At 37.6% G+C, this 72,089-nt stretch overlaps 3 protein-coding genes and 1 long non-coding RNA gene across 5 annotated transcripts; 1 reads left to right on the top strand and 3 right to left on the bottom strand.

Moving 5' to 3' along the window:
- Window positions 1-6,477: 6,477 nt before the first annotated feature.
- Window positions 6,478-7,528, bottom strand: LOC114355986 (uncharacterized). Its single transcript, XR_003656149.1, has 2 exons — window positions 7,258-7,528; window positions 6,478-6,674 (listed from the first exon to the last, which is right to left on the bottom strand). It is a non-coding gene; the product is annotated as an uncharacterized LOC114355986 (long non-coding RNA).
- A 14,287-nt stretch (window positions 7,529-21,815) lies between these two features.
- On the bottom strand, window positions 21,816-25,224 carry LOC114355992 (uncharacterized protein K02A2.6-like). The gene has a single exon (XM_028309064.1). It carries the CDS (start codon window positions 24,802-24,804, stop codon window positions 22,282-22,284), a length of 2,523 nt encoding a protein of 840 aa, XP_028164865.1. The 5' UTR covers window positions 24,805-25,224; the 3' UTR covers window positions 21,816-22,281.
- A 10,622-nt stretch (window positions 25,225-35,846) lies between these two features.
- On the top strand, window positions 35,847-41,326 carry LOC114355993 (ommochrome-binding protein). Of its 2 annotated transcripts, none has more exons than XM_028309066.1 (2): window positions 35,847-35,971; window positions 39,886-41,326. In XM_028309066.1, exon 2 carries the CDS (start codon window positions 39,894-39,896, stop codon window positions 40,743-40,745), a length of 852 nt encoding a protein of 283 aa, XP_028164867.1. In that variant the 5' UTR covers window positions 35,847-35,971; window positions 39,886-39,893; the 3' UTR covers window positions 40,746-41,326. The 2 variants fall into 2 exon arrangements, with proteins under 2 accessions (XP_028164867.1, XP_028164866.1); XM_028309065.1 differs by lacking the exon at window positions 35,847-35,971 and adding an exon at window positions 38,907-39,014.
- Window positions 41,327-62,423: 21,097 nt separating this feature from the next.
- Window positions 62,424-63,602, bottom strand: LOC114355982 (lipase 1-like). Its single transcript, XM_028309050.1, has one exon. The coding sequence runs from the start codon at window positions 63,600-63,602 to the stop codon at window positions 62,424-62,426; it is 1,179 nt and encodes a 392-aa protein (XP_028164851.1).
- Between the last annotated feature and the right edge of the window lie 8,487 nt (window positions 63,603-72,089).

The raw sequence follows: 72,089 nt of genomic DNA, 5'->3' as shown, positions 1-72,089 counted from the left end.
GGCTAGATAAGCTGATTCAGGAATACTGCAACAGACACTGCATCTAATGGGAGTTTGGACTTAAAGATTTTGGTAGAGCTGCTAGCTTATAGCTGATAATTTATGAACTGAATTTGACGTTTTCTTATTATATTGTTAAATTTTGTGTTTGTTTTTTGTAGTTTCTTTATAATTACAAAAAGTTGGTAGGCACAGAAACGGACAGCACGCGATGAAGTCTTTCTCTAAAAGCACGAAATTGTCGCAAGAAAGCTAGCCGCATAATCGAAAAGTAAACACATCCTCTAAAAGACTCTACCAACAGCCCAGGCTCGGCAAAATTTTTAAAAAAATTAATGGGCTCTAATGTGAATTTTAATGGGTTTAGATTGCATTCCAGTGCTTCAGCTATTTGGTCGAACAGGCATCGCCAACATTAGGCGTAAGAGCAAACACTGGAGGCGCGACACGGGCCGCGCATTAGGGGCCATCCGCACTCGGGCACTCGCCGGGTTTAGACAATACGCGCCCGGCCATTGTGACGGGGCCGATGCGACTGCACTCCGATTGTGTACGGAATTAGGATCGTTTGAATTACTGAAAGCAATCGTTTAGGGTATTATGAAGGACTAGATATTTCATTCCATTTTGGGTATTCAAGTAACATACATTTTCAAGTCAAATTATGTAGAGTTATATCGTAAAAGTCGCAGGACTCGCAGGTGTACTCTGGACTGACGTGTAACTTAAACGTGTTTATTTAAATTGTTTAAAAGTTTTGTAGTTGGTAACGGACAAATGTTTTTATTTTATTTTAATTAAAGAGAATTTTAATTAAATAGCATAGCAGCCGAACCGTCACGCCGTGAGTAGTACATAATGTAATTTATTAATAAACGTCGCGTTAAGACCCGTGTCTTTCTATTTAAGTCAAAATGGAACGCGAAAGTTTAAAATCTTTTAATATTTTATTACTTTAAAAGTTTTTTAACATCACCAATCTTCGTCTTTGGTATCATAACATGCAAAATAATATAGGCATATTCCTTCAGGCCTACGTAATTAATTGTAGCAAATTGATGAAAACCCACGGCCTGAAATTTACAGTAGTTACTACCAAAAAGCATATCCCCGACGTTTTACAATAGCTTACTCAACAATCGTTCTCGGAAACTGAAGTATTAATAGTTTCAGAACACTTACAAAACTCCCGCCACACAACACCGGCCATTGTGGAGTTGGCGCGGGCGCTACTTTGCCTATCAGTTAATAGATTCCGAGAACAAGAAACCCACGTGTAATGTCGGAACTTCACACCCGCTCTGATAGTGGAATAATGGATTGTTCGCCGCGAGTTAATAACTTTAATGAGCTTCGTGCCGATTGAAAGTTCAGACACGTGGTGGATTACACCAAGAGAGTGGATTCTGTTATTCCGCCAGTTTCACGGCCGTATAAGTCTCTATTATTCGCAATGTTACATAAAACCCGTAACCGATATAAGTGCTCAAACAAATATGCAGATATTTAGTTCACTAAAAGTTTATAAGTCAGCCTTACAACTGCTATTCTTATCAATTATCATAATCATAAATGCATTAAGTCTCTCCTACAGGAGAACGACCTACTTTAGACCTAAGACACCCCGCAGTCTAGATACCTTTTGCACATTGCGTCCCTCGCATGACTAACTATCCTAATACTATCTCAGTTTTGCCACTTTCTCAAAACCACGGGTTTTCAGTTAGGTCATTTCAAATTTAGTTTCTGTTTATACTTTACGGACCTCGTGGGAGGAAAAATAGGTACATACTCATACAGATACGTGAGTTAGAGAAAATCGTAGACAATGGAAGCAGGAAAAAATTTGTAGTCCGTTAGGACTTGAATTATCAAATCGCCAAAAGACTGAGATAGGATAGTTAGTCATGCGACTGACAATTGGTGTTGGTACTAACTAACTATAATTATTGTATCTTGCATTTGCTTGTACTGTAACGGTGGGCGCGGGTAGTGTGGTGGTTGGGTACTTATGCCGGCGTCACTAAGCGGAAATCTTAAACTAAGTAATTTTATCTATTTTAATCTCTAATTGATGGGTTTCCGCAAAGTAACGCCTGATACTATTAATTAGACTTTTTGTCGGCTGATAGTTGGGTCCATTTCGAATTTGTATGAGTAATCAGCTGATACCAAAACGGTGTAATGTGCACACTTTCATACATGTGTATACTGATCCGACCAAACTATCGGCCGACTAAAATCTGTAGCCCGTGGGGTATCTTACTCACCAGAGGTGGCCTGCGGGAGGAGTATAGATCGAATTTTCTTTCCTTCCTATTTCTTCTGGTAAATTGGAGGGGTCGTGTTCCTGCAGCGTAAACAATAACTGCAGTATTTGATGATGATTAATTAAATTTCATAATGTAGGCAGAAAAGTTTATCCAAATTCATCATAAAAATAAAATACTACAATTGATGTTCTGAAGCCTCGCATGTTATATCGGTTACGGGTTTTATGTAACTTTGCGAAATAATAGAAACTTATACGGCCGTGAAACTAGCGGAATAGCAGAATCCACTCTCTTGGTGTAATCCACCACGTGTCCGAACTTTCAATCGGCATGAAACTCATTAAAGTTATTAACTCGCGGCGAACAATCCATTATTCCACTATCAGAGCGGTGTGTGAAGTTCCGACACTACACGTGGGTTTCTTGTTCTCGGAATCTATTATCTGATAGCCAAAGTATTTTAATAAGTGCATGTAATTTGGTGCCAAATAAACATTTTTTCTTTCTTTCTTTTTCTTTCAAAGTAGCGCACGCGCCAACTCCACAATGGCCGGTGTTGTGTGGCGGTAGTTTTGTAAGTGCTCTGAAACTATTAATACTTCAATTTCCGAGAACGTTTGTTGAGTAAGCTATTGTAAAACGTTGGGGGATATGATTTTTGGTAGTAACTACTGTAAACTTCAAACCATGGCTTTTCGTCATTTTGCATTATCCACGAGGCGGTGCAAACTCAAGTCGCAATGATGCTATATTTTCTCAGTACCGCTCAGTCCTGTTGGTTAATTCGTGCAAGACTGGATCACAGTACCACTGAAGCACAAACAGCTCGCCCTCACATCAACATAAGTGTACACGAGGCTGCACTCCGCCGAGGGCCCTCACCGGCCCTCACATTTGAATGCTCGGAGGACCGCGTCCGCTGCAGTGTTTGGACACCGTCTATGGCCATCTTGGTGCTTAGTGACAATTGGCTTGTCACTGGACCGTGTGAAACTACTGGCCGATTTATAATCAGCCACTAAAGAACAGCTAATGCGAAAATTACTTTATCTCTTATACGTTAAATGAGATTTTTGTTGCTTTCAACTCATTTCATCGCGAATCGCGTTCTGCCAGCTCCATAAAAAGTACCTCTACAAATATTGTCTGGGTGTTGACTACATTAATACAAGCTTTGGCTTTAACACAATGTTTTTGTGTAAAACTTGCCCATTGTACCTAGTAGTAGTATTATAAACGGATTACTAANGCCCAACTCATTGTTTGATAAAAATAGTTTACACCATTTTATGTACAAAATTTGCAGTTTAAAATTGTATTCAAATATTTTTGCTGTATAAAGTATTTTAAGAAATATCTTGCTTCTTAAATTCTCCGTAATAATTTTGTGTATGTTAACCACATTGTCGATTTTTTTAGGAAACTCAAAACTAAAGTATAAGTAGGTATTCTGTACTATTGCCTAAGAGGTGTTTTAAGAAAAAAACGAGTCTATTGATTTTATTTTAATTAAATAGGTAGGTACGACGTAAAAATAATTTTATTTAAAGTACCTACGCATTGTGTGATACGGAATAGATTTAGAGCTGTGATACAACAAAATCGATTAATGCCGCGATTCATTAATCAATAGCAGTGAATCATTCGTTCGTTTCAGCCAAAAGAGATCCACTGCTGGTCAAAGGCCTCCCCCAAAGATTTCCACAATGGCCGGTCCTGTGCCGCTCGCATCCAGGTACCTCCCGCGACCTTCACCAAATCGTCGGTCCACACCACGTCTTCCGGCTCGTCGTCGCCACTCAAGAACGAGCTATGTGCCTAGCCCAAGCTGCCACTTGATTTTAGCGATGCTGCGGGCTATGTCAGTCACTTTGGTTCTCCTACGAAACTCCTAATTTCTGATTCGATCACGTAGGGAAACTCCGAGCATAGCTCGCTCCATGGCCCTTTGGGTGACCTTGAGCCTTCATGAGGCCCATAGTAAGCGACCACGTCTCAGATCCGTTTACCATCACTAGCAACACACACTGGTCAGTCTTAAATAAATAAAATAAAATAAAAAGTATTTAATTCATAATAATAAGTTCAGCGCACAGCACAGTTCTTAAGACACTGCGGTATTTCGGACGTGAGAATATCGCGAAGCTTCCCGGCGGACGCTGCCCAGCCGAGTTGAATTCGACGATTGAGTAAAAATCGCCCTGTATACATGGTGATTTTGTTATCAGTATACTTTTTTTATTATGCTCTATCTATAGAAATGTTTAACAGTACTACTTTATCTTGAATTTTTTTAATCGTGGTAGGTATAGGTTGTGTAGGGACACTTTTTCTAGTTATCTATTAATTTTCTGATGTGTGGTTACCCTAATACGAATATTTTGTTCACACATAAATGAGTCCGTTTAATTTCAAGAAAAGAAATATTTACACACCACACAGATACTTAAGTTTGTACTACGAAATGACTACGTTTTTATATTATTATGTGTAAATTAATACACCTTCCACCTTGTCTCTAAATATGATAACTATTTTCTGAAACGTGTGGCCCGAGGGCTCACTTTAGTAGAGCTTTTATTCTGTACTAGTAGAATATATAAACTAGAGATGAAACGGATATCCGGTAACTATCCGGTAGGCCGGATATCCGGCCTAAATTTACTATCCGGTCGGATACCGGATAGTAACTCACTATCCGGCCGGATACCGGATATTAAAAAACTACGAAAATTTCCTATTAATAAAATGAAATGCATTAATCTTTGAGGTAAATTTCAATTACATGGCTTATAATAATGACGGCTTTTATTTAAATTCCAAAATGTTAAAAAAAGCCATTTTAAAGCCTTTCAAAAAACTAAAATATTTTTCTGGGCTATTCACTCTAATGACGAATACATAAAAAGTAAATATCTGTTAATGTCGAAATATTGCCAAATAAAATAGGCGATCTTTTTTTCACTGATGATCTGATGACATGATGCAGTTCAGTCAGATTACGCAGCAAATAAACTAATTTAATTTTTGCTATTCAATCACACACTCACGATGGCAAGCGAAATCGCCCGAATTGATCTACCCCCTAGACAAGTGGCAAAATCTGACTTTATACAGTGTGAGTCACGATAAAGTGCACATATGAATTAAGGTGAAACTAGACCTATTTTTATCGACAAAAAAGAAGTCAAAATTTTTTTGAGATTTTTTTTTAAATTTATTTNGAGCCAAATATGTAAAAAACCGCGATCCGCCGATTGGTTTTTTGGCTTTTCCCAAAAAACTGAATTTTGGAGTTGTGCCCATTCATTATTAAGGGTGCGGTATGTATTTACAAAATAAAGTATAGTATATCCGTTGCCTAGTACCCATAGTACAAACATACCCATAGTACCCTCCAGGATGTTGGGCTACTGATTTGAAGATGATAGTACTATGATATGATACTAATCGCTATGATGCCTGCTTGCGCTGTATTTAAAGTAATTTTCGATCTTCATCATTTTATAGGTATTCAAACTAGGTGATAACGCTAAAAACCATTTAAAAAACCTATGAGAACGTTTTCGACTTCTACGCGGACGAAGTTTATAGCAAATTATATTGCTAGGAAAAATAGCAGTTTGAAATACTACAGGGTGGAAATGATAAGTGTTCTCACTCGAATATTTTTAAACTAAACAAGATATCGAAAAACTGATTACCGATTCTGAAAGTGCTTTACGATCTCTATCAAACGGTATCAATAATAGGTTACAGAATAAACTAGATATATCCGAAAATTCAATGTTTCCAGCTTCCATACATTTAGTACAACCATAGTTATGGTTTTTACTTATTGCTTGATAATATTATAGCAAGTAAAGCCTAAAACCAGTGTTTTCCATAAATAATTTTAAATGAGAATGCAATTTACAAGTTTATTTTAAGATTTTATTATTAAATAAAACTGGCATACTGTCACGGTTAGAGCTTTAGAGGCAGTGACATAATAGAATTTAGATTAGAAGTTAAGTTTAGAGAAATAAAAGATAGATTTAAGTTAACAAGTTAGTTTATTTAGAATAAAGAGTAGCAAGAGACCTTAAGGGTGTGGGTTGTCGAGCAAACTATCGTATCGCACGAGATTCGTCACCGGTGGTAGTATATTCAAACCACTGTCCTCGCTAGCATTGATGGTTATGTGGTTTGGTTCCTCGAGTTGGTAGGCCCGCAGAGTCGTCGACGCGCCAGACGGTTAGGGCCGTACGCACTGTGGTGTAGGGCCACTTAGAATGTGCGCACGGGCCGTCCGACACGGCAGGCAGCTCTGCCGGGTTGAAGACCCAGGTGGTAGTTTCGGCAGTGGTGACCATGCATGGTGTAGTAGCTAGGCGTAGAAGATGAAGGTGAAGATGAACCCTGCGGATCAAACGGCATATTTAAGCAGTTGCCAGCTTAACCGTTTGACTGCGACATCAAAATACTAGCGAAGCAGATGGAATGATTTAAGTAATAAATGGTGATGTAATGATGTGGCAGTCAAACAGAATTACAGTAGGTGCAGATAAAGTAATTGCAGTGAAGTAGGCAAAAATATTAAATTATGTAGGTAGATAATTATTTAGAATATCATCTATATAGGCAATTAATTTGCAAAACAATATAGGTAGGTAGTAATTTAGAATTATTAGAACAGTAGAATAAAATTAGAATAGTTCAATTTAGTAAATTAAATAGATTTTAGAAAGAGTGTCGTTACAGTACGATCAAGGTCATGTAAGGTCATGACGTGTCGATGTCATTTCATAAATATTTAGTTTACTTATTTAATAATGTAGTAAGTTGTAAAATAATAATATTAAGAAGATATAGAAATAGGAAATTTGTATGAAATGACACCGAGCACATGGATAGCACATTTCAAGAACAAAATGGCGGCTAGGCACTTACATTTAGCACAAGTATAAAAACTAGGCATTAAAAATACTTTTGCAACACTCACCCGGTAGCGGGGTTCACCAATACGCGATTACATATTTAGTTTTTATAAAGTTACGTACATCGCGGGTCCGGCGGTGACGGACAGCGATACGTCCGTGCTCACTAACGCTCTGGCTCGGACTAGGAGACGCGGCGGGAGCATCGCGGCCGTAGGCGCGTCGCTTGCGCATGCATAAAAAACAGTCCGCCCGCTCGACAGAGAACAAAAGAAATATTGAACAACTTGTTTCGCGCGGGTTTGCTTGTAGGTTTATTATTTTATTTATTTTATTAGTGTAGAACAATATGAATTATTTAATTAAGTTATTTAGTTAGGTAGTTAACGTAGATTTAGATATATTATTATTTAAGTTTATTTATTTAGGTAGGTAATAGTAATTAAATCAGAATTTAGATCTAAGATAACGGNTTGGCAAAGTATGGTTTGCCAAATGTTTCATTAGGCAAAAATATTTCACGATAAACTATTTACAAAATAATTTGATTGGTGCATAGAATGGATACAAAAAATTAGCTTGTGGTTATTATTTTGTTTAGTTGGTAGTTAATATAAAATTTGTTCTACATTAATTTCCTTATTTCATTCTTTTTATCGAAATTTCCAAACGATTAATTAACAATAAAGGTGATTCAGTAAGGGTCACTGTTCTAACCAAACCTAACCTACTTTTTTCGGTAATACCTACTTTTTGCAACCATACTATTTCCTGCAATGTTTCACATAAAATTCTTGTGTAATCCATGATCATGTTCCTTATTCTTTGATTTGTGGGTAACGGTGGGTAAGTACGTGAAGTGTCAATTTGACCAAACAAATTATTTGGGATATAATATTTGGCAACATAAAACATTTGCTATATAAACATTTGCCAAATAAAATTTAGCCAAATGATAATTTGACCAAATGAATTAGTTGCGAAAAGTACAGTTGCTAAAAGTTCATTTGGGAAATGAAACTTTGGCGATAAGTTGAGTTTGCGAAGTGAAATTTGGCGAAAAGTAATTTGGCCAAACGGAAGGATACCATTATAAACCCTTGCTTATGTTTCAAGCGACTAGTCGCTGTTATCCAGTTTTCACAGACCAACAAACGTGACCTCTAAGTTTAACGGTACCTAAAACAAATTTAAATACAGAAATAGAGCGGCAAAATAACCACGAAATTTATTCACCCTTACAAAACAATTAACATTTGACAAATTACCCGTTAACAAAACAAGCGCTGCGTCTGATCACTGTAGGACGAGTCGTTAGCACACAATCTCAGATCAAAAGCACCTGATTTACCTTCTTAGCACATCAAAAAGCCCTGATGGGTGGGCATTAGGCCTAAATGAGCAAATTTCGCGGTGCTGCTTGCTGGGCTCACCAGACACTTGGACCCACCGCCCCTCTCTCGACCTCAATATCTTAGAGCTAAAAAGGGGTCTGAGAACAGAGGTAGAGGTCAGGATAAGGTGGTGGTGTTTTGAGTTCATTTCCCTAACCCGTCCGTTGGCTTAATTCAGTTTGCAAGTTTGGTTGGTTGATGTTAGTTGGGTGTGATGAAATGCCATCTTTGGGGGATAACTCGAAGTAAAAATAGGGTAATGGAGTTAATTCAGGCTCTTTTTTCTTGACTTAGGTAGTCAATGAACGAATTAATTCAATAGCGATCCCTGAGAGCACTTGAGAAAGCGTTTTGCCCTACTGTTTACATTATTCTGTATTTTATATTTTAATCAAATAGAATCTCGAAGTTTCATTTTCGATAGAAGTTAAATGGAAATACGAGCTTACTGTTAAAGCTCAACGTTCAAAATGTTAATTGCATACTATCAAGTGAATAAGTTATCAATATCTTTTCATAGCAATTCTAAATGCAAATGGTAGAAAATGTTCAAGTCGAGACGTGCATCCGCAGCAAGGCATGCATACCAGTACAACTTAATGTCCTTAGGTTTGGAAATATGAACCTTGTTACGCCGAAATACGATCAAAACTAGAGATGCCTTGCAAGGGTGACTGTACCTTTGAAGGCAGACCGAATCTTAATAATATTACAAATCGTTTAGACGCTGCGTTGAGCACGGACTGACGTAGCATATAGGATCGGAAACTTTGGGACATATTAATAAACATTATAATCTGAATATATAAAAGGAGAAACTGACTGACTGACTGACAGATCAACGCACAGCCTAAACGGCTAAACGTAGGCACTTGAAATTTGGAAGGGACGTAGTTTAGGTACCGTTCAGGTGCACTAAGAAAGGAATTCCCGAAATTCCTACGGGAACGGGAATTAGCGGAAAAATCCTTTTGTATGAAAAATCTAAACCGCTTAAGTTTGATGCTTGAAATTTGGTGTGCAGGTACCTTAGTAAACTTAAAGCTAAGGTACAACAGGATATCGTAAAATTCCCACGGGAACGGGAGTTAGCGGGAAAAAACATATGTATGAAAAAATCTAAACTGCGTAAGATAGACGCTTGAAATTTGGCATGCAGGTACCTTAGTAAACTTAAAGCTTAGTTACAACAGGATATTGCAAAATTCCTACGGGAACGGAAGTTAACCGCTAAAGAAAGATGAAGGGGGTAAAACGGGATCCACGCGTACGAAGTCGCGGGCGGCCGCTAACTATCTATATAATATCTATCTATATAAATAAAAATGAATTGATGTTCGTTAGTCTGATTATAACTCGAGAACGACTGGGCCGATTGAGCTGATTTTGGTTTTAAAATGTTTGTCGTAGTCCAGGTCTAAACGATGAGTAAATACGCGCGCGATATTGTTTATCTGTGACAGACAAAATTCCACGCGGGCGAAGCCGCGGGCGGAAAGCTAGTAATATCTAAACTTTGTTGATTTTTGGTTGAAAGACCAAAAAGTATGGACGTGTCACAAAGCAGTGTCTGCTTAAATAACTTTCAAGAAAGTCATAAAACTCATTTTAATTTTGCAAGTTTTTAAAAACAGGCTTTTAAAAACAGTTTTACTCTACCTACCACTGCTTGGGGACAATAAATGTGCATGTGCTGAGAAGAAGCAGCGCAAGAAATTCAGTCACTATTGTCAGCCTCTTTTTCAAAGTTTTACTATCTTTAAAATGTAGATAGGTATAAATAAATATTGATGCGAACTAGGCAGTTAAAAGCCTGACATGAATGTGATAAACATCTGAACAAAGCAAAATCAATCTATAGCCGATAACTCGTAGTCTAACTGTCACTCGCTCTATGTTGTCATGAGTGTAACAAGAGCAGATAAAGTTGACTCATCTGCTGTCTACGTAGATTCACGGAGTAGCGCCTCAGAATTGCAGAACTCCCGAGACTGGCCGATCGTATGGTGTCCTCACGGAGCGAGCAATGGCCGCTGATTGTGGCGACAAATCGTTGCCGCTTGCAGCGCTGCAATAAACGCGGGCTATACAAGTAGCGGGGAATACTGCAAGTGCATGTATTTAGAGACTTGCTTAGGTTTTGAGGACAAAAAATAATGTTATAGGCTCCTTAGAGGAACATACAATTTGAAAGTACAATTACATTAGTGCCTCAAAAACGTTTGTGATTTATTTTCCCAAAATCTCAGCTGATGATAACTACACGGTAAGATTGCAAGAATGTTTACTGCTATTTGCATAGTAAGTGTTGGATAGAGCAAAGGGCTGGTGGACTATTTAACTAGAGGCTGGATTCTCTTTAAGCACATGTGAGGAAACTTCCTCACATGTGCTTAAAGAAAACCCAGCCTCTAGGCTTATTTAAGTTGAATTAGATTCAGCAACTTTTATAAGGTTAGACTTTGAAATGGACGTTTGACTCTTAAGTCAAAGCTAAATAATTTATGAGACCATTTCAAGGTTTACACTATTTTATTGAGTTATTTACGATGAATACAGATATCTTTGTGGGAGGCCTTATTGTCCCGCAGTGGACGTCATTTGGTTGAAACGAACGAATAGCACTAAAGAACCACAAGAAATGTCTAAAGCCTGGTCCGTGAGCACGTAGAATCCCGTCCAATGACCCCAAGCTACCCATCCTTATCGCTCGCGCGTAATTATGTGCACGCAGTGAGTGTGCGAGCGCGACAGCAACATAATTACGTGCGAGCGACAAGGATGGGCAGCTTGGGCTCATTGGACGGGATTCTACGTGCTCACGGACCAGGCTTTAGAAGACATTACACAACCCGCTGTCGCTATGGCCCCGTGGGCCGGTGATTCGGCGCGATTTGCGCCGCTCGCGCAGTAACGCTAATGTCTCGCTGTAATTCTCGCGCGATCGGGACTTAGCGAGCAGTTAATCCGACCGATCGGCGGCAATTTGGGGAAAGCTCCGATGATTTGTGATTAACGCCGTCTTATTTGGCTTAGAAAACATTATGAGGTCGTTTAAATTCTTTTGACGCGTCAAAATGTTATTATGACATGACCTGGTTTGAGAATTTCTATAAATTATGAAGATTCAAGCGTAGGTAATTGCTGTACTTCAAAGTCAGAGACAATTTACACTATAGAAATTTCCTATGAACAAGTGAAAAAATACTTCTACTACTTAGTAACGAAGTTACCAACTAGTTAATACTGACATCATTGTAAGTTTCCCATAACGTTCTGCATTATGACCGCAAACTATTCGGAATCTAATAAATTCACAAGCAGAACTCGAACCAACACTTCTTCCGCAGAGGTTCGGAACACGCCGGGACATGTCCGGAACAAGTTCCGAGCTGCTCCAACTTGGTGTGTTCCGCTAAGAAACTTCCACTTGTAATTACTAGTTTAAACTTGCCTAATTTTTGCCGTGCTCATAATTTGTACATAATGAATGTAAAAGTAAACATCACGTACTTACTATTTACCAGCAAAAACCAAGTTCTATCGAGCCTTAATTTTAATGTGAATAAGCAGACCGATAAAACATTGCAAAAAATAGCATTTTAAAGCTATCTTCTAGGTTAATTAACATAGTATACTTAATTAAAATAGTAAGACACGGGTCTTAAGGCGACGTTTAGTAACATTATCATCATTACATCGCAGCCGAAACGTCAAGCCGTGAGTACATAATGTAACTCAGTAATAAACGTCGCGTTAAGATCCGTGTCTTACTATTTTAATTGAAATGGAACGCGAAAGTTTAAACCATCACCCAACAAGCTGCCCTAGATTTTCATCAGCTCCTAACCTGTTATCCCCGAACTATGCCTGGGAGTCACGCGCCAATATCACGGCGTTAGTACACGACACCGCATAGTTCCGACTTCAGAACTGGCATAGTTCTCAAGTTCACTTACCAAAAATGTATGCATGATGCAGCTAAAAACAAGCATTAGGCTTTAGCATCGTTTGGGTACTTTTTGTTTGAAGTCCATAAAGGGTGAAAAGACGGTCGCAAAGAAATTCTGGCCGTTAATAAAGCACTCACTCTGTGGACTAGTCGTAGTCGTAGCATTGGAACAGAGTAAAGCTAAGTTAAGAGAAAGACTGATAAGAAGACAACCGAATTTTAATTACGAAAGGTTAGGTACTAATAGTTCTTATACGCGTTCGCAATTATCCTGATAATAATTATTTCTAATATAAACGAGCAATAGAAAAAACACTAACCTCCTTTTATCTTGCTCAGTTGATTACGTCACAGTTAAACAGTGTCAGGCCAGTGACGTCACGGCGAGGCGCCTATCTGGGGTCATTTGTCACCCCGGTCGAAATAATAAGTAACCCGTCACTGTTATCCCGGGGCCGGAGTTATTTGGGTAACACTCTCGCGACAAAGGGTCTCTAAGAACTTATGTAGTTCACTGATTATATTTTTTCGTACAAATACTTGCACACATTTTATTAGGCTATTTATCTACGATAAGAAATAATACTTTTTGGAAAACAAATTAGAAGACTGCTTTGATTGACGTACTGATCCATCCATGAGACAAGCGGTTGTTTGAGGTGAAGATGTCAGGAACCACGCGTTTTCCTCATTTACCCGTGATTATTAAATCATCTACATTAGCGTGGCAGTAGTAGCGTGTAGTTAGTAAGTAGCGTGGGCAGGCCTCCTACTAGGTTTACCGACGATCTGGTAAAGGTCGTAGGAAGAGCCTTGATGCGGGCAGCGCAGGACCGTTCATTGTGGGAAACCTTGGGGGAGGCCTTTTGTCCAGCAGTGGACGTCATTTGGCTGAAACGAACGAACGAACGAATTAAATCATCAATGGGCTAAGTATGAGTTTACATCAAACATGCTCACTAGTGAGCGCGTTTAAAAAATGTATGAAAATTTTATTTTTTGAACGTTTCCCGCTAGGGGCGCTGTACAATCCGTCATTCATTTAATGTGAGCGCGTTTGATGAAAACTCACACTAGGCCCTCAGATAACAGTTTACAGAAAGGTTTTGTCCATTTCTCCTAATTTCACATAATTATTTATCAGCCACGTTTTTTCAGCGTAACCTTTTTGGATTTCTTTTGACGTATTTCGTCGTCATTTGGTCTATTCATCCCACCCACTTGTATTAGAGGGTTGGTCTTCACCAACCTTCCTTCGAATAAGGGCGAATTTGTCGCTGTCTTACTGAGTAATGTGCGTACGCAAGATTTCTACTCGGAGACCGTATGGTAGATAGTATTAAATAGACAAAGCCACATCAAGATATAGACTGTATCTTATGGAGTTGTAATAGAAACGAATTTGGGACAGAATTTGTGTAGTTCACAAAATACAAATTCTACAGCATCTGTACATTATTTTGTTTACCAGGTGTGATGCGATAAAGAAATTGGTTTTTATTGTAATGTGTATGGGTGTCTTGTTAATACATTAAAAGCCTCACAACGATACCTTGATATTCAAATTGAGAATAATACTTACAATTGTAGACTATTATAGAATTGACTTTATTGATCACAGTAAGGACAAATTGTAAATAATAAATCAATGCCTAAATAAAAGTAGCGGTCCTGTTGTAGTCCATTGATTATTTTTTTAATTTAATCGCTCTGTTTTATCGACACAGACGTGTGATGTATGAACTACGATACGATACGATACGATAGTGCCGACCCAGCCAGGACGAGGCCTGTCCCGGTCAAACCGGTATACCAGGGGGCACGATTTTAAGGAAAGACACGCTCTGGGATGGGAGAGGACGGCCGACTAGCCGCTGCGTCTTTTAAACCGCAACCGGTCGACCACAACCAAGTAGATATGCATCCTGAGCCTGGTCTAGGAAAATAGGTAAAGACGGGTTAACGTTGATAGGACTGAGCGTTGATGCGATGAGATGGGCGGTCTGGCCTTTGATGAGATGGCTTTGGTTGTTCTTGGTTCATGTACTGCTGCTAGACTAGCCTCGTTGTTCTCTTGATGTCTGCGGTACTAAGTTTTTGTCGTCTCTGTATCTTCCAGATTAATTATTTCTTCTACTTCTTTTCTTAGTGTCGTTGGAAGGACTAAACGCGTGGTGCGATGAGATGGGCGGTCTATCCTTTGGTGTGGGAGGTGGCTTGTTTATTCTTTGTTCTCGTACTACTGCTGGACTAGCTTCATTGTTGTCCCGATTGTATCGTCTTATTTTCTGCCTATATATTCCTCCAGGTAAAATATTTCTTGTATTTCTTTTCTTTAGCTTAATCTGGCTTTTAATGAAACGGCTTGGTTATTCTTAGTTCTTGTACTGCTACAAGACTAGCTTCATTGTTCTTCCGATTTTATGCTTCTTTTCTTGATATCGGTGATCGGACTGAGCGTTGATGCAATGCGATGCGGCTTTTGGTAAGGCGGCTTGGTTTTTCTTAGTTCTACTGCTACAAGACTTGCTTCATTGTTTTTCCAATTGTATGCTACTTACTTCATATCGTTGGTAGGACTAAGCGTTTCTGTGATGAGACGGGTGGTCTGGCCTTTGGTGAGATGTCTTGGTTCTTGTACTGCTGCTAGGTTATCTTCATTTTTCTCCTGAGGTCTGTGTTAGGTAGATACCTACTGAGTTTTTGACGTCTTCTTTATTCACATGTTCCGGGTCAGATATTTCTTATGCTTAATTTATTTGTGTCATAATTGAGTTCACTCTTTTCTATTTCTTGGATAGTAGATGTTTAAATTTTAGTTCCATTTATCCACAACCTCTGAAAAACTTGACTCTTTTGGGTTTTTTTAAATAATTACTACGGCGATAACTGTGGTTTTGGGTTTTTGTCGTCTTCTTTGTTGTCTGTTTTCCCTGAGTCGAATATTTCTTATTATTGTTTTTTGTTTTGGGCTAAATAAATCTTCTCTCTTCGATTATTTGATTTGTTTGCACTTTTGACTATTCCGTCGATATATGCGGTTCTGGGTTTTTGTCGTCTTTTTCGCTGTCTTTTGACATAATTTTTCCATTATCTAGTGTTTCTTGTGCTGCTTTTCTTATATAATTTTATGGTGGGTTAATTTAGTCTTCTCTCTTTCGTTTCTTGGATTGTGCTTGATGCGGTAAGCGGACGGCGGGTCACTTGGGAGCGCGTTCATATTTTCCCAACATTAAACGGTTCGCCTTGGTGTAATCTAGTATGATTTCTTTTTAGTTCAATGATCTTTATGCAGGGTGATTAATACATTGGGTTTCTTCCATCGTTTCCATTAGGTTTTTATTTCTTCACTGTTTCGTGGATTTTTTTTTTTCGGTGGATATTTTTAATTTCTTTTAGTACTTAAATTATTTTTCGATGTCTTCAAGATATCCATGATATTGTCCTCTCGAGGCAAAAGACAATGCTAACTGCCTCGTTGGATTAGGTTTTTATGCTCTTGGTGAAAGTATGTATTCTTATTGAAAAAAATCTAATTACCTAGATTCAAATTTTCTGGTTGAAATCCGTTTTCCGACAAGGTTGCAGCAGAGCTTGTTGAGCTGTGTGTACACTGTAGGTTAAATTGCTTGCGATCTGAAGTTTCTTATTGGAACACGTAGTTTCTCCAATCGATTTGAATATTTTGTGGTTCCTATAGGATTTCGTTATTAATTGGTCAATGGCATGGCTTTGGTTCCAATTTTTGAGTTTTCTTGCTATTAAATGAGTTTTTTAGGCGGAGTATCTATCTTCTGTTTATGATGAAGACCCTTTGCAAAATTCCTAGACTTCTCNGATTTTTTCGTATTATTTTTGCTTCTATTACGACAAAATTTATTTTGTATGTAGCTAAATAGATATTTTATCATCTGATTTCAAAGTTATTGTTCTAACTTATACCGTTTATGAAATATTATTGTGTGACCATCAAATTTGAGTGTAAATGAGAAGTACCCACCTACAGTTTACTAACGAAACCCTGGGCGATCTATCACTTACATACTTCTTGAAATCTTAAATGAAATAGCACAGTTTAGTACACAATCATGTAGTATTTTTTGCCTTGCCACGATCGACTGGACTAATATTGACTATACCCCTGTTCTACAGGTATTTTTTTATTATTGTTTCTTAAATGACCATTCCTGGCAATATTCCCTGAACATTTCGCAAAGCAATGTTCCGAGGAGATATTATTATAATCGTTGGATCTAAACCGTCCTTCACGCACTATTACGCATACTATGCATAGCAAATCGATCGTAGTAAATGCTGGCCGCGTTGTATGATGTCATACATCTCATTTAATGTGGTCTATCAATAACATATTTTATTCAAACCGTATGTTTGTCATTATGATATTATGTTTGTTTTAATTGATCCCTTTAATTTTAGCCGATTTTGATAGGGCAGAGGTAGTTTGAGACCCTGAAAAAACGCAGGAAAGTTTTTATCCCGGTTTTTTAAGAGGAACAGTTTTGTGACAGACTGGAAAAAATCTTTACTGTGATTCTTAATCCCGAAAATCGGAATTCCGATTCACTCGACTCCGACTGTAAACTTTTTGTTGGCAAATAAAATCGTTTTTGCTTTTTTACTTTAACTTTCTTTTACTCTATCCCGAAAGAACTCTTGCTATACCGAATATCGTTAGTCCGAACGCACGGAAGACTGATGGCACGGAATACTGAATAACTCTAGCTAGGTTTTAGATAAGATATATGGAGATGCGAGACTTTTTGATAGACCGACCAAACTTTAGGGCGAAGCTTTTTAGATACAACGACATAGACTGACGACCTCATAAAGGGTATCATAGGTAGCCGAGAGGTGCTGGATGCAGGCCGCTACCAACCGGGCGATGTGGAAATCATTGAGGGAGGTCTATGTTCAGCAGTGGATGTTCTGTGGCTGAAATGATGATGATGACGATGAAGGTGTATATGTAATTGTTTTTTTACAGATGATAGAGACAGACGAGCAAACCTCCAAAGAAGTATTTGAAGATGTCCTGAAGAGGCTACAGGCTTTAGGACCGAAGGGCAAGAGGGTTCTCGTGAAGCTACATGCTACTATGGGGGTGGAGTATAATGAGGTACGTATTCAGTTCATAGTGGTATTCTATACACTGTAAATGTACATTTTTCATGCTCATTCTTATTATCTACTTTAATATTTACCCCTAATTCAAACCCACATGCATTAAGCCAAAAAGACAGTTTAAATTTATTTCTAATCAATTCGAGGGAGTTCTTTGCCTGCATCTCACCTGGCGGAAAATGACGATCTATCTGAAGATGGAAGCAAGCTTCACCCAGAATTCTCAGCACAGAGGAACTGGCTATCTTACCTCCAACTTCTGTTAAACAACACTGTAACAATGTTGTTTTGGCAACAGACTTAGGAACGATTGTAATAGCTAATCAGGCGGATTTACAACTCAATTTCAGCAGAAAACTTTGCTCCCTCTGAGAATCGAACCCAGAACCATAGAGGCGGTAATAAACATCTATAAATCTGAACGTCACACTGTCACAATGTCATATTGTTTACCCTGATTGTTAAGGTCACAGAAACCATAACCATATAAGAACAAAGTCGCAATGAATGCAATCAGTGCAAGTCAGGCGTGTCAGATGTCCTCGTTCGTCAGGCGCAGTCGGGTCAAGTGCATTGTCTCATAAACATACAATGTGGACACTCCCTCTTTAAGGTCGCCAGGATCTAATAAGTCAAGTAATATTTATCAGTTTTGTGTGGTATGCAATAAACAATATCTATCTATTTCGATATTATACCTAACGAAACCTTGGGGGAGGCCTTTGTCCAGAAGTGGACGTCATTTGGCTGAAACTAACGAACGAACCTAACGAAAACTTTTTGTTAGAAATCTTCAGAACAGCTCTATGCAATTATGTGTGAAGTCATAATAATATAGTATTCGTTTGCCTTATTAAGATCATGGCTACAAGAATTGGCGTAGTGAGAACGAGAGATATAAACTTTAGGCTCTATGTTAATCCGAAACTCTTATGAGATTATACAAATCCTTTACGATTTTTTTAAATTGTTTTCACTATTGTTGCTTGAATAATATTGTCGACCTTAACTTAAAGTTAAAATTCTTATGTATATTGGCAAATAAACTTCATTATTCAACAGTGACAACCCTGATCAACTATGTATTTAACAATATGCCGTAAAAAATTGCACGCCTCAACAAACGGTATGTAATGTAAATAATAAACACTGACGTCACGGTGGCGTAATAAACGATTGCTATTTTTATTTCGGATGCCAGACCGAAATAGTTTTAATAATTAGACATAGGAAACGACTGACATGAATGCTGGCATACGGGTGACGACAGCTACGCAAATGCTTGCGAATTACTGTGCAAGTGTTGAAGGTCGATTCCTGGTGGAGTCAGTATCACCATCACTATAGGTTCAGCCAAACCAACGCGATCACACGCGATCAGCCAGCGTGCAGCGATGGCGATCAATGCTGTTGTGTATGTGTACGAGGTAACAGTAAACTCCTTGTATATCAATACGGGTTTTATTTGACTTTGTTACAATTTACAATTATTTAATGTACGACCAAAGGAGTGCAATCCAGAGAGTAAAANTAATGCAATAAATCTAAAAATCTTCCTCTCTCCTAAAATGCAGTGCCCGACAGGGTCCATAATTGTATCTTACCTTACCAATAACACCTTTTGTAAACATTATGGAAGCAATAAACTATTGAGTATTGAGTATTGAGTATTTCTTTGTTTCTGTTTTGTAGTCTGGGTATTACGGCGATTTCGGTAAGGTTTTAGGTTATGTTTATCAAAACCTTATTCTATTACTTTTTACTCACTTTTTTATTTGCATAATATCGGCATTGTACTAATTCTGCTTTGACACTTCACAAAACACTTGCGTTTAATGTAGTTCTCAGAATTTGTGATCTTGTTTGTTGGATGATTAATTGTTGTATTTTGGCTGATTCTGCACTTTTCCCTCTTGGATAACGTTATCACGTTTGCTGCGGTTCTTGATTAGTTGAAATATTACTTATTTTGTAACTTTTCGCGGTATTTGGTAATTTTAATTTGAAAATTTCTACGGAGCCGAAGTGAACTACGCGACAGTGCCGCCCTCTATTAGGATAATAGAAAACTTGGCTAGCCTGGACCAATATTTTGACTTATGGAAGACAAACCTAACACCAACCTGGGGCAGTTGGTCGCCCTCCCGGGACTAGAGTTGGTTTCTGGGTTTGAGGGTCATGTATGATGTCTTTATGATGAGTCTAGAATAACGGGGCTATTGGCGGCTAGAGCCAGAAAGTTTTGGATTTATTCTCTATGGAGGGATTTTGCCGCAGGCTGGTTGGTAGTTCCAGTATGGTAGTATAATACCTGGAAAGATGCTGCAGCCCACCCTCCAGTATTTTGATTGCTTAGGTCGGCTCTTACGACTCACATGGGAAGATCTGATGGTTTTTTAGGGTCACAACATAGGCCTGAATATTGTTTTCAATTATAAACATCTTTACTGGATAATAATACTTAATTGATAACAAATAAATAAGTAATTTGAGACAATCATCCATAACATTCCGAATTCCGCTGTATAAATAAATTTCGGTGGATTGATTCTTAATTCCGGTGGCTCAAATACAATTTCGGTGGCTCTTGATAATTTCAAATTAACATATTATTATCGCACCCTTAATAATATAGGGGCACAACTCAAAATTTTTGGTTTTTTACTTTTTGTACTAGAGAGGCACATTTTCGTCAGTTCTACAAGATGGCTTTCACAGTGTTGTGTATGTGTACGAGGTAACAGTAAACTCCTTGTATATCAATACGGGTTTTATTTGACTTTGTTACAATTTACAATTATTTAATGTACGACCAATATGGAGTGCAAATCCAGAAAGTAAATCCGTGGGCGGAACCGGAAGCCGCTAAGTTGTCAAGTCCGAGATGCAATAGCGATAGGGCTCTAGTCCTAGATGTATTTGAGATAGGGCGGTATCTAGTGGCCAACATTCTCTCCCTTGTTATTTATAGGTTCAGTCGTTGCGGCTGCCTAATAGTTCGGCCGCTCCGGCGTAACACTGTTTCTCTTGCCGGCTGTGGGGGAGTTAACACGGTCTCCTGCAATACCGGGCCTTGAGCATGCAATCCTCCACCACTCATTTCACTTGTCATCGGTGAAGGTGAAGGTAAAGATGGTGTGGCACTTGCCCTCGGTGAAGATGGTGTGGCACTTGCCCTCGGTGAAAACGGTGTGGTGGAGCTCATGTGTGTAGACTGCAATACTTCTTGCGGTTCTCTTGGTGCTGACAGGTAATTGTCCGGTGTATATGAGTTACTTTCCATGCATGCCGATTTCAGTATCTGATCAACATGTCTGTGGTGTATCCTTCCATCTACCTCTACTTCATAATGTAGTTTTCCTCTTCTGTTTATAATATATCCAAATCTCCATTTGTTGTTATCATACATTCTAATTTGTACTCGCTCTCCACTTTTAAATTCTTTGTTAAAATTTTTCTCTTCATTACTGTCATTGTTTATCCTTTCATATGTATCTCTCTTTACCAAGTCTATCTTCGTTCTGTATATTCTTTTAAACATCATCTCAGCCGGGCTCAACCCTGTTGTGCTATTAGGAGTTTTTCTATACATTATAAGGAATTTGGATAATTTGTCTTGTAAAGATCCTTCTTCATTAACCATTGCTTTCAGTTTGTTTTTCAGCGTTTGCACATATCTTTCTGCTTGGCCGTTCGTAGATGGGTGAAAAGGAGCAGTAAACTTGGCTTGGATTCCATTTTCTTTCAGAAATCTTTGCATTTCTTCCGATTTGAACTGTGTACCATTATCAGAAACTTGAGTGATTGGTAGACCAAAAGTAGTGTATAATCTTTTTAGTATATTTATGGTAGATGTGGCAGTGATAGAGGTAGTAGGTATCACTTCCAGCCATTTTGTGTATGCATCCACCACTACAAGAAAATATTTGTTCATGAAAGGGCCCGCATAATCTATGTGAATACGGCTCCATGGCTCTTTTGGGTATTCCCAACTATGTGTAGGTACTTTGGTTGGGTTTTTCTGCATCAAACAACACATTTTGCATTGTTTTACCATATTTTCTATGTCTGCATCTATATTTTTCCACCACACATAGCTTCTGGCTAATGCTTTCATTTTTACAATCCCTGTATGAGCTGTATGTAGTTCCTCTAATATTTTTGGTTGTAATTCTTTTGGTATAACAATCCTTATCCCATAAAAAATGCAGTTATGTTGTAAAGAGAATTCATGTAGTCTCTTAGGGTCATGTATTCCTGATTGTATGTCCATGTATAGTTTTTGAAGTTGCTGGTCTCTCGCTGTAGCTCTTTTTATTTCTTGTAATGTAATGGGCATTTCTGTAATTTGGTTCAGGTAGAATGCATCATCATCTGTCAGTTTACTTTCTGCTACTTTATTATTATTATTCTGTTGCAATCTTGAAAAATAGTCTGCGTTTGCATGTTCTGTTGTTTTCCTTAGCTTTATTGTATAATCAAATCCTGCCAAAAAGTTTGCATAGTGTACTAATCTTATCGCTGTAGTTGCAGGTGTCACTTTTTCTGGGTGTAAAATTCTAGCAAGTGGTTGGTTATCGATGATCAGAGTAACTTTTCCTTCAATAGCAGAATTGGAAGAATTTCTTCAATCCCCAAATAAGTGCTGCTGCTTCTTTATCTAGTTGGCTGTAGCCTTCTTCCGCTTTAGTTAGGGATCTTGATGCAAAAGCTATTGGTCGCTCCGTTTTGTCTGGCATGATATGCGATAGTACAGCTCCAAATCCCATTGGTGATGCGTCAGTGGCCAGGGTTACTGGCAGATTTACATGATATGGTATCAGCACTTTTTCTCCACATAGCTCCTCTTTGAGTTCTTGAAAAATCCTGTTGCATTCCTTTGTCCACACAAACTTCGTGTCTTTATGTAATAGTTTATATAGTGGATTGAGCTTTGAAGCTAGGTTTGGTATGAATTGTTGGTAATAATTTATCATACCCAGAAATGTGCGAAGAGATGATGTATCTGTTGGGCACGGGCTATTCTTGATATCATTTACTTTTTCCTGTGTCGGGTGTAGGCCTTTTTCATCTATAACGTGTCCGAGGTAGTTTACCGACTTTTGCATGAATTGACATTTCTTCCTATTTAAGTGTAGTCCGCATTGTTGTAATTTCTGGAATACTCTTCTAATTCTTTGTAGTAATTGTATGTATGTAGCTCCTTGTAGGGCAATGTCATCAAAAAAACATGCTGTACCTTCCATTCCTTGAAGAGTTTGATCCATGTATCTTTGCCAAATATTGGGTGCAATTTTCACTCCAAACATTAGTCTTTTGACTTTATATGTACCTTTGGACGTACTTATGGCTTGCATTTCTGCTGTTTCCTCATTGGTTTTCATGTGCAAGTACGCCTGGTTTATGTCAAGTGTGCAAAAATATTTTCCTCCACTCAATTTCGCAAATATTTCCTCTATTCTCGGTATTGGGTAGTTATCACTTTCTAGGCTTTTATTTAGAGTTGCTCTGTAGTCTGCACATAATCGTACCTTCCCATTTTGTTTCATTACCGGAACTACTGGAGTACCCCATTTTGAGTAGTTAACTTTTTCCAGAATTTTTGCCTTTTCTAACCTATCAATCTCTGCTTCCACTTGATCTTTGAGAGCTAATGGTACTGGTCGTGGTTTCAAAAATATGGGTGATGTTCCTTCCTTCAATTTAAAGGTAGCTTCATAATCATTTATTTCTCCGATGTCTTCAGAAAACAACTCTGCATATTCATGCAATAACATCTGTAATCTTTCACCAAATTCTTTTTCCGTGATATCGTTTCCTTCTTTATTTATTGAATTTACTTCAAATTGAATTTTTAGTTTTCTTATCCATTCCCTTCCGACCACCGGGTCTACTTCTCTATCGATCACAAATACTCTTCCTTCTATTTCTTTATTTTTATATTTGATATTTAAGTTGCAGGTTCCCATCGGTTGTATTGTTTCTCCAGTATATGTTTTCAATTTTATTGAAGTTTCTTGTAGCTTAATATCTTTGAAATGCCTGATTAAGTATGTAGAGGAGCAGGTTGTAACTGCTGCGCCAGTGTCCAGTTCCCAGGTATGTGCTTTTCCATTGATTTGTAATGTGATATTGAACTTGTCGTTTTGTGTAATATTGTTTTCCATAGGTATTTTATGTATTTCAAATATTTCCTCATCACTCTCTTCTACTGTATTAGACATGCCTTCAACTTCCAGTTGTTTCTGATCTTTGAAGCAAACTGATTGGAGGTGTCCTTTTTTATTGCAAATTTGACAATATAGTTTGTTCGCAATCCGGCAGTTACTTGCTTTATGGTTATCTTTTCCACACCTAAAGCACTTAATAGTTTTTCTTTCTTGACTAGCGCTGTTAATATTTGTTTTAGCATTATTCTTGTTATTTGTATTGTATGTATTCGTATTGTATGTATTTTTCTTGTTCTTATGTAATGTAATTTTATTTATGTTTGTATTTGCATTATCCATTTCTTTAGTTTCAGATTTTGAGGTCTCGATAGCCATTGCGATTCTTATGAGGTCTTCCACTTTTGTTGTAGGTGGTTCTTGAAGTAATCTCTCCTTTATTTCAGCACTGCGCAGGCCCCGGATGAACTGAACTCGCAAGTGGGTATCGAAGGTGCTGTTCTGGCATCCATTACACACAAAGTTGCACTTTCCCCCAATTTCTCTTAGCCCTGCTACATAATTAGCAATAGACTCATACTCATGCTGTGATCTCAAGCAGAATTTGTGTTGTAAAGCCACTTCACCTGGTTCAGGTGCAATATGATTTCGTAGTATTTTGACAAGCTCATTGTAGTCCTTGCCTTCCGGTGTACTCGGAGATGTAATATTTTTAAGCACCTGATAGTATTTAGGGCCAATACAATTTAAGAAGATGTGTGCCTTTGTAGTGGCATTTGTCACGCCTTTCAAATTGATATAGTTCTCCAGCCTTTGTAGATATGAATCGAATGATTCGTTAATTTCGTCGTAAGGTTGCAATGATATTCCACTTACGGAATTATTTTGTTGTTGCTCCTGCATGCGCGCCATTGTTTCCAGCATTTTGGTGAGTACGTGTGCCAGTTGTCCCTCCATTGTAGCAATTTGTTTGGAAAGGAAAACAGGATGTTGTGTAGCGGGCTATCAACACAGGTAATAGGAGGCCCCTGGAAAGATGGGAGTTTAGGTGTAAGGACATGAGTTTGGGCACATTTTGGAGGTTATTCATCCACTTGAAGTACACGCACAAGGTATTTCACTTTCCGTAGATTCGTTTCGGTCCTCGTCGCCAGCTGTTGTGTATGTGTACGAGGTAACAGTAAACTCCTTGTATATCAATACGGGTTTTATTTGACTTTGTTACAATTTACAATTATTTAATGTACGACCAAAGGAGTGCAATCCAGAGAGTAAAATCCGTGGGCGGAACCGGAAGCCGCTAAGTTGTCAAGTCCGAGATGCAATAGCGATAGGGCTCTAGTCCTAGATGTATTTGAGATAGGGCGGTATCTAGTGGCCAACACACAGAAATCGAAAACAATGATCAGATAAAAGAGTTCTACATTTTGTGCCCCTTCCGTACTTTCGTCTATCTTCCCGCTAGAAGGGCTGAATCAGAGACATGCCGATATTTGTCGAATCCGGCCCCCGCGACTGTGGTCCAATTTGGAGGAGTGCATTACCGCAGCAAAATTTTTATAAATTGTAACAGAAGGGAATGGAAACACTTGCTTACAAGTCAACTTTTTATATTTCGCACAGTAATCGGACAGAGTTTCAGCTTAACTTAGTATTCGGTATAGAATGCCTCGGAAAATGAGCTCCTCAGCTATATAATACAAAACCCCCACCCAAATGGTGTGGCCATCGATAATCAATCGGTAGTGACGTCACAGTCTTATGGCGGATGTAGTCAAATGGCGTACTCTGCCTTACGGATGTGGCGGCGTTGGCTTGGCGTTGGCTTGGGTTGGCTTGGCATTGGCTTGGCATTGGCTTGGCNTGTGCCTTGAGACTGAAATTTACTGAGGTTTACTGAGACTTGAAACATTAAATAAATTTAGACACACTTTAAACAAATGGCTATTAGCTAAGTGCTTCTACTCCATAAGAACTCCAAAAGAATAAAGGTTGACATTTTAATGTGTATTTTATGAATCATATTGTGTAGTATTATATTCAGTTTAAGTATATAACCTAGACATATTATAATGGAATCGGAATTAATCACTTCATTGTATTTTTAATTATTTACTACTAGCGGAAGCCCGCGACTTCGTACGCGTGGATCCCGTTTTACCCCCTTCATCTATCTTACGCGGTTTAGATTTTTTCATACAAATGTTTTTTCCCGCTAACTCCCGTTCCTGTTGGAATTTCGCAATATTTTTTTTTTTTTTTTTTTATCCACAACGAGGAAGCTCTTGTAACTAAGGTTTAAGTTTACCTACTAAGGGACCTGCATGCCAAATTTCAAGCGTCTAACTTAAGCGGTTTAAACAGAAGGGAATGGAAACACTTGCTTACAAGTCAACTTTTTATATTTCGCACAGTAATCGGACAGAGTTTCAGCTTAACTTAGTATTCGGTATCGAATGCCCCGGAAAATGAGCTCCTCAGCTATATAATACAAAACCCCCACCCAAATGGTGTGGCCATCGATAACCAACCGGTAGTGACGTCACAGTCTTATAGCGGATGTAGTCAAATGGCGTACTCTGCATTACGGATGTGGCGGCGTTGGCTTGGCGCTGGCTTGGCGCTGGCTTGGCGCTGGCTTGGCGCTGGCTTGGCGCTGGCTTGGCGCTGGCTTGGCGCTGGCTTGGCGCTGGCTTAGCGCTGGCTTAGCGCTGGCTTGGCGCTGGCTTAGCGCTGGCTTGGCGCTGGCTTGGCGAGGCAGGCATAGGCTGGCATACGGTGTTGCGTTACAATCGGCCATCCTGAAACAATTGCTCCCGCAATGGGAACAGAGAGGTTTGTGATTAGCTTTCCATAGCAGATCTATTAAATCTTCAGTCTCCAACTGCTCGTCCGAGCTGCTGGCACTGTCAGACACAGGAGCTATACTTTGGTAAGGCCACAAAGAGTCTGCAGAAACTAATGCCGTAAAACTTTTGTATCTTAAACCCTTGATGCTTCTGAGTTTGTACCTATCATTGCCAACAACTTTGGTTATAATATAGGGACTAGAATAGAGCTATGTAGCTTAGTGTTGGCCTTAGCAGTACTACTAGTAGGAGCCTGTCTCCAAAGCACCAGATCACCTTCCTTACAAACATGAGCGTTTTTTTTTCGACGTTTATCAAAATTACGTTTCATCCTGGCACTAGCTTTTGTTATACGATCACTTGCTTTCGCAGGTTTGCTCTTGTGTGGTTTCAACAACACGCCCCGGTATAGAAACATCGCATACTGACCTACCACTACGAGAAAACATCAACTCATATGGTTTAAACCCAGTAGTTTCATTAATGGTATTGTTTATACCACAGACTACATCAGGCAACGAATTGGACCAGTTACCCGCAGCCTCGCCCGGGTCCGTAGCACGCAAAGCATTGCGAATAGTTCTGTTTGTGCGTTCAACTTAGCCATTAGCACGCGGGCATGAAATAGCTGTCAACGTATGTTTAAACTGTTTATCTGTTCCGAATTTCTTAAAATATCTGCTAGTAAATGCCTTCTTATGATCGGTTACTAGTCTATCAGGATATCCAAACAAACTAAAATCCTGTTTAGTACTCTGATAGTTTCTATTGAGTTTACTGTTCGAGTTGGTTCCGCAATAACAAATTTACAAAATGCGTCGGTTATCACTAATATTTATACGCTTGCCCTTTTTATTTTGTTCTACAGAATGGACCAAGATGGTCTACGTGGACCATTCGAAAAGGCTCGGTTGGTTTGGGAACAGGGTGCAACATACCTTCCTTATTGCCATGTTCGCCTTTCCCATAAGCACAATGTAAAAAAAACTGTTACATATTTACGAATAAATCGTGACATTTTAGGAAACCATAAATCAGTTTTGATCAATTCTAGGCATACAACGTTTTAATCCTACCGTGCCCTTTTTCGTCATGATGCATTTGAACTAGGTATTTACCACCTAGCTGTTCTGCAGCATCTTATTGAATCTTACCAATTAATGGGAATTACTACAAGACGATTCCCGTATAGTGTTTTTCGGTAAAACATAATATCATTTATCAACACAAACAACATTTATCTTTTGTTATATCGAGGCCTGCCGTACTACTTTTTAACTGATCAAGTAGGTATAATTTTTAATTTATTGCATTGAGACTGAAATTACTGAGGTTTACTGAGACTTGAAACATTAAATAAATTTAGACACACTTTAAACAAATGACTGCTAGCTAAGTGCTTCTACTCCATAAGAACTCCAAAGGAATAAAGGTTGACATTGCAATGTGTATTTTATGAATCATTGCAAGAAAGGATTTTTTCCTGGCGGCTTGGTGACTGGAATTGAACCGCCACCGGTGCAGACTGAGAAGATGGTGAATAGTCTGCACGTGAAAAGAGGTTGTCCGGCTTGCAGAAATTTATATAAGTACCGTTCCTTGTGTGAAATTAAAAAAATTTAAATAAAACAGCTCCCTCTCAATTGACACAATTTATTTTTGTCTTGTAAGCTTGAATACAGTTGACAATTACAATATTATAACTACTGTAATAGATAGTGCCAATCTCAAGGGATTCAGGGTCGTTAATTAGGTTCGGTTTGGTGAATATTATTGCCACTACAAATTTCTTAAAACTCAGCCTAAATATTAAAAGACTCTACTAGTTAAGATAACTGCGCGATTTTTTATGGTCGGTTACTAGTCTATCAGGATATCCAAACAAACTAAAATCCTTTTTAGTACTTTGATAGTTTCTATTGAGTTTACTGTTCGAGTTGGTTCCGAAATAACAAATTTACAAAATTCGTCGGTTATCACTAAAATTTATACGCTTGCCCTTTTTATTTTGTTCTACAGAATGGACCAAGATGGTCTACGACCTACGTGGACCATTCGAAAAGGCTCGGTTGGTTTGGGAAATGGTGCAACATACCTTCCTTATTGTCATGTTCGCCTTTCCCATAAGCACAATGTAAAAAAACTGTTACCTATTTACGAATAAATCGTGACATTTTCGGAAACCAAAAATCAGTTTTGATCAATTCTAGGTATACAACGTTTTAATCCTACCGTGCCCTTTTTTGTCATGATGCATTTGAACTAGATATTTACCACCTAGCTGTTCTGGAGCATCTTATTGAATCTTACCAATTAATGGGAATTAGTGTTTTTCGGTAAAACATATCATTTATCAACACAAAATCTTTTGTTATATCGAGGCCTGCCGTATTACTTTTTAACTGATCAAGTATAATTTTTAATTTATCGCCTTGAGCAGGCCTGGCTCACTCCGCGCGGTACATCCGATAATTACCTACAGCGAAGCGCCCCGCCGGCGGGTATTATATCAGTCGAGTGTCACGCGCGCGCCCGTCAGGACGCTGTCGTGTGTTGTAGTACCTAATTCTATGATCGAAGTATTATTTAAAAATGGACATAAAGAGNATAATGAAAGCACTTTTGTGAGAGTCTTCAGGAGACAGTAAAACCTGATGGATACCCTTGTGCCATATCGAGACAAGTAAAATTTACCTTACCGGCTAATTTTGAAATGTGATCTTCCTATATTTTATCGTTACAGTGTTCAGGGCACGATAATCTACGCAAAGCCTGCTGTCGCCGTTCTTTTTCTTTACTAATATTACGGGCGATGCCTAATTAGACTCAGATTCTTTTATAATACTACCGGCATCTAATAATTCCGAAACTTTAGACTTTAGTATCTCTTGCTCACAATGATAATCTATAAGGTTGTCGATATGTGGACTGATCAGTGGCGAGTTTAATTTTAATTTGAACTAAATCTGTACATCCTAGGCCGTTTGTACTACTTGCAAAACTATCTTCATACTGCATTATTAAAGGAATCAAACTACTACGCTCGTTTTCATTTAATTTTCCTATCCTTATATCGGTCAGCGAAACACCACCTATCATAGGGTCGGACTTTTGGTCTACCGATGAGACATAATGTGAATCTAACATATGCGAGGCACTTTTGAGTTGAGACTGGCTTGGCACTTTAAATAAACAGAAATCATAAGATGACATGGCTTGGCTACTGACCTGGCTTACTGTTGGCTCCTCGCAGCTCAAGGCGCGCGTCAGGACTTGACCAGCTTTCCACACGACGTCCTTTCCACCAGTGTTCACCACCTTGATGTTATCGTTCGAATCGTGTATATTTCCAAGCTGATCGATTTTCTTCAATCACGTAGATACTTTTTTTTCTTCTCCGTCTGGGTCAAATTCTGGTATGAGCGATGCAGCACGATGAGCACAGTTTCTTGTTCTAGGTCACGTATCGCCCTGTCCACTTCATTTTCCAAAAGATGCTTCAATAATTTTCTTGCCGGGGGTAGTGATAAATCACGGTCATCTTCGTTTTCGTTTTGGTTTGGTTCTCGGTTTGAAGAATTCCATCCAGGTGGCCGGACCCCGTAGCCTCCATCTCCAGGACGATTACGTTTCATATCCCACTTCTGAGTGNAAAAAAATAACCACAACCTTGCGATTCGTAGGATAATATCACGCTTCGTTAAAGTAGCTCGCACTGCAGTACAGTCAGTTACAATTTTGACATGTTTATCTACTACATACACACGAAATTTTTGTAACAACTCCACTACCACCAATGTTTCGAGTTCGTAGCTAAGTATGATAATTGCTCTCTTCCTTACAAGTAAGTAACGCCGCTAAAGTACATGACGGGTCGTAAAGTTTCATCAGATTTTCGTTGTAATAATATACCCGATATTCCTGCTTTGCATGCATCTGTACGTATTTCTGTCGGCTAGGCGGAATCTTATAATGCTAAAACCGGCTTAGCGCAAATACACTTTTTCAGTTCCTCAAAACTGGCGATTTGTTTACTTACTATCCCAAACACAAGTATTTTTTTATTTTGTTTAGATCAGTTAACGGACGGGCTATTTGTGCGAACTTGTAAATAAATTTTCGAAAATAACTACATAGGGGCCGTCCATATATTACGTCATTCTAAATTAGGGGGGGGGGGTTGGTCTGCGGATGACGNAAAAAAAAAATATTTAAGTATGTTTATATCCGTTTTCTAGTGAGCGGACGCTGTGAATGTACGTCACACGGGGTCACGTGACCGTCGGCGGGACTCAATATTTAAGCGAACTTTGAATGCCTATAAAATCATAACTACTGGGTATTTCTGAATGAAATAAAAACTAATGTATTTGTAAATGTAAAAGCTTAACTGTAACATAGGTTTTAAGTGATTTTGCATACCTAGTAACATTCTCAATTAAACACAAAAATTGATTAAATCGGAAATAATTCCTACAAAAGATTTTTTTGCTTTAATGGCTTCATTGGTTGCCCATTAAGACTCTCCTTAGTTTTCGACTTCGAGAGAGTTGTGCTTAAGTGGTGGGGGCCCCCGAAAGGGGCGTTTTTTCGGTTTTCCGGTAATACTGCGTAAAGGATTTCCCCTATCGAAAAGTGGTCTTCATGACGGTTAAAGGGCACTTAATCCTGCATTGAATAAGACCAAATTCATATGTTTTAGAGAAACCGTTCTCGCGCTAAAGTTCGGCAAAGTAGAAAATATACGTATAATTAATGACCCTCTCCACGTCCAATGGCTTGTTACCCACATGCTTCCAAGCCTTGTAAAGGGTCGCCTTAACCAGTGTAACCCTAACAAGGCTCACGAGTTTGATTCGCTTATCCTTGTTCGTCCCAGCCGTTCCTTAACTGCGGTTGCTGCACCTCTTCCTGGCACTCTCCTGAACGACTCTGTGTTACCTAATGTGGCTGCCCCTCTTCCTTGTACCCTCCTGTACGATTTCATTGCTTAGCCATATGCCTGGTCCAAGGTTCGACGCCACAAAATCAACTTCGTACGAGTGAAAATAGTTTAAATACTATTTCCCGTGCTTGCAACATTTTTCTTTACTGCTTCGCCTCTATTAGTCGTAGAGTGATTGTATATATCCTATAGCCTTCCTCAATGTATGAGCTATTCAACACAAAAATAATGATTTCAATCAAACTAGTAATTCTTAAGAGTAGCGCGTTCAAACAAACAAACAAAAAATTCTTCAGCATTTTAATATGAACTTGTTGTTATTGATTTTTGGCGTCGAACCTTAGACCAGGCATGCGGCTAGGCAACGTAATCATGCAGGAGGATACAAGGAAGAGGGGCAGCCACAGTAGGTAACACAGAGTCGTTCAGGTGAGTGCCAGGAAGAGGTGCAGCAACCGCAGTTAAGGAACGGCTGGGACGAACAAGGATAAGCGAATCAAACTCGTGAGCCTTGTTAGGGTTACACTGGTTAAGGCGACCCTTTACAAGGCTTGGAAGCATGTGGGTAACAAGCCAGTGGACGTGGAGAGGGTCATTAATTATACGTATATTTTCTACTTTGCCGAACTTTAGCGCGAGAACGGTTTGTCCAAAACATATGAATTTGGTCTTATTCAATGCAGGATTAAGTGCCCTTCAACCGTCATGAAGACCACTTTTTGATAGGGTAAGTTCTTTACGCGGTATAACCGGAAAACCGAAAAAATGCCCCTTTCGGGGGCCCCCACCACTTAAGCACAACTCCGTCGAAGTCGAAAACTTAGGGGAGTCTTAATGGGCAAGCAATGAAGCCATTAAAACAATAAAATCTTTTGTAGGAATTATTTCCGATTTAAAAGCTAATTCTACTGGACTATATTTTCACAAGCCTGCTATTTTTCCGTGAACAATGACGTTGTTATACGTTCTAAAATATACAATTTCAAATTGCTTTGTTGTTCAGCACGAGGTTCAAAGATCACCTTTACCTACCGGGGTAAAAGTTGATCAAGTTCATCTGAATTACGTGGTTCAAATCTGTGCTCTGATAATAAAATTACCCTTCATTCGTATTTTTTCGTATTTTGTAGTCCACCTGGGAGAATTTGTAAAATTTACCCCATTCTTCTGAAAATATCTTCAAACTCTGGGAGCGAGAACCTCCAACTGTCCCAAGTTTGATTGGACTCTCCCAATTTGTAGTACTATCACATCTTTGACAACTTATTCAATCACTCACAAGTTCATTTCGCGAAAATAACAGCAAAGTAAGCATCTTATCTAATAAAAGTTCGTAATAAGCCGTGGCTAAGGCGAGAACTGTGGACAACCACACATGAAGTAACATACAGCAGCATTTCTTAAGTAATTGCATTGTAAAAGTGATTCGACGTTGTTTTTAAAATAGCCAATAACGTGTTTATAATTGTAGAAAATAATTTTGAATATTTTTTACTGTTAAAATAAGATTTTTAAGATTTTTAATACGCTTCACAGTTTATAAATACAAGACTGTTTTGATGCTTATTCAACCTCATTGAAGAAAAAATATAAGACTGTGTCATCTGTGGTCAGCAGGTTCTGTGCGGCGCGAAAAAAAAAACCGGCAGTGCGCGGGGTCTCTCATCTGTGGCGGGGTCAGTCGGAAGTTATTGCTTTGTAACTTAGCAAAACTAGTTTAAAATATTTTTTAATTATGTGTGAGTCCTCAAAATTACTCTTAACCCTTCTCGTATCCATATCAATTGTGGTTCATCCAAGATGAAAGAAGTTGATCTGGCCGTAATCTGTCATAACGTGGTGCTGAGAAATGCAAAACTCTGGGTGGGGTGTGAAAGGCAGTTTAAATGAGTACCAGGAGCGACACTCGGTTTGAGGCGGAGGCTATGAAACGAACGGACAGAAGGTGAGTGTAAACATCCATAATAGTCAGTCAAGTAGTTCGTAGCACCCAAAGTACGTAGCCAAAAAGTTCGCAACAAGTCTTTGTTACAATAAAATTATAATGCGTATGTTATCAATCAAGTTTTTGGCCACTTTGGGTCTCTCGAGTAATTTGACGCTCCTGAACTTCTGACTATTTACAAATTACTAAAGTATCAAAGATAAGACAATGTTAATATTACTTTAAATCTACTGTTTTGTAGCAACGTTAGATCTCAGCAAGGGTTTAATAAAATCTAATCTAGATAAAGAATGTCATTATCTTTATCGCGTAATTAGATACCCGCAGTTCCTAATAGATATGTAGGTAGTTTGTTAGCGCTTAAAATAATCCATAATAATTTGTGCGTTTGGCGACATTTCCCACCTTATTTACATCTTTTCATTGCTCTACAAGAGGTTTGGTTTACCATTACTTGTTTTCCGAGATATTGCGGCTATCTCGTTGTTTAAACGAGTTGCATTGTGACAATAGACAGTGTTACGTAAATACGTTAACAACTGAACACATTTAACAATAAAATTATTTACTTGCTTTATTTTGCGAGCTTCGAGAACTGTATTGTCAGTTACACACANGACAATAACACAACTTATGAAAGATATTAATATTATTTACTTCTAATTTATATGATCTATGTACTTCTAGAAGAGTCATTACATAGCATAACGAACGGAATCGAACCCACGATCCTTCTCACGATTTTAATGTATCTACAGATTAATATTGTATTCGAATAAAAGTTGTTTACTATTTTAGTGGATAAAAGTTGGCTGATTCCAAATCTAATAAAATAAAAAATCAAAGTAGTAAATTTAAGTACGTACCTACTGAGGAATCTAGCACTGAACCTCGGACCGAACTCTACCACTGAACTATTCTGACCACAGATTCAGACCCATAAATTACCCATAAAACCACATAAAATGCCCTACTTTTGAGATGCATTGTTTACAAACAGAATGGTGTCCAACACGCGTAGCGTATATGAATGCGATGAATTGTAAATCCCGCGGTCATCCGCACTGTCCCAAAATGTAGTTATACATTATAATATGCTCCGGTCACTTCCTGTCCCTATAATTATTCAGAACCATCTTCCTATGTAGTGGTTGCACAATGGACAACGGCGATAATTATTTAGTTGCCGTTCGGAGCCTTTATGCGGACCCATAAGCTGTGTCGTGTTTTGGAACATGGAGGGAATGGAGCTGGTTAGAAATAAATAATTTTTAATATAGTAGGAAAGATATTTATTGCACACCATACCAAAATATAAATGTTAATTTGTAACATAATCATAGGTAGGTATTAACGCGATACGCAATCAGTAATAATAAAATATTATTTGTTTTTACAATTAATAAAATTATACACCGCCGGATTATTTGTTTCATTTGTGTTGAATAAAACGATTTTTTATGCTAGGTAGATACGAGTAGGTTGTTTTAATTAATTTTAATCCTTTTTTTAAATCTACTTTTTTTTGTCGTGTAGCTTTTACTAAACTTAAGCCAATGACTATACTTATCTACTCGTATTTTCGTACCACTCGAGTTATTAATAATTGATAGAGTTTCTTTGTCGCTAACAACAGTTTTCAATTGTCAAAATCGCGTGGAAATCACGACTGCCTATTCGTAAAGCAATTTGCGTGCTACCAACAAGATTGTGTAAAGCCATTAGTAAAATTATGTAAACTACTACAATGATTAATGAAACTTTCGAGTGAGTTATACTAGACATCACGTCAGGCGTTACCTACATGTTGATTACCCTTATTCCTTTAGGGATACGAGCCTGTTTTGATTAAACTGTCGCATCTGATGATTTCGATAATATAATTTTCATAAAATGTCACTCTGTTAATCTGCATGCACACGTTTTTCATTTTTATTAATAGGTAACTGGCCCGGCGAACTTCGTACCGCCAATAAAAAGTTGCCTTAACTTATCTATCTTATAGCCTAATGTTCATCAGGGATAATGTAAGGATTCTAATAGTGTAAGAATTTTTCAAATCGTTTTTAAAAAGTTTCGGAGCCTATTCAATACAAACAATCAAATCTTTCCTCTTCTATATTTATTAGTGTAGATTCACGGAATACCATCAATGAGTATTCGGAATTACGTTTAAATATGAAGGTTGGGTACCTTCATGGCGTGGATGCATGAAATGTCCACTCAGCCTGAAAAACCATAGCATTAATAAAGAATTAGCGGTAACCTTGGAGAGCTTGCACGCGACTCTACGTGTGCCGTGGTGGTGGTATTCGACGCGCGGCCGTGGTGGTGGGCCGATGTGGCAGTGGTGTGCGACAATGCTCTTCTGACGGAACGAAAAAGGTTAGTTTTGTTTTTTATTTTTAATTCGGCGGTATATAAAACCTTAATGCTTTTTAATCTGAAAAAAAAGTTAGTGTTAAATTTTGTGGTGGTACAGATTAAGGTAAGTGACAGCTTTTGTATAGTTGAAGGTTTTGTTTTTTTGTGTAGTCGATTGTACAAACCTATTTTTGTTTTAATTAATTTACAAGTAATGTTGCATTTTGTTGGTAATCATGTAAAAAAGTTGGAAATCACGAATTAAATGAAAATGAATTTCTTGCGTTGCATTTCTTGTAAAGGGATCTAAGGGATCTAGAACCTAAATTAGTGTATCATTTAATTTCATTATGTCAGATATCGTAGAAGCCATAGTTAAGAGACAGCACATTTTAATTTTTTGTAGCAAATTCGCACCTATTACTTTGTATAAAAGCCGCAGTGTCGCAGTGTTTATCTTTATGTGGATATCCATAAAATCAAAAGCACTAGATATTCAATACTCAATAATACCGCAGTACTACGATACCAGTAGGTTAGGCACTTTACTGTTATTTCAAACTATATTTTTATCCCCTAATAGCCTAGTACTTATGCCTAATGCGGGTTACGTGCCAAGTGCGGAGTGGTATCTATTCGACTGGTGTGACGTAGGTACTGCAGGCGTTCTCGGGTTAGGTAACTAGTCTAGTGCGTCAAACCCTCAAATTGGCTGGATTTGGCAGCTGTAGAGTTTAGGAACCTAATTGACGTAATTGGGATTTTATCAGACGGTTTTTGATAAAATGCTGTTTTTTTTTATATTTTCCATGTTTTATGAAGTCACGGAAGCAAAAAGCAACCTATGCGCATTTCAGACAAAGCTGACAATAGTGACTTTTCTTGCGCTGCTTCTTCTCAGCTCTGGACCATTTATTGTCCCGAAGCAGTGGTAGGGTTAATACTGGGACGTGTAAAAGTGCTTTTTATAAGCCTGTTTGCAAAAATAAATGTGTTTTATGAGTTTTAAACAAAAAATGTTTGCATTTCGATTTTAAATTGAAGTTTTATTGTTATGATTTATGTTGTAATCTAATATAGATATTGGGGTTTTAGAAGGTATTCATTCTTATTATGTCATGTATAAAAGCTAATCTTAAACGTAGCTAAATAGAAACAATTGAATGTTTCGTTCCTCAAAATGCTCTTTCCGTTTACCAGTTACAAAATCCTTTGAAAATAGAGAGTTAAATTCGGAGATTGGCGAAAATCCCAATGAGTCGGATTTTCGCTGCTAAATCCGCAAAGGCGGACTAACGCCGTTAGTCAGCGAGGCTTGTATGCATTAGAAGGGATACGTTGCATTTAAACAATAATTCTGTAGCTAGGTACCTACTTACTTCTGGAACGGAAAACTGTTCTATTAATCAAAACAACTGGGTACTTAGTTGCTGGGACTTTCAGTCTCAAAACTAAGTAAAGCTTACAAAGTACCTACCTAGGTAACAATACATAACATAACTGTAATGCGATTTTAGTTTTGCACAAAGAAAGATTGACATGAGAGAATTTATGCCAAAAAGTTCCCCTTTCGTACGATACCTGTGAATTTTCTTAATAAGAGTGAAGTATAGGAGAGTTCCGTCTCGGATTAAAAACACGAATCGGATACGTGATAGTAATAACAATTTGGAAAATAAGAAACTGTATTGGCATTTACAGAATTTACAGTTGAAACTTTGGTGCAGCAGCTAAAAGTTAATGATGGGAGAATATTCAGTTAACATTAAGGTTATTGAGGCGTTTACTAACTGCTGTAGTTTACAAAGTTTTCGTACAGAAATGTTTACCTACGTTACTGCATTTCTAGAAACCAGCTAGAGTTTCAATTTTAACCAGCTTTAAAACTCAAAGTTGGTGGTTCAAATACTGCTGGGGACATGTTAGTTCTGTGTGTTAGTGTAATGACCATGAGCTTTTATAACCGGAGTTACTAACTTTTAACGTAAATTCATAGTATGAATCGATTGCTAAGTATGTTTAAATCCATCAGCCGTTACATAGGGTCAGGTACAAGTAGGTATGCTTTGCTTAGTTTGAGACTAGGTAATTTACATCTACGAGTATCATGTCCCACTGCTGAGCGAATATCCTGCCAACCATCCTTGTCCAAAAAGTTCGAGTGAGGATAGAAATGGCAAAAACAGTGCTAAAATAGCTGGTAGACGTTGTAGCTTATTGCAACAGAGGCAAAGGGACTAACTCCGTTAGCCAGCAGTTTGCATACATTTGGACGTGTCGCGTCTTGAGATACGGGCACATTTCCATATGGCTTCCAGGAATGATGCGAGCTCAAAGACTTGGAGTTATGTTGTGGGTATGTATTTGTCCTGGTTCAGTCATAATTTAGTCGCATAGTTAGGTATTTGCTCGTTTAAGCTCCTTATCAAAGTGTGAAGCGCTTATTTAATTGACTGAAAAGTCTGAAACAAGTTTTATAGTTTTAAAATGCAAGTCTAGTATTATAGTACTTTTAGGTACCGCCTACTCTCATGTCTGTTTGGCTCAAAGTTTACCTGTTAGAGGCATTAAGTTCATCTTTTGTATTAAAATACATGAGTACTAACAAAAAGTAAAAAACCATTTGTACCCTAAGTGAGTGGTACCTTTTTGTTTGATGTAATTCATAGTAAAATTCAGAGAAGCTATATTTTTGTCAAAAAGGAATCAAATATTAATCTAAGCTTACATGCTTATTACCATCCCCAATGCCTTTTGCCCAGCCAAAGCTCTACTTTCAAACAAAAACTTTACTACCCCACGTTTCCACTAACCGAAACGGTTCAAGGCCGCACTATTTCCGTGGGTAGAAGACAATATTGATTTTAGTATTTTTAGCCCTGTTGCTTGTGCAGTAAATATGCAGTTATGTCCAAGTAAGGTATTAATTATTTATTTGGAACGGCGGTATCGATTCAGTGTGTCAGTGTACTTCGGTGTGGTTGAAGGTGTTTATGGTTTTATTGCGACTTTGTGTGAACTATGGTGTATTTATTGTTGTTTTTCTCTATTCATTTTGGGCCAGGTTCGTTTTTAGTTAATTTGGAATTTAGAAAAGGTTAGCTTTTTTTTAGGAACGAGTTGTTGTCATAGACAAAACATGTTTAAAAAACAAGCATCCCACGCAACTAGTTTTTTTAACGCTACATATTGTATGGTAGAGCAAATATACTCAATATTGTTAGTTTTGAAGTAGTATAATTTACTTGTGTACTCTATGTGACTAGGTTACTGCCTTGCCTTGCTTGCCTATTCGGTAGAGTTGTTTATTTTGTACAAAAATATGATAGTACATTAGAACTGTTTTTCCTATTGTATTACTAAAAGAAAAGAGGTCAAGGCCGTATATTTCTTTAGTTAGATTCAGTACCTATGTACGAGTATGAGCGCTATTTTTCGTGCCCTCTTTTATTGCGTATAATATGTTAATGGATTAGTGCTTTCAAAAATCAGTGCCATAATAATAATGTTAACTTTAAAGCTCTACCAAACCAATTTATATTGTATAGATTATTGACACTGAGATAAGCAATACTACATCTTATATTGTGGCAATAGGTGCTATTTTGCAACAAAAAATATAGTCCGATGAGCTGTTTTAANATATTTTTCGTGCCCTCTTTTATTGCGTATATGTTAATGGATTAGTGCTTTCAAAAATCAGTGCCATAATAATGTTGTTAACTTTAAAGCTCTACCAAACCAATGAAACTTTTACAAAATTATATTGTACAGATGATTGACACTAAGATAAGCTATATAATATATCTATATAATACTACATCTTATATTGTGGCAATAGGTGCTATTTTGCAACAAAAAATTATAGTCCGATGAGCTGTTTTAGTTTGTTCTGTTATTATCATGCTTAATAAAACGTCCATCTATCTTTCCAGACACAGTCATGTTGATCCTCGCAGCTTTCGTGATGCACCTGGCGCTGTCCAAAGCCGAGGACGTCTGCAACACCTGCGTCAAGGTCAACACCACCTGCTACGAGGTCATGTACCTCTTCGACCTGCAAGCTAACTTCAGAACCCATATCGTTATCAATAAGATGGAACTACTCCACTCCGAAAACATCCTCTTCTACAGCTACGAACCAGAAATCGCAGATCCTGAGTATTATAAGGTTGCCTACATTCATATTGAAAACATAGATATTAATGGAATGGTCAATGACAACTCCACGACCCACAACTTCGGTACCTTCGCTATACATCAAGAAAAGTCGCTTGTATACTTAGGTGGTAGAGACGGAATTTTCACGTACGATCTCTCGAAGAAACTTGCCTGGTACAGTTCTTTAGGAGACGAAATCCTAACGTTATTCTTCAGCAACAACCTGTATATTGTGAAGTCGAACGACTCCAGAATCATCGTTAAGAAAGGCGACACGTTCAACAGTGTTCTAGAATACATCCCCATCAAGAATTTTGTAATAAACAAGGATAATGTGATCGTATTTCTGAGCACGTTTGGTCTATTTCTGAATAAGAGAGAGGAGACTCATTGGTTGTCCAAAAATGCTTTCTTTAGAGGACTGACTGTGGATTTAGATGGTGTAGTTTACACCTGGTGGATTGATGGGATTTACAAAGTGGATATTATGAGAAACCTGGGCGAGTCTAAAGTGGTGAAGGTTGCACACATGAATCACATATCAGGGATGACTTTTGACAACGAGAACAATATTCTAGTTTCATTCGGGAAAGCGCTGTACAAGATGTCGGTGACAAACGCTACGTTGTGCTAAAGGTGGATAAGGTTGTGTCGATAAAGTACCTGTGATTTGATTATTGAGTACCTATAAGATAAGGCTGTGTACACACGATACGTTATGACTTGACTCTTAATTTTTTGATGAAAAAAAAATTATTCATTCACAACACTCAACACTATTTTCATGTTCCGCATTACGTCAAAGTAATTGCACTTAAAAAGTGATATTTTAACAATAAATATTGCTAATTATTGTCATCATAATATTAAACGTAGAGGTATTTTTTTATGATGTTTTTAATGTAAAATAGCCAGGGAATTTCCCTAGCACAGTGCGGCGAAGTGTAGCGCACCGTATCCTGTGTACACGATTATTAATTTAATTTTTATGATTGCTACTTAATTAAGATTCACCAAAGATATTTATATTTATTACAATAAGAAATAGTTTGGCTTAAAACACAGCATTTGTAAGAATGGAGTTCATTTTAAGAGTTCTTGCACAAAATAATCCTACAATTAGTAACTGAAAACTTGGCCCATATTAAAAACGACGCTCATTTCACAAGACGGGCTTTAAAATTATTATGAGAATGTTATGGATATTATAATAATGTAAACTAGATAATACTCATACTTAAATAATTATGATATAAGAATAAAAATATTTTTATCAAGTTTTGGGTTTACATACCTACTTAAAAATTTAATAATTACCTACTTGCCTTAGTTGCCTCCCTCTTGTCATTTTTACAAACTACGGAATTGTTTTGACTATAAACAGTCCACAGTACTACCTACCTGTGAAATAAAATCCGGACCAGAGGCATGAAATTAATAAAATCTCACGACTCATTAAACAAAATATCATTAAAAGTATCATTAATCCTTGTTAGCCTTAAATTAAGCCAGTGTCATCAGGGGAGATGGATGACGCTCATATCCGCATGCACCGTACGTCACGCGCATTCTGTCAAGTATGACGGTGACGTAATGCGGTCTTATGTCATAATCATAATGATGCTGATGCCCTGATGTACGCAATATAAGCCCACATTTTTACTATGAGTAGGCGCTCTTAATGCAATAAATTGTTTATCATCCGACAGTTTTTATAGTGCGTAATTTGAGGATATTTCCATTACGATAAAATTGATGNAATTGATAGATAATTCGGTATTTCCTAGTGGTAGAGTAGAACTAGAGACCTTTTGGGTTTATAATGGGACACCATGAATTCCATTAGATAAAGTTTATAGAGTTGAATTTTTTCGATCCGAAGTTTAAGGGTTCAATTTCTAGCTGAGTTACACATGTAAAATCACAGTTGGACCAATTTAAAAACAACTGATGCTCACTGTTTTTTGTAAATGAAACTTCTTCTCAGCGCTTTTCAGCTTTTCACATGGGTGCAAGACTACTTCTGTTTACGCAAGTTAATGCTTAAAAAAGATTGAATTGAGGAGTGACTGCCTTACAGTTAACCACTGCAATTCCTGTATAGTCAGGATCTTCATTTTTGTCTCTAGTAAAACTCAACCAGTGAAGGTTGTTCAGTCCCGAGGGATAGCTTTCTGTCTTCAAACCCGTAGCGAATTTAATCAGAAGATCATGGGAAGAGTTTCAAATATAATATCAAAGATACCGTAATATAAATGTTTACCTTTATGGTGTTTTCCCAGAGCTCTTACCTACGTCATGTCCGTGAACTGACTTAGTCCAATTTATCCTCGGGTCCGATTACCGCAAATAGACTGTTATTATAACGCACTGAAATAGACTGGTCATATCAATTAAGGAACACAACCAATCAATTCCACAATTAACATTGAGCAAGGACAAGGTTGCCATAAACAGAACGAATTGTGTAAACAGAAATAGGTGGCTATATTTAGAAAAAAGAGACGACCGGGGATTTTCTTTTGATTTTATTAAAAGAGCGTGGGTCTCTGACAGAGCCGTATTTATTTTTGAGTAAATAATTGAAACAATTTTATTTTTGTATAAGACAAATATTTTTATCTAAGAAACAAATTCAACTCTGTTTCTTTTTGTTGAACACGCTCCGACTTAGTAGACTTAATAAAAAATTCCCAAGACTTATATTGTGACTAAAATAGCATTTATTACGATAAATACTGAAATAGTCTTGGTGATAATAACTTACGAGTATTTTGAGGAAATTCTTCTGATAAAATTCTCGGAAAAAGTACTATTGAATGATGTCTCCGAGGTATAAGCTACATAATTAATTCAGTGAGAAATCGCGTCTATATTTAGAAAATTATTTTGGTCATTTATAAAATGATGAAAGCGATACAATTTATGGACTACTCCTTTGAAATTAATCAACCTTTGATATTTATCTTTAACTAAAGGATCAATAGAAGGTAGAGTTACCTGCAAAGCTCTTAAGTAGTCCATCGAAGATTACCCAGAACTTGTTAGCCCTTCCACCTAGTGGGGGCCCTGCCCACACTACGTCTTCTGGCCCGTGGTCGGTCTCGAGAACTTTTCTGTCCCAGCCATTAGCTCTACGAGCAATCGTTATGGTAATCCTTGGGGCAGGCCTTTGCCCAGCAGTGGCCATAATCGGGCTGAAACGCGATTCCTATTAGGGCACGTGTCTGAATGGCATCTGTTAATAATAATAAATACGTGCCCTACAACATACATCAAAACGAAGCTCTTTGTAACCGTTAAAAAATTTCCGGTTATTTCATAATACGTCGTGATTGGCAGTCCTATTATTTCTCTTGCGGAGTATCCATCAATTTGATTATTTGGGACGCGGGGAAGAATATTAAAATGGCCCCGCATCGTTCTTCCCCTAATAAGGGGCGTGACTGTTCTTTTCATTTTCATGATAAAATATTCATGACTGCACATCGCGGTTTTTGATCCAAGTCCTTATTCATAAGACAAACAGAGGAGTAAGGGCGCGTGTTGACGAGCTGGTTTCTACACTGGTATTTCCGGTGTTTCTGGTTTTCTGGGCCCATACGACCTGCAATCTTTCAAGAAGAGAGCGTATCTTCACCTTGAAGGCCAGGCCCCTGACCTGGGACTGCGGGTGTCTATGGGCGACGATAATCACTTACCATCAGGTGACCCGTCTGCTCGTTTGCCTCCTGTCACATAAAAAATACACGGTCCGGCGACAAAGCACGATCCATGACTCGAAAATAAGTATGGCGTAAAAAAGTTTACCTTTATTTTACTTTTACCTTTACTTAAGACGCGATAAGTACACACAAAAGTCTTACGGAAAAATGCGTCGGCGCCTGCGCATTTAAAAAACCCGGTGTACTACTTAGGGCCTAAGTATTTACAAACTCTACTATTTTCCAGCTTCCAGCTAATCTGCAAGAATCAAAAGGTTAATGGGGAAAAATTCCAAAGTCACCGATATTAACATTTTAAAACTGTGCGTAAAATTAAGTGCTTAATGTAATGAATAAACCAATTAAATAAGGACAGTTCGGAATTTCAATTCGACCGAAAGCTCTTCATTCCTTCCATATCGCATTATCATAAGTATTAAAAGTTTCGGACTTGTATTAAGTATAGTGAACGAGACTTTTGCAAGTTACTCGTAATCGCAATGAAAATTAAATAACTAAATCACTGTTAAAAGTTATTGTGTCGGAAAATTATATACCTACGTTTCTTTAACCTTGGCACCTTTGCATGCTGGCACAGACTTCGAAAAAATCAACAGAAATTATTTTTCTACTTTTTGGTGCACATTTAATATTATTATCAATTTTTTTTGTAATTTGTCATAAAATGAGGAGAGGATTCACTATACGATAGTGCAGAAGTCGTGGATGGGGATCGAACTAGCGTTTTTCGAGTCTCGAATCGGCAGGCTGATGCCGACACCAATGGGCTTTTTTCGCCTAATTGCCATCGCTTTACCTAATACTCCTGCCCGTGTAAAATAACGACCGAAACTGCCCAAGCGTCATTCCGCTCCGCTGTGAAACGTCATAATCAGCGGGCGCCATCACCATTCCTCCAGAATTGCCAGTTGACATCGAAAATGCGATTCTATAGACATCCGATCGGTTCGGAATCGCGAGTCTGATGGCACTCGATTGGAGTTTTAACGACGTGCTATATTTCGGCTTGGTTTCAGGAATTTTGTTTTTAAACACAGGGCACTTTTTAACAATTAGTTCTATTATTGGGAAAACATTACTATTATATTCAAGAAAATAATACGTAGAATGAGCTTGATGACCTTATTGATTTGGTCGTAGTCTCAAGCTAAAATACTCAATCCTTCTTTTATGATCTGATCGGGAATCGAAGCGGGTCTCTATAATTGCGAGCTACCACACGACGACGTGCTATACTGTTCTTGCCTTACATCACGGCAAAAGTAAAATAATATGAAATTAGAAAATGTAACCAGTTTTTCCACAACCAAATCCCAGATAGTAGTCAGCGTCAGGATATTCAATGGCCATACTGTCTCTGATAACTTTTACAGTTGTAAATGAGAGGTCCTGTCGTGATGGAGACCTCTAGTCACAAACATGGCTGCCACGGGCACGTACATTCAAAGAGGGTGCTTCGGACTGAATGGGGTATTAGGCCCAGAATGGCAGCCGGCAAGTAATTGAAAAGAAAAATCGCGCGGTGCGTTACACAAATGACATGGGTACAGTTGGTACAGTCACAATAATAAAGAACAATTATTTCATCATTGGAGGAGTCTATGTTAAGCAGTGGAAGTGCTGTGGCTGAAATGATGATGATGAAACATGTAGCCCTTCAAGTGCCAGCGAATCGATACACAATAGAAATCAATTGTTACCGCGGTTTCAAGCGACCACTTAATTAGGGTTCCACGAGTTAAACGCCTGAATTTAGAACATAAATAAAGATGTTAAAAACCTGTTTGTTTTAAGAATATTTCATAATATCTTAGATCTTTTAGACGAATTTAGTTTAAGTTTAATATGACGAGTACCTTTAGTTATTTGAAACCTGTCGCATACACCCTGCAATGATAAATAACCCTTTTATTAAATACCAATTATCTAGCTGAAACTAAGCAAACAATTTGAATAAATATTAACGACTGTGGTTTCATAATGTCTGTGCTTGTGCTAATCACTGAAAAATGTGAGTTCGGTGCACTCTAGAAGACTTTGCAGTCGCAGTTAGAGACTTGAGAATAAAGGCGATAATTAATCTTCCATTATTTGGTGGCATTAACAGTACAAAGTGCCTTTACCAAACTATCGTCTGCATCTGTTACTAAAGATTGACTACGTTTACAAAACCTATTCGAAGCTACCATAACAAAACACAAGCACAGCCTGTTGTTTACTCTACATCATATCAAACTACATTTTTGTTGGTTAGCATTATTACAAAACTACATTAGGACCTGTGCCATTAACACAATGCTCTAAACTCGATTCAATCTCAGTCATAAATTCAACCAATAATAAGCCTCAATGTCTATGATCAGCAGTTGGACGTCCTCTGGCTGAAATGCTGATTCTTGAAATTCGACTTCAGAGTTTCGTGTCATAGGTACGCATAGGTCATGTCGAGCCTAGCACAAGTACCTTGACTAGAATCACTGCATCTTAGATCACAATACCCAGTTATAGGACAGCACACATTAGGACTCACAAAAGCACGTTAGTAGTAGTATAGTTTTATTTTGTCAAATACTCCTTTAGCAGTCGTGAGTCTACCACTAGTACCTTGCTTGGAATCACTGCATCTCAGATCACAATACCCAGTTAGGGCAGCACACATTAGGACTCACAAAAGCGCGTTACAAAATGTGTAGTTTTATTTTGTCATATACTCCTTTAGCAGTCGTGAGTCTACCACCAGTACCTTGCTTGGAATCACTGCATCTCAGATCACAATACCCAGTTAGGGCAGCACACATTAGGACTCACAAAAGCGCGTTACAAAATGTGTAGTTTTATTTTGTCATATGCTCCTTTAGCAGTCGTGAGTCTACCACCAGTACCTTGCTTAGAATCACTGCATCTCAGATCACAATACCCAGTTAGGGCAGCACACATTGAGGGGCACAAAGGCGGGTTTGCCCGATGCCGGTCACGCGCGCAGAGAAAGGAATTCATTTGTAGCGAAAAGTTGGCCGATTGTGTCGCGGCGTGCGGCGCAAGAAAATTATAGAGCACCCCCAACTATTTATTTTCTTACGATTTGCGACGTTCATGGAGTATTATGAGGTGATGATCTATGGAGCGTGAAGTAGAGTTTGACAATTTATTTAAAGTGTTTTTTTTCTATAGTTCTTGCAACTCACGAAGGCAAGTGAGCTTTACTTGTGTGTATACGTGTACAGGCACATAACGATGGTGTAATGTCTACCAAAACATTTGAAAAACGAACAGTAGCGAGCCACCACACAATGACATGTAAAGCTCACTCGCCTTCGTGAATTGCAACAACTATTATGTATAGTCCACCTACAGTAAAATTACCTACATATTATGTCAGATACAGAAACTCAAAGTTGCACAGCGTGCTATGGAGAGGACTATCCTCGGTGTTTCTTTACGAGATCGAATCCGAAATGAGGATATCCGTAAACGAACTAAAGTCGCTGACATAGTCCGACAGATTAGCTAGCTGAAGTGGCAGTGGGCAGGGCACATAGCACGCAGAACTGAAGGCCGATGGGGCAGCAAGGTTCTGGAATGGAGGCCGCGTACCGGAAAACGCGGCGTGGGACGTCCACCCACAAGGTGGACCGACGACCTGATAAAGGTAGCAGGCGCTGGATGCAGGCCGCTACCAACCGTGCGATGTGGAATTTATTGGGGGAGGCCTATGTTCAGCAGTGGACGTCCTGTGGCTGAAATGATGATGATGATGTCAGACACATTATATTCTATGAAAGGGTAGCTAGAAAATCCATACGAGCAAGTCCACATGCAGAAGTTGTTTTAGGTATTTCTATTGCTTTCGATTTATCTTTGTAATGGGTTCGAGTTTTACAGACGATTCTCATTTTCAATTGTAATGCTTGTGTCCTTTAGAATCGTGGTTGTTTCGTTTCCGATTTTACTGGCATTTTTCTCAACGGAACCAATAAATAACACCTTTTAGATATCTGTAACTGTGTTTTTATTTAGATTTGTCGCGTCACAACGCGTCGTAAATCCAGTTGTTCTATCGTGCAGTTTTTCAGTTGTTTTTTCAGTGCAGACATAAATTCAGTTGAATACCTAAGATAATTTTATCTAAACGGCGCAATTACTTAGGTTTAATAGGCATAATTTGTTCCAAAGCTGCGGAGAGCTTCAGTTGGGAATGTTATTCTTTACTCTTTGCACTTTAGCGTTTTATAATTTAATTTTGTTTTTGTAAGATAACCTACGATTTATTTGTCTGCTCGCGTGTCTTAATGAATAAAATGATACATTAATAATTTATTTTTCTTTGTATTTATTCAACTGCGTGTATTTAGAAAATATGGTATGTCTGTCTGGATAATGTACTTTTCAAATAATGATAGAATAGATTAGATTTTAGAACCATTCTCTTTATAATATTGGAATAAATGAACAAATAACGACATCGTGTAAAAGGTTTTCTAATATGAAAAAGTATCATCAGTAGTAGGTATTGTACTAATTCTAAGTAGATATCTATACGTTTTGAGGGTAGTTGAAAAGCAGCCCTTAAACTTATCGGGACTTAAAAATAGCACCTTATTAATAACAGCCTGAAACAAAGGCATGATTAATGACCCGATCCGCGTCTAAAATAATGACGCAATGACATGACGAATGACGCAGATGGCGCCATTACACGCTAATAACCGTCACTCTGACATTAATAATTATCACTTCAAACGCTTGCCGACATGTGTAACTAAACACTATTCCAATATGGCGTTACTAAGGGGCGCTTTGTATACAGGGTGTCCTACAAAACGGCAGTTCTATTTCACAGAACAATACTAAACTACCAATTTCTATTCGAGCTTTTCATGAGATTCAGTCTGACTAAACTCATCGTCATCCGCCTACCTATGGAGTGAAGTCTTTAAATATATTAAACTCGTTTTTCAGATATTATCTTAAAAAAACTGGAAAAATAATAGTTATGCTTATCTTCAGCATGATATCTCCAGGATAATATGATTAACTAAAGCGAATCTTTTGGGCTATATCAATTATTTTTGCACACTGTTAACTTATTATCCTTTAGAGAAATCACGAGTATGGACTATACATATAGTCCACTGAAAAAGGTTTAATTACGAATATTCATAATCAAGTCGTAACTGTCATAACTCATATTTATGAACATATCGCACTTAAATTTTCTTTAATGAACTTTTTCAATATATTTCATACTCGTAAATGTTGTTTTTATAGTGAAAAAGGCTGTTAAAAGTTTATGTAATTGTTTTAACTTAAACTTAGGTACACCCTGTATGCTAATCGCTTTTATTATATGGATTGCATGATATGTTTGTATCATAATAGGTTTGTACTTATGATGAGCATGAGCATTTACAGGTAAATTATGGATCGTGATGTAATAATTATAACGTTTCCTAAGATTATCTTATTTAGGTACAGGCTCAGACGTATTTATTTTAGTATTTGTAAAATTAAATGTAGATTTGTAGAGTCGTTTGTTTGCTGTGTTAATTTATTAGAACTAATAAATTACCTTTTATAGCTTGCACGGTTTTGCAGACATTGAATGAAGCTGAAGAACAAAAGTCGAACCTTCAAAAAGATGATTTGTGCCTTTGTTGTTCTGAGCTATTCAAATTAGGCACTGTAAAGTTTAAACCAGTGAAGTTACGGCTATTAATTTCTAACATTTTTAGTTGATTTAGCGCTCTTTTGATCCCAAAACGAGCCACGGACTGTCCAGCTTTACAATTTCCATCGGCTTGTTGCAGTCCGGTCATAACTCGCATGCAAATTAAGCCTGTATCGTTACAACGGCAAAGTTAGATGGAATACTATTTTGGCAAATCCGCAGTTTTGCGGAACTTCGCTTAATCGCCCTGCGGCAGCCTGCAGATATGCGAGCCATGTCCCACTCAGACGGCGCCGGGACGTCGGGACATCTCTAGCAACGGTATGTCTTTTCTTTCATCATCATCATCATCATTCATCATCATCAAATAAATAAATAAATAAATAAATAAATCATTTCAGCCATAGGACGTCCACTGCTGAACATAGGCCTCCCCCAATGCTTTCCATGTTGATCGATTGGTAGCGGCCTGCGTCCAGCGTTTCCCTGCTACCTTTATGATGTCGTCGGTCCACCTTGTGGATGGACGTCACACACTGCGTTTTCCGGTACGCGGCCCCCATTCCAGAACCTTGCTGCCCCATCGGCCGCCAGCATGTCTTTTATTTTTGCCTTTGTCCAGCAGTGGACGTCATTAGACTGAAACGAAGAACGAAAATGGAAAAGACCAGATGATGGTATGGTTTAGTTTTACTTTTAACCAGAGGTCCCTACTTATCCCTATACTTTTGGTCTCATGGACCACTTGCTACGTTTTTCGGTTTTGGCTAGACCCTGCTTGGTACATATTTGGGTAACCTTTTAGTTGACATTATGAGGTACAACTTTGCAGTTTACAAAATAGCACAATAAAGGAGGTCAGGTGCTTTTATCAGGTGCAATGTAGAGTTCCGATCATTAGATGAATGACTTCAATAATATTACCAATTTTGACACCATCAAGTTTAATTAACCTAAAAAAAAGAAAAAAATTAGCCATGTTGCCTCAAACACTATAAAAATTTGGTTTAACCCATGACTTTGATTTTCAGACTATATCAAGTTACACTGATGTCAATCCAGCGCCGCAGTACCCCAGTGCGACATGCCTCAAGTGGGGCAGAAATAAAATGGTTTGTTGCAAACGTTTCCGCCCGGCTTGTTTCACATTATTTTATTCCACAGTAGATACCTACTGTTCGCTTTTGGTAGTATTTTTTACAATACAGCTACCGTATTAGAGGTAGTAAATTGAATTCAATGCTGAATTGATGTTCTGCTGAGAAGGAATTGACAGCGCAAAATTTTCATTTCATGTTTATTGTATTGCACTGATGGGTTTTCAATTTCTATGTATCTGACACCTCCATAGTCTAGTGCTTGGAGAGTTTGACGCTTTGGATCCATGGATAGTTTGCAAATGAAGGGTACAGGGGCAAAACAAGAAATGTCACAAAAACAAAAAGTTACGTAATGAAAATTTATTTAAATTTTTTATAGTTTAAAATATTCTTATGTGTCACTTAAAATTATAAACTACTAATATGAATACATATAATTATTACTTGTTTTTACGCTTTTTGTATAATTTCAAATAAAAATACGCGGGAAATCGAAAATATTGCCATCAAAAATATACTTTTGAATTTTTGCCTTGTTTTGCCCCTGTACCCTTCAAATGCATTTGTGTAACATACTTGTTATTAATTTTGAAATATTAAAGTCAGCAACTCCTGAGACTCATTTGGCCAATGAGTCGCCAAGTCATCATTGTAACTAAGCAAGTAAGTTTGGGGTAAGTGTTTTATTTGTACTATCTAGGATGTCTGTTACTTTAAAATTATGTTCCTTCCAAATTGAAATAATTTTGTTTATGAAATAATAAAGTATGTGAAAAACTAAAAATTATGAATTAATTATGTATTTTAAAAACGTGCCAAATTTTCGTGATTATGAGTACTTAGTCATAAGAAATAAGTAGTTATCGTCGGTCCACCGAGTGGAAGGCACTCACAGCTATCAGTTCTACAGCAATGTGTCTCGCCCATTGCCACTTAAGTTAAACCACACCACTTAATTATTTGTGGAAATTAATAATGTAGTTACATTAGGATTTAATAAGCCTCAAAAACGCCTTGACTTAGCAAGAACGTAAGTGTTAAGTCACGGGACCGCGGTACAACTGGGAATTTACACAACCCGCATTCCGTTGCGGTCAAGTTCCCTTGCCTTGTGGTTGGGAGTAAGCTGGAGTTACAGAGCTTACGTGAGGTAAGCACCTAAGTAATGGTAAGTAGGTAAGTACAGAGAAAGCTAAACTATTTTTGTTGTTTAAGAAATAACTAAATAAAGTATAACTCCCTAATGAAAAGGAAATCTTAATGTGAGTAATTTTTTTTTTTGTAATTTGAAATAATTAGTTCGGTTGAAGTTTAACTAACCTACCCTGGAGGTGAACGGTGAACTTAACTTTAAGCATTTCAAGTCCGAAATTAAGCTGTTTCGATATAAATCACATTTTATAAAATCATACAGTTGTCTGAAACTTCAGAGGGCTTAGTGTGAGTTTTTACATCAAACGTCGTCAATATTGACCGCGTACCTACATTTAGGCTGAGTCGCACCACCTAACTTTAACGGTAACTATAACGATGACCGGTGCTTTTTGTATGGAGTTTGAAAGATTTCTGACGTTTGTTAAAGTTAAAGTAAGTTGGTGCAACCCAGCCTTAATGTAATTTATTACGCAGTCGACATCGAATGCGTTTGACGTAAACTCACACTACGCCCACTAAAACATGTTTGAAATGGTCGCAGTTCTACTAGGGCACAAATCTAATTTTATTAAAGTCGATAGCTCATAATTGTGTAGCTGTTACGGTCAATGTGATAAATGTGAAAATTATGAATAATCGCCGGTTATTATGAATAATTACCTCGTGATTTGGTAAATGTGATTAATATGAGATCATTTTTGTGTGTATAAATCTAAATAGGCGGCTTAGGTCCGCCGCACCTTAACCTATCAAAACAATGTTTTATAGGCATTATGGGAAAGTAATGTTACGTAAGAAACAATCCAAACTCATTTTGCCAAATTATATTAAAAAAAAAATGCTTTCGAAGCATTAGACATAGGTCGAAGCATTAGACATAGGTACAGGTAGTTAGACTTACAACTAATAAGTACACCGTTAAGGCAATTGGACCTGGCTCAGTATACGTTGTAAGGACAGATCCTTGCAAAAGCAGTGTTGCTTTTCAAAATGTGAGGCTACATGAGCGCTGTACACGAGCCGGTGTTCTCTTTTATGATATTTGTTATTAGTATTAAGGTTACATGATGAAATAATCACTGATAAATGTGATTAATTTATCACTTTTACCTCGCCTGTCGGTAATTATTCATAATAACCGGAGATTATTAATAATTTTATATTTATCATTTTAACCGTAACATAGCAATATATCACCTATTACTATTACATATGTGGCCACAATGTTCAGTTTGACGTGCCTTTAGTCTTACTGCACACAATCCTATGCAGGATCGGCCGAAAAAATTGCCTAGGCCTACGTACAAGCGCGGGCCGTCCATCTGGGCCTAGTCAGCCATAAATAGCGTTCCCTCAGGACTCCGGTAGTAAATAATCGCTGTCCCGAGCCATTGGCTCTTTGAAGAGCCTTTTCACGCTCGGCACATTGGCAAAATAGCCAGGCGTATTGCACAAACAAATCAAAAGGTAGAGTTAGGAGTTACTAGCAAAATGGTTAGTATTCGTAAACCAGTAGTTTTGCAGGTCTTTTCAACGTGAATTGTTTAGGTAGTCCTTAGCTGTAACTTAAAAACTTTTTTTTTCAATATGTAGGATGTGTAATGTACACACCAAACCTAACTGCCGATATGAGTATCCAGCTTTTGATATTTTCTCAAAGTCGTAGAAAGTTTATGTCGTCAACATGATTCTTTTAAATTAAAGCCGCCGAAAAAGCTACCAGGCTGTGGACCGGCTTGGTGTGTAGAGTCCCTAAGAATGACATAGGTCTTTTAAATAGATGTTATCATTTACTCAATTATCTATATTCAAAAGGGCAAAGGTCCTAAAATAGTTTCCTGTGGTACCTACTTATTTAATTTTACCAAAGGGATCTCAAAATACCCCCGATGACAATCTTTTGTAACTGTGAAGCAGGAGTGCAATCAATGTGACCTATGATATCCATGACGTGTCAGATTATAAAGGTTCAAATACTAAAATAGTTCCCTGTAATATTCTTATTTGTCGAAGTGCTCTCAAAATACACCCGTTAACAATCTTTTCTCAGTCACAAAAGCAGGATTGCAATAATTAATGACGTGTCAGATTGTAAAGGGTTAAGCCTAAAATAGTTCCCTGTGGTATTCCCATTTCTCAAAGGCCTCTCAAAATACACCCTTGACAATATGTGTGACTGGTAAAGCAGGAGTGCAATCAATATTACCTGTGTCAGATTATAAAGGGTCAAGTCCTAAAATAGTTCCCTGTGGTATTCCCATTTATCAAAGGGCTCTCAAACGCCTGTAGATAATTTTGTTTTGTGACTGTGAAACAGTAGTGCAATCAATATCACCTGAGATATCACCATGACGTATCAGATTACAGGGTCAAGGGACAGAAAGGGTTGTTAATCTCCTCGTATGTTTCGGCAGGCATAAATCGCATTCCCTCAGGACTCCAGTAGTAAATAATCGCTGTCCCAACTCCCGAGTCATTGGGTCATCGAAGAGCTTAAAGGCGTTCGGCTATTTGGGATTTACGTAAGTAATTGTATCAAATTGTGACTGTCTATTTTGTACCTAGATATTTCAAAATTTGTAGAGTTAAGAAGTCTATGGAATGAAACAAGACCCACATGATAAGCAGTAAAATAAGGCAAGGTAGAATTAAAAAATGTATGTGTATGTCGAGTACAAGTAAATGTTCATGTTGGCACCCATTTTCAGGCTTAGCTATGTGCGTATTCATATAAAATACAATACAAATGCTAAGAGTTTGTGAAAAATTCCCCTGAGTGAAGTAATATTTAAGCAGAATCACAGTCATACAAAATTACCATAAAATGTCACAAAGAAAACTTTTTAAAATAGGACCATTAAAATAAAACAATACTCAGTCAACGTCGAAGATTAAGACATTGGAATGAAACAAAATAATTGAATTGAGGTCTGTATTCTTGGCAAATAGAATTTTAGGCCACCTTAATAGCTACGATAGGAAGAAGCATAAAGGGTAGGTCTAGTAATTCTGAACCCGGCAATTTATCTTCTTGGAAATTCCAATATTGCATAATCGGGCTGTGAATAGAGAAGCAATTTGCCTCGTTTTGGGCCTCAGTATTGGCAACTTCTCTGGATTGGACTCAATTCCAAATTTATTGATAGTGAATAGACGAACTACTAAACTGTTTCAATACAAAGCAGTTTACGCATATTCATACCCTAGTAGCAAACCATAAGGCAGAAGGACACTATTATATTATTTTTAGTCGTTTTCGTTTCAGCCAAATGACGTTCACTGCTGGACAAATGCCTCCCCTAAGGATTTCCATAACCCGGTTCTGCGCTGCCCACATATAGGTTCTTCCAGCGACCTTCACCAGATCGTCGGTCTACCTAGTAGGGGGCCTGCCCACGCTACGTCTTTCGGCCCGTGGAGAACTAGTATTATTTTACTTGTCTAAAATTTCCCCAACTGCAATGCAGGTATCGACAAAGAAGAACAATAGTGTCAATTAAAAATAGAATGAATATAACCTATCCATTGAGACTGCCTTTCATTGAAACTTTTATTTCGCTGAGCAAGTTCCGCGGAATTATTAAAGAAGTTCTACCGTTTTGTTCATTGAAGGATTATCGGGGTTTCTCGAGCAAAAACTATTAGGGCTGTAAAGTGGGAGATATCTTGTAATTGGAGCAAGTTTCGTTTGCATTTTTAAGAGAAAACTTTGAGATATCTCTTTTCAGTTTCTTTATAAAGGTGATTCAGTGTTTTATGAATTCCCTTCAAATATTAGAAGAGATGCAAAAATATCAGGTTTAAGTAGGTAATCGTTTCCACCTTCGCTTCGGCCTGATCGTCGCTGTCCTGTTATAATGGTTTGTATTTGAAGATGTTCATTACTTATTGTGTTTCTTAGTAATTACAGAAAATTTAAATCTCATGTTAATTGACAAGTAAAGAATGTAAATAATTATTTGATACTAGCTTTCCGCCCGCGGATTCGCCCGCGTGGAATTTTGTCTGTCACAGAAAAACTTTATCGCGCGCGTCCCTGTTTCAAAAACTGGGATAAAAACTATCCTATGTCCTTTCCCGGGACTCAAACTATCTCTATTCCAAATTTCATCAAAATCGGTTCAGTGGTTTAGGCGTGAAAGAGAGACAGACAGACAGATAGAGTTACTTTCGCATTTATAATATAAGTATAGATTAACATGTAAGCAATTAATATCCGTTAACAGGTTATCAAGAGAAATGTACTTATTTGTGAAGTGACCCCCGATTTTCGTATTTGTTTCAAACAGTTTCAGAACATGGCCGCTGTTGCTTCTAAACTTGGTAATGGCGTAATTTCTCATTTGGGAAACACAAATAATGTTTTCGGGCTAATATCTAGTCCTGTAATGGCGATTTTATCGGGCTCCACGTAATTAAGACTCGCCTAGTTCTGAAACGAAATTATTGTTGGATTTTTGTTCAATTAAATATTTCTTGACTATTGTCTTAAACTTATTAATCCGCAATAATTAATCTTCAGCTGTTACGATTTCTTCAGATTGTAAGTAATGAGAGAGAAGAAAAACAAGTGTCTAAGACCCGATTCGATCAAACTTTTATACGAGAATAACTCCTGGTATAACTGGCACCACAGAATACATAATAGTAGCAACAGAAATTGCACTCCTTTGTGTAGGATCAGATGCCGACATTTTAACGGTAATAATAATAATGCAAAATATCCAACGCACATGGTGCATTCGAAATCGCACCTTACTACTACGCTCACAAGAGCGAAATTTTTTTGTGTTCAGAATTGATCTACCTCACAGCTCAAGCGTCAGGGTTGTATAAGCAAAATAAAAACTTAATTTTAAGAAGCATTTATTGTATTTACGATTGGTAAACTTTTATCTAGTGGTGTTTGTATAATCGTACCATCTCTAAAGTACCTATTAATAAACTTCAGTGTTACGATAATTCGAAATTGGACAAACAGTTTTAAAAAGTGAAGTGTCGGAAAATAGTGAAGTAAAGTTAATGTTTATATTAGCTAAAATATTTTTTTTTCTACAGTTTTTTGTCATAAGTATTTCAAAATTATTTAAAAAGTGTAGTTTTTTTAATTATTTAAATTACTACAGTTAATTATTATTCCTAAATATTACGATTTTCCATTAAAGAAGGATAACAGTGCTGTTGGAACAATAAACCTTGATTGTGACGATGATCGACCGAGCGTGTATAGAAATACGCGTGTGCTGACAGGCGCGTGGCGGCCCCGACTGATTTGCAACTTGAAGTTGTCGCGCGCTGTAGGTAATTATCTCGGCCGGCATAGGCGAGTGACGGAGCCTTCTGGCACATTGACAGTTTCAGTATGGGAAATATGTTAAAATCAATGGTTAAAACTGACGATTTATTCTGAGATTAAAACTCTTGTTTGGTCGAATCCACCCTTATGAGACTACGATGTGAGTGAATCTACAATAAAAAAGGTGATGATAAAATAGAAAAACGCGTAAGTATTTCAATGAATAAATAAGAACAATGGCTACAATTAACATGGAAAATGTTCCACCATCAAAGCTACATGCCAATTCTATTATTCAGGTGTAGGTTTGACAGCAATTATAGTGTGACTGGTGGGTGGGTCTACATTTACGTGACTGTGGGTGGGCTTAGTTTAAGAACTTATCCTAACCTACAGCTACAGTACAGGTAATACAAACAAAACAGGTAGGCTCATACATTAATTAAAGTATTTACATTACCTACGTAGTCAATCTAAAATAATAGGGTTAGAAAAACAATGGTCTTTTAAAGGTTTGATGGTGTAGGTAGCCAAAATATTTTAGTGGGCCGACTTACAAACCGAAAAAACTAGCAAAGGGATCAAATCAAATCGTTTATTTATGCAAGTAGGCTTCCAAAGAGTCCCACTGCTTCGGCGACAGTAATATAGGCCAGTGCCGAGAAGAAGCAGCGCAATCAGATTTCATACAGCTTATTTCTTTTCAATGTTTCCATAGGCCATAGAGTACCGCTTTATAACGTTATTTTGTACTAGCTTTACGCCCGCGGCTTCGCCCACGTGGAATTTTGTCTGTCACAGAAAAACTTTATCGCGCGCGTCCCTGTTTCAAAAACCGGGATAAAAACTATCCTATGTTCTTTCCCGGGACTCAAACTATCTCTATGCCAAATTTCATCAAAATCGGTTGCGAGGTTTAAGCGGGAAAGCGTAACAGACAGACAGACAGACAGACAGACAGACAGACAGACAGACAGACAGACAGACAGACAGACAGACAGACAGACAGACAGACAGACAGACAGACAGACAGACAGACAGACAGACAGAGTTACTTTCGCATTTATAATATTAGTTGGGATTTTATTTAGTGGAAGTTTATTTTATTATTTTACTTTGTTGGAAGGCATAAGGCTGTATGCTGTTTGATTCCTTTGACTGAAATTAATTTAAAATTAGATAATGACGTGTTCAGAACTCTCTGTCATTAGCATTCTAAATTCAAAATTATGACGCGCTTGCTCGAAATTAATTAGGCTGAATTTATTTTACGCTTTGGACTACTTATTGATTTTAAATTTAAACTCTTGCGCAGACTTCAAATATAACAGATAAAAAATTTAAGAGATAATATGACAGCTGAAGTACAAACAAAAAGTGTTAATTAAATTAAACATTTGAAGAAATTTTATTATTTCGATTAATTTGAGATAAAAATAAACCTTTTTATCATACATGTAAATTAAATGTAATTTTATTTTAAGAACAGAATTAAAAGAATAATCTAAATTATGCTAGGCCGTATGTTCCTTTATTTCTTAGTCACGTTACTTTCTTTTTCATTTAAAATTTTCTACCCTCTTGTCGTTGATTTTAGTTTCTGGTTTCCATTTTCCGGGTTAGTCGTGATAAAAAACGTAATTAATATTTTAAATCTGATATTGCTACTTACAGACAATAGTGAACTTTTTTGTGAGTTGCTTTTTCGGCAATAAACTGTCTATTGCATAATTTAAGTTGTTTCGCGATGTCACACATTGTCAGAAAAGAACAATTGATTGTGCCCTGGTTTAGCACCGTGTTTGGACTTGATTGTACGAGTAATACGATAGGTAAATTATTAACATGAATGAACTTTGAAATTATGAACTTAAATTAATACCTATCTATAGACTAAGAACATTTGAACGTTCGAGCGTTCGTGTGTAGTGTTTGTAAAAATTGTGTGTGTGGTGTAGTGTGCAGCCCAGGAGATCTTGGAGCAGCTGGTGGGGGAAAATTCAAAATGGTTCCTGATAAACGTGAGTAGATTTTTCAATTTATGAATGTAATTTCACAAAAGTGAAAATGTAACATTTGTTGAGCTGTGTTCAAGAAAATTAAAGCGATGTAGGTACATAATTAATAATTATCCTAGATGTCAGTTCTGAAACAAATACCTCTCTCTCACCTAGACAATATTTTCATGCGCTAAATGGACGTGCTGTCCAGAAGGTAAGTAAGCTGAAATATTACTTGCTAAGTTAGCGATTGCTATCATTATTATAACCTCGTTTCATCGATTGTGTTGCTCTCCGGAAGGTAAGCTGAAACATTTGTCGCTAAGTTTACGATTGCTATCATAATTAACCTAGGCTCGTTTGTTTCATTGATTGATTGATTGAAGATTGACCGAATGTGCCGCGAGGCCTACGGTTGTGGTCGACAAGCCAACACTGTCGTTTAGAGACCGACAAAGTGCTGTCATATTTACGAGGCACGTCATTTTGTGTACGTGCTTTGAAGTTATTTCAGGCAACCAGCTCACTTTGTGACACAATTTTAATTCTGAATAGCTTGTATTAGATTTTAATTAATTTAAATAGGTGTTAACGCCTTCATGAAATCTTCCTGCGTGAAGTTATTTGGGCACGCAGGGCACGACATCATGTGCTTCGTCGCGAAACGCGAAAGTTTAAAATTAATGATTGCAAACAGCTTATTTTGTAGTTTAAGTCTTGCAACATAGTCGTTTGCGTTCGCCAAGCCTTATACCAGCCGGGCGAGGTGGGGAGAAACCGCGGGCGGTGCCTAGTTAAATCACATTCTCTGCAAATTCAAATTCTTGCTCTTACAGAAGACGTAACGATGGAAAATATATTTTAAAGTAATATTTTACTACGCTGCATGTTCAATCATGATTATTATTTTTAGGCATGGTTGAGGATGCAGCGCTTATTGGTACTCATTACCTGATAAAATGTAATAATGTACGAACTAATTTAAACAGCTAGGAAACTCTTTAATTGGCTTAGATTTAATGCTCATCAAACTAACATGAATATTGTAAAACAGCTGTTGAGTTTCTAAATAAATAAATAAATAAATAAATAAATAAATACTACTACGGTTATAGAGATAAAAACCCGACTGTGTTATCGAAGATTTCTGGCTTTTACTATCTTTTATTTTCAGAAGTGAAAAGTCATATCCATTGATGTTTTGTATAAATGTTTATAGCCCAAAAATTAGCTCATATTTTGGAATATCATGTACCTATAACCTAGCTTTTTTTAGTTGCCTCCTAGAAATAATTTTTAATTTTTAAGTTTGATTGATAAATGTAACTGCAGGTGTTACGTAATAAGAAAGGTAGGTACCTAGTGATGAAGAACGTGTTACTTTTTAATATACACAGAAACCATTAAATTGCAGTCAATACTCTCATAAAAACTTACTTTATTTGCACGTTATGTAAACTAGGTATGTAGGTAAGCAATGCGTGTCAATTTATTTCAACCATATCGATACAAAATTAATTTTGAACCGTTTGTTAGTCGTATACCTCGAAATCAAAAAATCCTTGTAGCTTTTCACCTATTCGCATTTCGCCGCGATATCAAAATTTCTGAATAGATTTTTATTCTTGTAGTATAATTTTTGATCGCTAATTACAATTGTCTAAAAAATTCATAGTAGATTTACTTTCCTGTTTGTCTTCACTGTAAATAGGCTATTGAAATACATGCTACATCAAAATTTGCTACTGTTGTAAAAATCTGTTAAAAAAATTTGCTAGTAACAAAAATACTACCGATATTACACGCTACAACAAAAAACGCTATCACGGTGAAATGCGAATAGGTGAAAAGCTACTTACAAGGATTTTTTGATTTCGAGGTATACGACTAACAAACGTTTTGAACTTGAACTGCCTTGACAGGTAGACATCACAATCAGTGGCGGCGTAGCATGGGTTGGCACCCGGGGCGGTCATCCCCCTCGTCATAAGTCCTAAGGCACCTCCTTTGATTCGAAGATTGAAAGACAATCGCACTCCTTCCCCCCCCCGTATTATGACATAGACCGCAGACTTGTCATGCAGATGCGCTAATCAGTACTAATCTGCGCGACTTGTGTCACCCCCTGAGGCTTGGCACCCGGGGCGGACCGCCCCCACCGCCCCCCCCTTACGCCGTTAGTGATCACAATATAACTTACAAAAAAAATTTTGTAGGTACGTACAGTCAGCGTGAAATAGTTCGTGACACCCAAAGTGGCCAAAAAGTTGATAACACAACCTTATTCCAAAATTGTAACAAAGACGCGTTGCAAACTTATCGACACCTTTGTCGATGATGTCATGGACTAAAGTCCGATTTTTAATTCNCTTTTTTTTTTTTTTTTTTTGCATAACAAGGCAGGTATTTGACCACAATCGCACCTGATGATAAGTGGGATGCAGTCTACAGAAGACGTAACGATGTTTCCATCGTATATATATTTTAAAGTCATATTTTACTACTACGGCTATAGAGACAAAAACCTGACTGTGTTATCAAAGATTTCTGGCTTTTACCATCTTTTACCTTCAGAAGTGACAAGTCGTATCCATTGATATTTTGTATTAATGTTTATAGGACGAAAATTAGCTCATATTTTGAAATATTTATACTATTACCTAGCTTTTGTTTAGTCGCCTCCAAGAAACATTTTTTCAGTTGGCTCTTTAGTTACTGATAGCTGTAACTGAAGGTGTAGTTAATAAGAAAGGTACCTAGTAAAGAATAACGTGTTACTTTTTAATATACACAGAAACCATCAAATTGCAGTCAATACTCTCATAAAAACTTACTTTATTTGCACGTTATGTAAACTAGGTATGTAGGTAAGCAATGTGTGTCAATTTATTTCAACCATATCGATACAAAATTAATTTTGAACTTGAACTGCCTTGACAGGTAGACATCACAATATAACTTACAAAAAAAAATTTGTAGGTACGTACAGTCAGCGTGAAATAGTTCGTGACACCCAAAGTGGCCAAAATGTTGATAACACAATCTATTCCAATGAGGGCTATCGTTTTAGCGCTCACCAGTTAGCGCCACTGTAGAGTAAGGTCCTGTCACTTACTAGTAGCGAAGACAGTGGCGCCAACTTGTGAGCGCTAAAGTGGTAGGAGGACTATCGTATTTGCACTCATCAAGATGGCGTCACTGTAGGGTAAGGTCCTGTCAATCGCCAGGGGTGCCAACTGTTAAGTATAAAAACTATAGCCCTCATTGTAACAAAGACGTGTTGCAAACTTATTGGCAACTTTGGATGTCATGAATTATTTGACGTTGACTGTAGGCTACCATTTACTTAATACTCAGCACACACTTAATTAAAAAAGCTTGCTTATTCGGTGATAGCTTGTCGTGTTTAATAATTTAAAAACCATCGGATATAATTGCTGCGGGGCATTCTTTCCCCAAACGTAGTCTATATGGTTATACTTCCTTCTTTCCATCACGTGATCATATACCACGTTCGGCAGCGCGTCTCGCAGGATCGCCACGTCTTTCAAAGCCGAAAGCTTGTCGTTCCTCGCCGATATGAGCGCCACCGGCATCCGAACGTTCTTCAAATCGTAGTTCGGCGGCTCAGATGTCCCATATAGTAGCACATTACCTTCCTCGCCGTAGTCGTACTTAGAAAACCGCTTCTTCAGCGCTATTTGTACCAAATGATCGCCATTCTTTGTAGACGCAGTGTTAGGAAAATGACCAGAGATCACTGGAACAAATTTTCGTTCTAGTTCCTTCCGATCGAAACCAGCAAATGAGAACATGATAGTGATACATAAAGGATATCCTATATCCTTTGTCGTACAAATAAATTCAAACAGCGCCACCGCTGTTGAATTTCTTGAGAATGCTTCCACAATACCCAATTCTTTAAAGAAGGGTTCTACTAAGGGCCAAAGTTTAATAGCCGTTGAAGTCAATGGCTTCGTATGGTGGAGGTAGCAGATCGGAGCTAAGGATATGAAGAGTTTAATTTTGTCGTTGTACTCTGGTTTTTCTGCTGCTAGGATGTAGAAGATCATAGTGCCCTGAGAATGTCCTATGGCCTTTAGCTGCGTTTGTCTTGTCTCGTGCAGAACGTAGTCGATCATGGCGGGGAGGTCGTATACGGCCATTTCATGCTGGCTGTAGTTAAAGAAAGCTTTTTTATCCGTTTCGGGGTTTAGGGTGAGATGCCCTCGGGCGTATTCGTTGCCTCTGGTGTTACCTGCCCACACGTCGTAGCCTTCTTCAGCTAATGCAATGGCCAAAGAGGTGTTGCCTCGTATGATGAAGGTGTCAGACGAGTCCATGAAGCCGTGTTGGAGAAATATTGGTCTGGATTTGTTTCCCACGATGTTGAACAATTTGAGGATATATCCATCTTCCGTGACCACATCGTGCTCTACGCATTCGTGGCCATATTTATTTGCTAGTTGCGTGAAGTTCAGTTTTCCGTCTTCGGGCAGGCGATCTCGAAAACTAGTCGCTGCACTCTGAATGATGATGACAATCATTAACGTTATTTGCACATATACATGACGTGTTTTCAACATTTTAGATTTTTAGAACTTCTTCTTCTTCTTTTCGTGTCGACAACAAACCTACACAGTGTCAGCCCAAAACTAGAACTGATTTTGTATGAATAGAATCACTGAATCACTTGCTTTCTTATCATAATAATGTTATACGTAGTATATATTTAGAAATTGCATTTGTCAACACCAAAATAGACTTGAATGCAAGTGAAGTGAAAATTGACAATGCCAATATAATTTTTAGAGCATTTGTATGGCATGGTTAACATATTTTTTATTCAGATTCATAGTTTGATTTAACTCATCTTGATACTTGCCATACACTATGTTCAGTTATGAAGTAATATAAGAAAATCTAAAATAATGGATCTATTTTCAATAAATTATACTTTAGCCTAAGGCCCAGTGGTGTAGGTGTCGGACTGGTCGAATTTAGATTGGGGGTTCAAACCCCCGAACAATATAATAAGGAGTACGTAGGGTACGGAACCACAGATTACACCAGAGTGTAACATGGAGGACGTCTTTTAATTTAATCTTGTAGATTTTTCTTAGTAATATTACATAACTACCATATATGTACATAGAAAGTCATCAAGTGTCAAAAATGTTTGCCACGCTATATATTTAAGTAATAAACTAATTTTACTATGTTTTAAAGTAGAAATTATTCGTCTGATAACAAATTAACGATCAAACGCAAATGAAAACTATAAAAAATCAGTAATAAGTACTCGTGACTGACAATTATTTCAGTTTGGTTTGCGTCATAGTTCAGTAAGTTTTTCCTTGGGCCTCAAACTATAATCTTTCGTTTCATTTAAATCTGTTCAGTGGTTTAAGCCTGAAAGAGTACCTGACACATATATCCTCACAAAATTTCACGTTAATAATATTAGTACAGCCCTTTTAAGAGATATCGAACTCGAGTCGATGTCTCTCTGAAGGGATGCGCGAAGCCACAACAAGGGCTCTCGCGGAAGACCAGTTTCTTGACATGCCCTCACGAGCATGTCAGGATAAATGTTGAGCGGGAGAGCCTATTGACACAGTGGCCCACTATTTTTTATATGTATATTCGTTTTGTGTTGTTATTGTTTATATTTGTGCTTACTGTGTTCAATAAATTCTATTTCTTTCTTTCTTTCTTAGTAGGTAGAGCATAGAGCTGATGGCCATTGGGAAAGAAAAGTTCTCTAGTATCGACTACGGGCCGGAAGACGCAGTGTGAGTTGTGAGTGAGGACCGACGATATGATGAAGGTCGCGGGAAGTACCTGTATGCGGGCAGGACCGGTCGATATGTAAACACGTCCTAGAGGGATGCCTTTGTCCAACAGTGGACGTCATTGGGCTGAAACGTACGAACGAATATTGTAGGAGAGAATGTATGTATGTAGTTCATACGATACGCCCGAAAAATGCTAACACGAAAGAGCCTTAATGCATATTTTCTCCCATCCAATGACGTGTTCATTAGCAAAGTTCAAGTGTCGGGTCGCCGAGTGAAAGCCACGTTTTTAATCAAGGCCTTAATGATCTCTTGAATGCTGGAATTTTGGCACTAGATCAAAACGTAGTTTGGTTTAGCCTCACGTCATAATAACACAGTAAGTACGAGTGTTTAGCAAAAGGAAAAAAAAGATGCAGTCTGAAAAATACATAAGTATTCCTTGCGTCACGCAGTCGGGTAATAAAAAAAGTTATTAGGTATTAATTTCATATTAAGCTGAAAAGAACATAGGTGACATTAGTATTTCATTTTTAACCGACTTCAAAAAAGGAGGAGGTTATATGTTCGACTGTATGTATTTTTTTTTTTCTATGTATGTTCACCGATTTCTCCGTCAATTGTGGACCGATTTTCAAAATTCTTTTTTTGTTCGATAGGGNCGCTATATATTTAAGTAATAAACTAATTTTACTATGTTTTTAAGTAGAAATTATTCTTCTGATAACAAATTAACGATCAAACGCAAATGAAAACTATAAAAAATCAGTAATAAGTACTCGTGACTGACAATTTTATTATTTCAGTTTGGTTTGCGTCATAGTTCAGTAAGTTTTTCCTTGGGCCTCAAACTATAATCTTTCGTTTCATTTAAATCTTTTCAGTGTTTTAAGCCTGAAAGAGAACCTGACACATACATCCGCCTAACCAAGTATCCTCACAAAATTTCACTTTTAATAATCTTATTAGGTAGAGCGTAGAGCCGATGGCCATTGGGGCAGAATAGTTCTCAAATGGTAGACCACAGGCCGGAAGACGCAGTGTGGGCAGGCCCCTAACTCACTAGGTAGACCGACGATCTGGCGAAGGTCGCGGGAAGTACCTGTATGCGGGTAGGATCGTTATGTAAGTCCTTGGGGGAGATCTTTGTTCAACAGTACACGTCATTTGGCAAACGAACGAATATTAGTAGACTAGGATGTATGTAGTTCATACGATACGCCCGAAAAATGCTAACTGAAAGAGCCTTAATGCATATTTTCTCCCATCCAATGACGTGTTCATTAGCAAAGTTCAAGTGTCGGGTCGCCGAGTGAAAGCCACGTTTTTAATCAAGGCCTTAATGATCTCTTGAATGCTGAATTTTGGCACTAGATCAAAACGTAGTTTGTTTTAGCCTCACGTCATAATAACACAGTAAGTACGAGTGTTTAGCAAAAGGAAAAAAAAAGATGCAAAGTCTGAAAAATACATAAGCATTCCTTGCGTCACGCAGTCGGGTAATAAAAAAAGTTATTAGGTATTAATTTCATATTACGCTGAAAAAGAACGTAAGTACATTAGTATTTCATTTTAAAAAGACTATTCTATTAGTACAAGTTAAACGAAATTAAGAAAGNAAAGTAGGTAAGTATACGAAGAAAAGAATTACTTTGCCGACGAGGGACTTTAATAACGTCGAATATTGTCCTCATCACGTATTGAATTTCATTAACTAAACTTTTGCGGACAAAGAGATTGTCTTATTCATGGTCTATAATAGTGTCAGTGGCAAAATCTACGAGCATTTATGTGCTTTTATCAAAAGCAGTCTTGATGGAGTGTCCTAAGCATGAAAATTATGCCTAAAAGTGTGTTAATTTTATACTATATCTACCTGTGCGAAACCGGGACGGGCCACTAGTATGTAATTCCGTCGTAGTGGAAACCCTTGTTAGAGCCTTTGTCCAGCCGTGGACGCGTCATCTGGCTGAAACAACGAAGTTCAAAGTGGCACATGAAGGGTTCCTTATAAGAGTATAATATAATATTGGCACCCTTTGGGTACGGAACAAAATAAATGGAAACACTCAAACCACCGGTTCCACCGATAGATCTCAGAAACTCTAGTTCTGTAACCCACTTTCCCGTTACCCTCTCTGTCACATCTATTTTCTGTCAAAGCAGTCATTTCACTTTACGCGAGTTCTATTCCAGTTTTCAAGTATTTCGCTAGAAATATTGGATTTAATTACGTAGCTCTGTCCTTAGTGCTGAGGGGAACGACAGCTTTCATTAGTGTGCATCCGACTTTATGTAGGTGCTATTCAGTGTTTTTGCCGTTAGTTTTTTTAATGGCAGCCATTTATTTATTTATTTATTTATTTATTTGTATAAGGCACAGCTACAGAGATTTATTTTCAGGTTATATGCACGTAGACACATTTTGTCAATTTTGGACTAGGTCATAGAGACGATGGATTTTATTAATTTAGGTAAGTAAATACGCATTTACTATATTGGAATCCGGTTACAATAATGTGGATACATTAGAACCCCGCACTTTACTCGTATCATTGTAACTCAATTGGAAAAGAGTGTCTATTTTATGGACTTCACCTGCTGAAGCTAGGAAAAAGGAAGGCATTCCTTTGATTTTATTAAGCAAGAAATAATACTATAGCTAGAACTATTATTTGCAGTAGCTACTTGTTTATAATTTACCTGGATTGTAACATATAGACTAAGAGNTTTCATTAGTGTGCATCCGACTTTATATAGGTGCTATTCAGTGTTTTTGCCGTTTTTTTAATGGCAGCCATTTTAGGTTAAGTGCACATAGACACATTTTGATAATTTTGGATTAGGTCATAGAGACGATGGATTTTATTAATGTAGGTAAGTAAGTACGCATTTACTATATTGGAATCTGGTTACAATAATGTGGATACATTAGACATAAACCCGCACTTTACTCGTATCATTGTAACTAAATTGGAAAAGAGTTTTATGGACTTCACCTGCTGAATCTAGGAAAAAGGAAGGCATTCCTTTGATTTTATTAAGCAAGAAATAATACTATAGCTAGAACTAATATTTGCAGTAGTACTTGTTTATAATTTACCTGGATTGTAACATAAGTTTTTGATAATGGCAGTAACATCTAAAACCAAATCTGAATCAGATAATTCAGTTATTCATTATCATGTGAGAGGTAAACATGAAGTCATTGTTTCCTTTGTCTCCCTACTCGTTGTTTATGTTAATATTACAAAAATATACGCAAATATTTAACCTGTCCAATGCATATTTTCCGAGGGCGTGTCACTTTTTGTTCCTAAATGTCATTAGCAATTCGACCAAATGATTTATGGAAACCCGCCCCTGAGTTATGACCAAGATTCGTTATGGCGTAGTGTAGAAAAGGCCAGTAGTATACGAAGATATTGTTTACCATTAATGTGGTAAAACCAGTCACTGAAAAGCACTGAAAAAACTACAAATGTTCAGGCAAATTCTGTCCTAAGCATCCATCCCATTCATCACCTTCACTTTATGGAATACTGGCTAAGGTCTGAGACATCATTAATCAACACTTAAAGTAAAAAAAAAACATCGACGCATCTGCTGTGTTCTGATGTTTAACTTGTGAAAAGTTCCAGATAAGAAAATATCTGTCTGTAAATGCTGTAATACTCAAACTATTACTTACCTATACTTTTAATGTGCGAGCCAATCATACTTGACTAAGGCTTGGTTGCACCATCTTATTTTAACTTTGACGAACGTTAAAAATATGTCAAAATCCATACAAAATACACCGGTTATCGTTAAAGTCACGGTTAAAGTTAGATAGTGCAAACTCAGCCTAAATAAACGGGCCTACTGTTAGTATTTGTTTTACCCACACAACATTCTTTGTTCTATTTATTTATCGCTTTGATTTGTTGAATAAGGGCATTCCTCCGCGTTCCGCCAAGGATCACGGTGATATTTTGTTCCCTAATGGCAGTAGTTAGGGAGGCAGCTCATAAAATACACATTTTAGTATTATGCCCCCGTATAAAGGTAGAAATGGCGGCGTTGTCTTCTGTGTTTTAAAGCACTTACACCAATTGGACAAAAAGCTGCGGCCCAAGGTTAAAATATTCCGGCTATTTATTTAAAACGTTAGAAAAGTCTCTGGAGATGAAAGGTGTACTTTCTCATTTTTGTTCTGTTTTAGTTCTCCAGGTGAATTAACTGAAAATATGTACTTTTTCTTGTGAATTAATATCGCGTTCTTACGTAGGTAGGATTCTTTTCCTCAAGTCATTGACCGTCAGTTGGGAAAGGGCATTTTTACGTAGTTTAGCGGCGGACAGGCGTGGTCATTTATTACGCACGTACGTGTTACTCACTCGTTAAGAGGCTGGAGTGACCGGCTAGGGGCGGGATGGACGCCGAAAATTGCTTTTGGTTTTTTGGCCTAAAAGATACTGTACAATAAAGGTTATATCAACATAGATGAGCTATTTTGAACTGATTTAAAAAAATGAGGTCATTTTAGAAGATCACTATATCATTAAAACTTTGAATTGAAAAGGCTGACAAAGTTGACAGAGTTTATTTCCACTTTTCATTAGTACCTAGGGACTGGCTATAACACATTGTTTCCAAGCTTTTTTCGCCTACTATCGTACGTAATAATATGTTAAGGCTTTACATGTTAATTAAGTACCTATTCAATGAAAGTACAATTTCAATGGCTCTATGGTCCAATCATTAGTAGATGTTTCGGCCCATCCTGACTTTCGGCAGCACTTTCGGCTTTCGTCTCCGAGCGGTAGTGTTTTCTAAGATTGATGCGCCCCGCATTGGGTTTATTACGGGAAATAAGATATCGGTTTTTATTCGGGCGTTGAAATGTATTATGTCTTGTTAGAGGTGAATGACCATGAGTAGACAATGGCCCATCAAGCTATACAATGTGGCATCTTATACAACTATCATCATCATCATTTCAGCCACAGGACGTTTACTGCTGAACATAGGCCTACCCCAATGATTTTCAGATTGGCCGGTTGCTAGCGGCCCCTTTCCATTACCTTCAATAGGTTGTCTGTCCACCTTGTGGATCTAGCTTTAAATAGATCCAACTTCCAAAAAAAACCTGAAGTGATGGTAACTGTTCATAACATAAGTGAGTTTATAATGGTATGCATATGGAAAAGATGTACGAGCGTATCACAACTAGAGATAAGACACTCACTGAGTTTTCAGTCAAGTATGCGAATGGGGAATTTTATTTACTAGAGTCAGTTTCTCCGCTTTTGAACTATTTTTTTCTATATTAGGTATGTGATACTTTTTTATAGTTGACGAGAAAGGAAAAGTAATATTGATAAATCAAATTAAAAAGTATGTCAATTTAAAATTAGTGCTTAAAACGTTTCACGTTTGCCCTTTGCTGGTATAATATTTCGTGAACTGTGAAAGTGGAACGACAAGAGTTACTTTATGATCAGCATATTTTGTCAGGTAAATTATTTATATTTTTCCACTTACGACAATACTTTAGTAAAAGTTTATGTGGTTATGGCTTGAATTTTTCAGCAATGTCCAAGCGACTAAAGAACTGCTAAGCTATACGAACGGAACGGCATAGATACTTTTAATTCAGTGGTTGAAAACTTGATGACAATTATCCAAACTATAGCTTAGACTCTCTATAAGGTTTAGAACATTTCAAGACATCATAGATTTACTTTATTATTCGTCGATCAATACTTTTTTTTTAGACTCGTGGAGGCTTCTAGTTGAAATTATAGGCAAAATTTGTGTTGCACACAAAAATAACATACCTACAAAGTCGATTAGCAATCAATATAAATGAATTGAGGAATTAGTCCTGGGGAGAATCGGATATCGGTATACGTAAAAATATTATTCTACATGATTATATACTACGAATCCTAAAAATATCATGTAATTTTATTGTGACCCACTCTCTTGATGTATGGGAGAAATCAAGTGCGTCGCGCCTGCAATACATCTATTTGAACTTCACCTTATCTTACTACATTTAAGTTTGCTTTATCTATGTTTTTTCCATTCACATTATCTGAAACTCTGCAGTGGGCGACTTTGTGAAAGCACTTTAGTTGGTGCAGCCTGACAAAGTACTGCCGGTGCAACACTAAAAACTGCGCTACTTACCGACTCCCCAAACTGGCCACACTCTAACATTTGGGCTCTAAACTAGGAGAAACTTTTAAAAGTACTTATCCGACTGCTTTTCTATGAAGAGAACGTTTTTACTGATTTCATTTCGTCTAGGATCCTAATATGAATTTATTTATTTATTAAATTTATTTATCCACAACGAGGAAGCTCTTGGCCTGTATCTCACCTGATGGTAAGTGACGATCAGGCCGAAGGTGGGAGCGAGCTTCACCCAGAATCCTCAACCACGGAGGAACTGGCCTCTAACTGCCGGAACACAAAAATGCTGTTAACATTGTTGTTATGGCGACAGACTTAGGTAAGATGGTGGTAGCTAGCCAGGCGGACTTAGAACAAGCCCTACCACCAACCAAACCGAACAGAAAAATCTGCCCCCACTGGAAATCGAACCCGGGACCTCTGCGTCTGAAGCAGGTGGTCTTACTACTAGACCACAGGGGCGGTTAGTTATGAATGTAGCATTATGAATGACCGGAGTAGTTACAGCTATTTTTGGTCGTCGTTTTAGTGAAATGACGTCCACTGCTGGACAAAGGCCTCGGCCTCCAAAGACTTTCACAGCGACCCGCGCTGTCCGCATCCAAGTATTTCCCGAGACTTTTACCAGATCGTCGGTTCACCTAGTGGGGGCCACCTATGTCTTCCGGACTATTTTTGGCAATTGTTGTAAATCGTTGTAGTAACATGATAAAGCTTTTTAATAATGTCATTAATGTACCTACTTTACACACACTTTTTTACACCTTCAAAATAATGCGCATTAATTTTGAAATAAGGAAAGTATATTTTCCAATAAATCGAGAATATTGAGATATACCTAATGTACAATATTACTTCAATAATCGAGAAGTAAAATATGCACGAGTATTTTTAAATTCCACTGAATCTGTATTTATTACGTTTCCTGCGATTCATCCCTTTCGAGTTCAAGTAACTTAATAAATATTGATGTTCATAATATAACATTTCTGTATTATCTTTCACTGTTTATTTTGTAAGTACCTATTTGTAAAGTATTTTGTTCATGCCGAC

This window comes from Ostrinia furnacalis, unplaced genomic scaffold (genome assembly GCF_004193835.3).
Source record: "Ostrinia furnacalis isolate ACB-3 unplaced genomic scaffold, ASM419383v2 OfSCF2600, whole genome shotgun sequence".
Lineage (NCBI taxonomy): Eukaryota > Metazoa > Arthropoda > Insecta > Lepidoptera > Crambidae > Ostrinia > Ostrinia furnacalis.
This window is presented reverse-complemented; position numbering and strand designations above follow the sequence as displayed.

Coding starts and splice junctions, on each gene's coding strand:
- LOC114355992 (XM_028309064.1), bottom strand. CDS start 24,804: ATGGAGGGACAACTGGCACACGTACTCACCAAAATGCTGGAAACAATG.
- LOC114355993 (XM_028309065.1), top strand. CDS start 38,972: ATGGTGTATTTATTGTTGTTTTTCTCTATTCATTTTGGGCCAG. Junction 39,015..39,885: donor CTCTATTCATTTTGGGCCAG/GTTCGTTTTTAG, acceptor CTATCTTTCCAG/ACACAGTCATGTTGATCCTC.
- LOC114355982 (XM_028309050.1), bottom strand. CDS start 63,602: ATGATTGTCATCATCATTCAGAGTGCAGCGACTAGTTTTCGAGATCGC.